The 72,089-nt window shown below is 35.5% G+C and overlaps 2 protein-coding genes and 2 pseudogenes across 4 annotated transcripts; 2 read left to right on the top strand and 2 right to left on the bottom strand.

The window, feature by feature from the left end:
* Window positions 1–39,850: 39,850 nt before the first annotated feature.
* LOC146886265 (uncharacterized) lies at window positions 39,851–40,518 on the bottom strand (annotated as a pseudogene).
* A 1,064-nt stretch (window positions 40,519–41,582) lies between these two features.
* LOC146886264 (uncharacterized) lies at window positions 41,583–44,495 on the bottom strand. The gene is made up of 2 exons (XM_085673366.1): window positions 42,800–44,495; window positions 41,583–42,280 (listed from the first exon to the last, which is right to left on the bottom strand). Exons 1-2 carry the CDS (start codon window positions 44,493–44,495, stop codon window positions 41,583–41,585), a joined length of 2,394 nt encoding a protein of 797 aa, XP_085529492.1.
* Window positions 44,496–51,567: 7,072 nt separating this feature from the next.
* On the top strand, window positions 51,568–55,201 carry LOC114184505 (putative inactive receptor kinase At2g26730). The gene is made up of 2 exons (XM_028071814.2): window positions 51,568–52,944; window positions 54,453–55,201. The coding sequence occupies exons 1-2, from the start codon at window positions 51,576–51,578 to the stop codon at window positions 55,001–55,003; spliced, it is 1,920 nt and encodes a 639-aa protein (XP_027927615.2). The 5' UTR covers window positions 51,568–51,575; the 3' UTR covers window positions 55,004–55,201.
* Window positions 55,202–66,766: 11,565 nt separating this feature from the next.
* LOC114186077 (RING-H2 finger protein ATL46 pseudogene) lies at window positions 66,767–68,994 on the top strand (annotated as a pseudogene). Of its 2 annotated transcripts, none has more exons than XR_014994889.1 (2): window positions 66,767–68,562; window positions 68,665–68,994. The product of XR_014994889.1 is annotated as an RING-H2 finger protein ATL46 pseudogene, transcript variant X2 (transcript). The 2 variants fall into 2 exon arrangements; XR_014994888.1 differs by having other exon boundaries at window positions 66,769–67,012; window positions 67,383–68,994.
* Window positions 68,995–72,089: the final 3,095 nt, after the last annotated feature.

Here is a 72,089-nt window from a genome sequence, read left to right as displayed (position 1 = left end):
ATATAAATAAATAAATAGATAGGATCAATGAATAATTAAAATAGATATAAATAAATAAAAAGGGTCAATACGTAACTAGAGATAAATATAAATAAGTAAATAAGAGTAAATATAAATTGAATAAATAGGACCAGTGCATAACTGGAGATGAATATAAATAAATAAATAGGAACGAGAACTAAATATAAATTAGAATGAAGTTAGGGACACCTCACTGAAGGTAATATAGAGATAAAAATAATTATGAACAAATAAAAATAGTCATCGTAAAAAGATAAAATGATAAATGTCTCCTTCCTTTACCTTAGTTACTATGGAAAACACACCAAGGTTGTATGGAGACTGCGATAAAAATTCTTTCTTCGTTGTCGTAACCTCTCTATCTTTCACACACAGCTTCTCTCTGTTTTCTTTTGTCTAGCTTCTCTTTTGCTTTCTATTTCTCTTACCCCACCCCTATTTATACTATATTAGGTAATCATTACTTCTAGTTTGATTTTAATTAACTTAGTTCCTATACTATTCTAATTCCATTAGTTCTCAACGTTCCATCCTAGATTTTTTTTTTCATAGTGAAAGGATAAAAGATAGAGACATATCTGCTAACATAAAATGCTTCTGATTACTTCCATATATATATATATATATATATATATACTATTTTCTTTTAACTTTTATTAAATATGATAATAATGTTCTCATCCATTTGTTATTCAATACACTGCCACTTTGCTTTCCAAGATTTTACATCTGATTGTAATCCGCTTTCCATTTATTCAAACTTTTGCATATAATTCATATATCGACGATTATTAAACATATATTCATAATTTATTTTATTATTAGTTTCAATAATATATACATAATTTATAGAATATTGAACTATTGTATAATTTGTTGTTAATGAATTATTACCTATCAGTACAATTTATTTTGTAAACTTACAGCTAGCAGATATTATAAGTACTATCGACATTTTTTTTAATTGCAAACACTTAAATTTTGATTTCTTGAATAATTATAATTTTTTTTATATCATATGTTCAAAATTTATTATACTAGTCACAATACCTAAAAAAAAATAATGTATCATAAACTTTTAGGTATTGATACACTGAAAACACTGGGGTACAAATTTTGAGATGTTACAATTCTCCCCTACTAAAAGAAATTTCGTCCTCGAAATTATTTATTTATTTATTTTTAAAATAAATAAGGGTAAAGGTTTGTTATTTTCTCTTCTAATTCCCATGTAATATCTCCATTAGTTTCATTGCACATGACCTTCACTACAGGGATCTGTCTGCCTCTCAATTCTTTGACCTTCTTGTCCATAATCAGTACAAGTATTGCGTCAAATGTATGGTTATTCTTTAATTGTATTGTATCAGATCTTATCACATGAGTTGGATCAGAAACATATTTTCTTAATTGAGACACATGAAAGACATTATGGAGATTGGAAAGGAACGGAGGTAAGCAAATTTGATACGCAACATGACCTATTTTTCTAAGAATTTGGTAAAGACCAATGAACCGGGGGGTGAGTTTCTTTGATTTCATCACTCTACCAATTCTAGTGATTGGTGTTACTTTCAAGAATACATGATCACCTTCTTGAAATTCAAGAGGTCGTCTTTTCTTGTCAGCATAAATTTTCTGTCTACTTTGAGTTGCTCTCAATTTGTCCCTGATCATTATGATTTTCTCTGTTGTCTGTTGAATCATGTCAGGACCTAATACTAAATTCTCACCGGTCTAAAACCAACACAAAGGTGTTCTACATTTCCTTCCATATAATGCCTCATAAGGTGCCATACCTATGCTGGAATGGAAACTGTTGTTATAGGTGAACTCAATCAAAGGCAGGTATCGATCCCAATTATCAGAATTTTCTAACACACAAGCTCTCAGCAAATCTTCCAAAGATTGAATGATTCGTTCAGATTGTCCATCAGTTTGGGGATGATAAGCTGAGCTAAGGTGAAGCTTGGTACCTAAGGCTTGATGTAAACTTCCCCAAAATTTTGAAGTGAATCGAGGGTCCCTATCAGATATAATACTTATTGGAACTCCATGTAACCTGACAATTTCTTTTATGTACAATTCAGTCAATTTTTCCAATGAATACCTAATGTTAATGGGTAAGAAATGAGCAGACTTTGTTAATCTATCCACGATAACCCATATGGAATCAAATTTCCGAATGGTTCGTGGGAGACCAACTACAAAATCCATTGCTATACTATCCCATTTCCATTCAGGTATATCTAAGGATTGTAGCATTCCTGCTGGCTTTTGGTGTTCTATTTTAGCTTTCTGACAAATTAGACATTTTGCTACATATTGTGCCACTTCCTTTTTCATTTTGGGCCACCAAAACATTTTCTTAAGATCTTGATACATTTTTTTTTGTGCCCGGGTGTATGCTTAATTTGCTTTTATGTGCTTCTTCTAGAATCACTTCCTTAATTTCCTTATTATTGGGTACACACATCCTATCCTTAAATCTCAAAGTTCCGATTTTATCTATGCCAAAATTCTCCCCATCCTTTTGTCCCATCAATTTCTTTTTCTTTTGAATGAATTCATCACTTTCCTATGCCTCATGGATTTGTTTTTGTAAATTGTTAGTGATCTGAATGGAGTTTAATTGCATTGTATCATGGCTTAGGGTGACTGACAGATTCATGTCTCTAAATTTTTCTAACAAATTCATTTCATGAATCATTAGTGAGGAGATATGTAAAGATTTTCTGCTTAACGCATCTGCCACTACATTTGCCTTACTTGGGTGGTACTGTAATTCAAAATCATAATCTTTTAGAAATTCCATCCATCTTCTTTGTCCCATATTTAATTCCTTTTGATCAAACAAGTATTTGAGACTTTTATGATCACTAAAAACATCAAACTTTCCACCATAAACATAATGTCTCCATATCGTAAGTGCAAAAACAATGGCAGCTAGTTCTAGATCATGGGTTGGGTAATTTTTCTCATGTGTTCTTAATTGTCTAGAAGCATATGCCACTACCCTTCTATCTTGCATAAGAACACAACCTAATCCCATTTTGGAAGCATCACAAAATATAACAAAGTGTCCAGTAGGATTGGGTAATGCTAAAACAGGAGAAGTGGTTAATCTTTTCTTGAGTTCTTGAAAACTATCCTCACATTTTTCTGTCCACACAAAAGGTTGTCCCTTTTTGGTGAGTTGGGTTAAAGGCAAAGCTATTTTAGAAAATCCCTCAATGAATCTCCTATAATATCCTGCCAAATCGAGAAAACTGCGAATCTCAGTCACTGTTTTTGGTGGTTCCCATTGTAAAATTGCTTCTACTTTGGTCCGATCCACTGACACTCCCTTATTAGAAATCACATGTCCTAAGAATTTTACTTCCTCTAACCAGAATTCACACTTAGACAATTTAGCATACAATTTCTTTTCTTTCAAGATTTGCAAGACAATCCAAAGGTGTTCCTCATGTTCCTCAAGAGTCTTAGAATAAATAAGAATGTCATCTATAAAAACAACCACAAATTGATCTAAAAATGGATGGAAGATCCTATTCATGTAATCCATGAATATTGCAGGAGCATTGGTCACACCAAAAGGCATCACTTGATATTCATAATGACCATACCTAGTTCTGAAAGCAGTTTTTTGTATGTCTTCTGCTTTTTTTCTAATTTGATGATATCCTGACCTTAAATCTATCTTAGAAAGTACAGAGGCTCCTCTCAATTGGTCCATCAAGTCATCTATTCTAGGAAGAAGGTATTTATTCTTTATGGTGAATTTATTTAATTGACGGTAATCTACGCACAACCTAAAACTTCCATCCTTCTTTTTAACTAACAAAACCGGAGCTCCCCAAGGTGACACACTAGGACGAATGAACTATTTTTCAAGTAACTCTTCTAATTGTTTCTTCAATTCTGCTAATTCAGAGGGTGACATCCTATATGGTGCAATAGAGATTGGTCCAACTCCAAGCATCAGATCTATGGAAAATTCGATTTCTCTGTTGGGTGGTAGACTAGGAATATCTTTGGGAAAGACTTTAGGAAAATTTTGAACAACTGCTATATTTTTCAACGTAACTTCCTATTTTATTTCCATAGAAGATAATAACAAGTACCCTTGAATTTCATTCTTTAAAGGCTCACTTTTTGAATTGGTAGGTGATTTTAAAAGATTCTCAGAGTTTGAAAATATTACTAATTTCTCAACACAATTCAAAAGTACTTGATTGGAAGATAATCAGTCCATACCTAAGATTACATCTAATTGAGATAAAGGTAGACATATTAGATTTACAAGGAATTTTCTATTCTCAATGAACAGTGGACAGTTTAAACAAACTCTATTGGTAATTACTGATTCATTTGTAGGAGTTGAAAAACCAAACTAGTTTTTAGAAAAGAGGTCGGCATATTAAGATGTTGAACACAATTATTGGAAATGAATGAGTGAGTTGCACCTGAGTCATACAGTACATTTAAAGTTTTTCCTTTAATAAAACACATACCTTGAATTAGATCATGGTTTTTAGCAACTTCAGCTCCAGTATGGTGTACACTCTTCCTGTTGTGGTAGGTCTTGTCTTAGTTGCAGTTGGATTGAAATGTGACTTTTGTTGTCCACACTCAGAGAATAGGTGACCAGGTTTGCCACACTTGAAACAGACTGGTCCATTAAGGTGACAATCTTTAGCATGATGACCTTGTCCGCATTTAAAGCATCTGATATGGTCATATACAGGTCTACTAGAATTTCTTGATGAAGATTGGTTGGATTGGGCCCTCCATTGTGGGCGATTGTAAGGTTTTCCCTTATTGCGTTTATTCTTATTTGTCTAGGGTCCAAAATATTTTGGTTTGATATTTTGGTTGTTCTCAAAATCTTCCAAAAATCTATACTTGTGAATAAGCGTAGGAAAATTAGCAATTTCTAGTATTCCTACTGCTTTTCTTAATTCATCCCTAAGTCCATTTTCAAATTTTATACATTTCATCCTTTCCTCTGGGTGATAAAAGAAAGTAGAGTATTTTCCTAATTCTTCAAACTTGGAAGCATATTCCCCTACTATCATACTTCCTTGCTTCAACTGCATAAACTCTATTTCTTTTGCTCTCCTCACATAATTAGGAAAATATTTTTCTAAAAACCTTGTTCTAAATACATCCTATGTAATAATTATTCTTCCTCCTTCAAGTAATCTCCTGGTACCATCCCACCAATCTTCGGCTTCTCCTATTAACATAAATACAACATAATTCACCTTTTGATTGTCAGCACAATTCATAACTCGAAATATTTTCTCCATTTCTTTAATCCATAATTCAGCTTTTTCTGGATCATATCCTCTAGAAAATTATGGGGATTTGTTTCTCCTAAATTCAGCTAATCCTTGTGATTCAGGGTTTCCTTCAGGTCTTTGATTCCTCATTAGAGCATCAGCCATGTCTCGGATAGCTTGCATTGCTTCCGTTAATTCATTGTTCCTTCTAATGTTTGCCATCTGGAATTGTATGAGTTAGTAAAAAAAAAATAATGAGCACATTTCACAGATCTCGCATGAAACGTCGCTTTGATACCATCTAATGTGACGATAAAAAAAACAAATTTTCCATTCATTTCATTATTATTATTTTCTACAATATACTTATGAAATTTAAAGGCAAAATTATACGATGATATCTAATTGTACTTAAAATACTCACACACACACACACACACATATATATATATATATATACATATTTACAGTACTGTATGTATCTTATATCTACATCGTTTAGTACATCTTAATTTCCTACACTAGAAGGGGAAAAGTATTATTTAATTAAAGTTTTTCCCTCATAAACTGGCTTTCAAACAACTGGAGGGAAAAAGTTATGGATAGGGTTCACTTGAACTATTGAGGGTAAATAAAAGGTAACTCCGATTTGTCCTTCGATGACAATCGGCGCATTCAGAGCAGGGAGAAAAGTAATGGTAGAGTTTCCCGTTCCCTGAAATGTTACAAAATTATTCACTGCATTGGTTTGCCATGCATTTCCCGGAAAAACAGCCACAATGTCGGCGAAGAAGGGATCAAGCATGTTCGGAGCAACCATCTATGATAATGTTATAAAATTTTGTTTTTCACACACAATCACAAAATAGGGAAGTGAGACAAATATCACATAAAAAAATACAGCATATCATAATAAAATAAAATGAAATGAAAATTCCCCCAATTCCATAAAACGGGATCTTTATTATACTTTAATAAAGATATTGATTAATTTTGTAGTGACTAGTCAGGATAAATGAGCTCATGGCCAACAAAATAACTCAAGAATATCTCATCTTGAGTAATATTAACTCGTTTAAATCCCCAAGGTCATACCTCCAACTACAATAATCAAATCTTTATTTATCATACATTTTATTTTAATATTAAACCATATAATTATATAAATAAATAAATAGATAGGATCAATGAATAATTAAAATAGATATAAATAAATAAAAAGGGTCAATACGTAACTAGAGATAAATATAAATAAGTAAATAAGAGTAAATATAAATTGAATAAATAGGACCAGTGCATAACTGAAGATGAATATAAATAAATAAATAGGAACGAGAACTAAATATAAATTAGAATGAAGTTAGGGACACCTCACTTAAGGTAATATAGAGATAAAAATAATTATGAACAAATAAAAATAGTCATCATAAAAAGATAAAATGATAAATGTCTCCTTCCCTTACCTTAGTTACTATGGAAAACACACCAAGGCTGTATGGAGACTGTGATAAAAATTCTTTCTTCGTTGTCGTAACCTCTCTCTCTTTCACACAAAGCTTCTCTCTGTTTTCTTTTGTCTAACTTCTCTTTTGCTTTCTATTTCTCTTACCCCACCCCTATTTATACTATATTAGGTAATTATTACTTCTAGTTTGATTTTAATTAACTTAGTTCCTATACTATTCTAATTCCATTAGTTCTTAACGTTCCATCCTAGATTTTTTTTTCACAGTGAAAGGATAAAAGATAGAGATATATCTGCTAACGTTAAATGCTTCGGATTACTTCTATATATATATATACTCTTTTCTTTTAACTTTTATTAAATATGATAATAACGTTCTCATCCATTTGTTATTCAATACCCTGCCACTTTGCTTTCCAAGGTTTTGCATCTGATTGTAATTCGCTTTCCATTTATTCAAACTTTTGCATATAATTCATATATCGACGATTATTAAACGTATATTCATAATTTATTTTATTATTAGTTTCAATAATATATACATAATTTATAGAATATTGAACTATCGTATAATTTGTTGTTAATGAATTATTACCTATCAGTACAATTTATTTTGTAAACTTACAGCTAGCAGATATTTTAAGTACTATCGACATTTTTTTTAATTGCAAACACTTAAATTTTGATTTCTTGAATAATTATAATTTTTTTTATATATCATATGTTCAAAATTTATTATACTAGTCACAATACCTAAAAAAAATAATGTATCATAAACTTTTAGGTATTGATACACTGAAAACACTGGGTACAAATTTTGAGATGTTACAATCTAGCTAGGATTACCCAAGGTTTTTTAGGCAGATGCAATAAGCACAACAACTTATCTCATAAATAGAGGACCATTAGTTTCTTTAGACTATTAATTACCTAAAGAAGTATGGTCTGGAAATGAGGTAAACCTTTCACATATGAAAGTTTTTGGTTGTCCTTCATATATTATTTTGAAATTTAATAGTAGTGATAAATAGGACCCTAAGGCAAAGTGATGCTATTTCATTGGTTATGGATATGATATGTATGGCTACAAGTTTTGGGATGACCAAAACAAGAAAATTATCAAAAGTAGAAATGTTACTTTTAATGAAAACATGTTCTATAAAGACATGACTGCAGAATTTGCAAATGCAAATAAATAGCCAGACTAGGTATCATTAGAAGAAATTTCAGAAAGTGATGTAGTCAGCAAAAGGCAGAATACAGAAGTAGAGCCTGAGTCAGAGTCTGGGTCAACACCTAAACAAATAGCAGATTCAATAACTCTTGAAATACTGATTAGAAGATCTAGTAAAATAATTGTAGCACCACAAAAGTACTCCCCTTCATTGCATTACTTGATGTTAACTGATGCTGGCAAGCCAGAGCATTTTGCTGAGGCTATGCAGGGAGATGAATCTATTAAGTGGGAGCTAGCAATGAAAGATGAGATAAAGTCTCTTCAGAAGAATACAACATGGTCTTTAACTAAGCTTCCAGAAGGAAATAAGGTTTTGCAAAATAGGTGGGTCTATCAGTTAAAAGAAGAACCAAATGGCAACAAACGGTATAAGGCTAGAATCATAGTGAAAGGGTTTCAACAAAGACAAGGAATTGACTTCACATAAATTTTTTCCTGTTGTCAAGATGACTACCATCAGAGTTATCTTGAGTATAGTAGTTGTAGAAAATCTTCATTTAGAGTAGTTAGATGTGAAAACTGCATTCCTACATGGAGATCTTGAGGAAGAAATTTTTATGGCACAACTAAAAGGTTTTGAAGTACAAGGCAAAGAGAATCTTGTATGCAAGCTTCATAAAAGTTTGTATGGATTGAAACAAGAACTGAGACAATGGTACAAGAAGTTTAATGAGTTTATGAGAAACTAAGGATTTCACAGATGTGAAGAAGATCATTGTTGTTACGTGAAGAAATATGTTAATAGCTATATCATTCTGGCCTTGTATGTTGACGACATGTTGATTGCTGATGCTAATGTGGCAGAAATTGACAGGTTGAAGAAACTGTACCACACCTAGCTAAACTCGACCAAATAAGTAAACAATACATATATACCAAGGCAGTTAAGTATTCAGCCTAGACCGAGTTAGCCTATGTTTTACCAGTTCTAACCTAAACATCTAGAGGAACAATCTGCACCTCATATAACCTACGTAGCCGGCCTAGACCGACTACCCCACCAGACCCGGTAAGATTAAAGCCTAGACTGACTACTCCAATAAACTCAGTATAATGAAAGCCCTCAACGTTCAATAGGTCCTAAGGGTATGGGCTAAGGCCCATGCCCACTTACTGTAAGACCCGGGAAAAATTAGATTAAAGGAAAACACATAGAAAGAAAATTAATGGTTAGATTAATATTGTTGATTCATTTAATTTAATTAGGTTATTAAATTATGAAATAGAAAATAATTATTATTTGAGTGATTTAAGTTATTGTGGTGTTTATAATAATTATTTAAGTGATTTTAGGAATTAAGGTTAGTGGAGTTTAAGGGCTTTAAATCTTATAATGTATATAATATCATGTGAAGGTATATAGCCTAGTGGTGATAATTGCGTGCATAGAAGAGCAGGTGCAGGGTTCAAATCTGGCTGGTGTAAAGTTCCATTTGTGTTTGTGTTAGAATCCATATTTTTCTCTCCTTTAAAGGTGTGGGGCCAATGGAGCGTGAATGGGGTTGTGTTTCCAGGCATGCGGAAATAACGCTGCAACCAATTCAAAATTTCGTTGCTCATTTTCTTTCTGTTTTTATTTTATTTTTTAGAGTTAAATGATAAGGAAAAAAAAATGGGCTAAAAACAATCTTAACAGAACTATTGGGTGGAATTAGATAAAGCTAAACCCTAGGAATTTTCTTTAGAGAAAAGAGGGAGACCGGAGAAGGAAAAGAGAGGAAGGGTGCAAGTTAGAGTTTTCAGTGGTAGAGAAGAGGAATCATCTAGAGAGGTAGGGGAAGCCAACCTTGCATTCTTCTCTTGTTTTCTTGATGTTTGTTTGATGAGTGAAACTTGAAAAGCATGCATGTGTAGTCTAGGAGAAGTTAACTTTGTATTCTGTTTTGCTTGGAGCTTGACTTCTCTGTCTTATGCATTGTACATTGGTTGGCAGTTTGGATGTGTTTACGTTGCAGTTCATCTATGATTGTGTAGAGTTGCTTTACAAGGAATGCGTGAATCATATAGGTTTTGGTTTGCTGTATTATGAGGTGCGTGAATTATGTGGTGCGTGAATAATACATGTTTACTATGTGGAGTTTGTTTTGTTGTGCATGGTGCAACGAGGGTGGTTCTGTTTCATTTGATTCGATCACGTGGGGGTGGTTTGCATGGTTTTGATTTGGGTGCAGTTTCGTTTTAATTATATGCATGCAAACTGTTGCATTCTTTGAGTTCATGGTCACTTAAAAAAAATGTGGTTTTCTTCTTCGTGGGTTACGGTGCAGTGCAGGGGTTCTTTTTGGGTTTCATTAGGTTTTCATTGGTGGGTGCAATGCATGCAGCTCTTAGTTTTTCATAAGACTTTATTCACGTTGCAGGTGTGAGGATGGGTTTATGGATTTTGTTTTTCTCTTTCTATTCTCTTTCCCGTAAACACATGAGTGTTAGTTTCTCTTTCTTCCATTTTTTTCTCTCTTTCACGTAAAGGCATGATGCGTTGGGGCCCACGGATTTGTTTTTATCTATTTCCTTTAAACCATTCATGTAACTTTGAGGGAGGGTAGTCTTTAAAGGAATTGGTGCAGACCGTGCCATGTTTTTCTTCCTTTCTCTTTTGGAATCGCTTTTCACGTGATTAAAGGATACAAAATCCTTAGTTTTTCTCTTGTTGTCATGCGTGAAATGAATAGGGGCAGCGGGGGGGTTTAGAAATGGCAAGTATGGTAAGTTATATATTGACTATTTTTCTTTGAAGGGTTTGAATGCGTTAGGAGTATGAATTGACATCGTAATTTTCTTGCGCTTGTATTTGATTTTTGGAATGTGATTATATACAGGGTGATATATGAATATGGGTTGGTTGGAAGACTTTATTTTTCAAGCATGATGTGATGGTGAGTGTTTTGTTGGCAATTATGAAATTCTCATGTGTTTCATATTGAGAGTATATTGAGTATATTGCTTTGCTTGAAAGCTCTTGGTGGAATTTAATGAAGATTTTAGATGAATGTGATGCTATGTTTGGTTTAGTATGAATGTTTGGATTTGGGGTTTGTGTGTTCAAACCAAGGATGGATTGTGGTCATAAAGTTTCCGTGTTAATCGAATGCGACGTTGAGTATTATTGGACAAGTTTTATTTATGATTTTCTTTTGTGAATATCATTGTTTATGGTTAGCTTACCCCTATTTGTTTGTTTGTATGTTTGTTGCCTGTGCGATGATCGTATAACGTGTGTGTTATACGGGAGCAGACGGTAATGCAGATATTTCTGACTCGAAGTAGATATCAGAAAGGATGGAGTGGACTCGGGGATTTATGGTTTATTTTGTTGATTTAAATTAAACAATGAAGACTATGAAATTTTCTTTTAATTTCTAGTATTTAGTTCGAACCTTGTTTATTTAATATTATTATTATTCCAAATTAACATTTGGATTATCTATTTACTTTTAAATTAAAAGTTTTTTAATTAGTACATTTTCAATATTTATTTCTTTTTTCGCGAAACGCAAAAATTTTCTAACATTCCGTGGCGTCCCAAAATTGGGGTGTTACACTTACAGCCAAAGCCCAAGCCAGGGCCTGGCCCATAGCATAACCAGACGTAATTAATACTCTATAAATACACGTGGACCCCAATAATTAAAGGTACGCATTCATTAATCACGGATTTGACCTTTTTGAGAGTTTTGACTCACTTGAGCTTCAGAGTCCCTTTTGTAGGTAACCCCCTTTGGGTCCAAGCCGACATTTATCAAGCAGGAAGAAGCCAACTGAGGAGATAGCGGACTACATGGGTAAGGTGACTCTTGTGCCTAACTTATCTTGTTTGTTCTCTGCAGGAACAATTGGCACCCACCGTGGGGCACGAGACGAACACCTTTAGTACCCGCTTTTCTCTGAAGATGGTTTCAACCTGTTGCAAAGCTAGAGTGAACAAGCAAGCAGATGCTGGTCCCTCAGGACCTGCTGGCATCACCCTTGACCTGGCCGTCATCCTAGACGGCCAAGCAAAGATGCAACAAGAGCTGACAGATCTGAAGAAACGCAGTGCTGACGAGATGGAGGCGCTGAACATCTAAAGTTGCAAGGTCCCCGACCTTCCAGCCCACAGAGGAAGAAAGCAGATACAACCTCACTCCTCATACCTTCACCACTACCCAACAAACACCCTCCCTTCAACCCATCCCCATACCGCAGCCCCAACCCCTGCCGCTACCCTCCCTACCACCCAGATCCCCTACACCATACCCACCACCCTACACACCACACATGTTCCACCATACAACCCACAATACCCTCCAACAAGCCACATCCCCCCTCACAACCTGACTTCCACCTTCCTCGCTATTGATCACTCATCCCATCCCACCCCATCTGCTCCTTCTGCACCAGCCCAGACGTCGTCACCCCTTCACCGATTTCATCGCCAACACCCCTCTCCCCACCCAGTGGGAACCTTTCACCCTGGACCGCTATACTAGCGAAACTGACCCCGATGAACACCTCAAAGTCTACATCACCCATGTCGCACTGTACACGTCCCAAGATGCAGTCTTCTGCAAAGCCTTCCCCACCACCCTCAAGGGCCCTGCCCTAGAATGGTTCACAACCCTTCCACCTTACTCCATCGACAATTTTGACGTCCTTTCCCACATGTTCTCCACCAATTTTGCTGGCAGCCGTCCACACCAAACTACCACAATCTCTCTCCTGGGCATTAGACAGGAACAAGGCGAACCACTCAGAGCGTTCATAGATCGCTTCAGTAAGGAAGCTCTTCGCACTCCACACCTCAACCAAGAGATGATCCTTCAATGCATGGCACTCACCCTACAACCCGGCCCGTTCGCCAACAACGTCTACCTCCACCCACCTGCTTCTATGCACGAACTCAAATTGCGTGCAGCCGACTATGTCCGCATGAAGGAAATGCAAACCCTCCACACCAAATTCTACAATGACTATGCAGCCACCACCGGCAAAACTACCCCGCAACCTAACCCACCCCTGATGCCCGCCCACGCGAGCCCCGCCAACCTCGCTTCACCAGATATGCCCCTCTTACCGTAGCCCGCTCCCGCATCCTCGATGAGGCCTTACAAGCTGACCTAATCCCTCCACCACGCAAGACAACCACACCTCCTAACGCTGATATGACCAAATATTGCCGCTACCACCGCAACCATGGCCACACTACAGAAGAATGCAAAGCACTCGAGGATAAAATAGAAGAACTGGTCCGTGCTGGCCACTTTCGCCGTTTCATCCACAAAGATGACCATTCTTCTTCCTCTCGATCTCACAACCCCCCTCGATCCGACCACAGATGCCCTCCACATGACTCTCGTCACGACAGACGCCCCACCCAACCCACCAACCAAGAACCCGAACCGGCCCGCACCGACATCACCCCTGCCGACCCTCCCCTGCGTGGCACCATCAACACCATCTCTGGTGGCTTCGCTAGTGGAGGATCCACCTCTTCTGCCAAAAAGAAACACCTCCGTCATATCCAGTCCATCAACCATATCACCCATTCCTACCACAGACGCTGCATGCCTCCCATCATCTTCACAGATGACGACTTTCATGGCCTCGACCACCAACAAGATGACCCCATGGTCATCACGGTTGAAATCGAAAACTACGCCGTTAAGAAAGTCCTTGTTGACCAAGGCAGCTCTGTTGACATCCTCTACTGGGCCACCTACCAAAAACTCCAACTTCCGGACACGGCTATGGTCTCCTATGATGAACAAATATATGGCTTCTCTGGCGAACAAGTTTCCACCCGCGGCTACATCGACTTCCACACCATATTTCGTGAGGGAACCCAAACCAAAACCATTCCAATCCGCTTCCTCATCGTCGACGCGCTAACATCCTACAATGTCCTCCTAGGCCGTCCTTCCCTCAACACCCTTGGCATTGTCGTCTCCACTCCCCACTTGGCCATGAAGTTCCCTTCTCCCTCCGGTGACATCCTTACCATCCACTGCGACCAACGCTTGGCACGCGAATGCTACATGGCCAGCCTGCGCCCACAACTCCCTATTCAACAAACCAACCACATTGAGCGACCACCTGGCTCCGGCATCACACTGTCAGGCGAAGACCTGGACCCTAGAGTAGGTCGGGATGTTCGTCTCGAGCCAGTTGAGGAGACCTCCCCTTTAGAGCTTCCCAACGACTACTCTATCAACCTAGGCACCGATTTGAACTCTGACGAGCGCGCCATCATCACACCCATGCTCACCAGCAACACAGACCTTTTCACCTGGTCAGCCGCTGATCTACCTGGGGTGGACCCTCTAGTGGCATCCCACAAACTATCCATCTATAAAGAAACTCGCTACATATCCTAGAAAAAATGTAAACTTGGTGAAGAACGCCGCCTGGCAGCTAAGGTTGAAGCTGACAAGTTACTGAACGCAGGATTCATAGAAGAAGCTCAGTACACCACTTGGCTTTCTAACGTAGTCTTGGTGAAGAAAGCCAATGGCAAATGGAGGATGTGTGTAGACTATACGAATCTAAACAAGGCTTGTCCTCGCGATGCCTACCCCTTACCCAACATCGACCGACTCGTTGACGGCGCAGCAGGGAATAAAGTACTCAGTTTTTTGGATGCATATTCTGGGTACAACCAAATCCCCATGGCCGTATCTGACAAGCACAAAACTGCCTTCATCACAGACGATGCCAACTACTTCTATAGGGTAATGCCTTTTGGTCTCAAGAACACTGGAGCAACCTACCAACGGTTGATGGACAAGGTTTTCAGTCATCTAATGGGACAATATGTCGAAGTATATGTTGACGACATAGTCGTCAAATCTCTAAGTCACCATCAACATGCCGAGGATCTCTCAACGGTTTTCTTTGCGCTACGCCAATACAACCTTCGCCTCAACCCAGACAAGTGTGTATTCGGCGTTGACCGGGGTAAATTCCTTGGTTTTATGTTAACCCAGCGCGGCATAGAAGCCAATCCCGAAAAATGCAAGGCCATCATCGAAATGCGCAGCCCCAATACTATTAAGGAGGTCCAACGTCTTATAGGCCGTCTCACAGCCATTTCTCGCTTCCTACCCAAACTAGCCGAACAAACCCAACTCATAGTCCAACTCTTAAAGAAATCCACCCAGTTCACGTGGACTGATGATTGTGAACAAATCTTCCAAAAACTGAAAACAACCTTAACCTCCCCACCCATCCTCCACAAGCCGGACACCCGTAAACCCCTCCTCGTATACATCACAGCCACTGACCACACCGTTAGCGTCGCGCTCGTCCAAGAAACAGACCGGACGCAACACCCTGTCTATTTTGTGAGCAGAACGCTGCAAGATCCTGAAACCAAATATCAAATGGTAGAGAAGTTGGCCCTATCCTTGGTCCACGCAGCACGCCGCCTACGCCCATACTTCCAAAACCATAGCATAACCGGTAAAACCGACTACCCAATCCAAAAGATATTGCAAAAAATAGATCTAGCCGGACGCATGTCATCATGGGCCGTCGAGCTGTCAGAATTCAACATTCACTATGAACCCCGTGGCCCTATTAAAGCCCAATGTCTATTAGACTTCGTCAACGACCTCCAGCACACACCTACAGAGGACCCATGGACGCTTCATGTAGATGGTTCCTCAAATCCAAAAGGTGCCGGCGTTGGCATCGTCTTAGAAGGCCCCAACGACATCCTCATTGAAAAATCTCTTCACTTTGCCTTTAAAACGTCAAATAACCAGGCCGAGTACGAAGCAATCCTCCCTGGCCTTTCCCTAGCCCGCGAGGTAGGTGTCAAGAAATTAATGTGCAAAATCGACTCCAAGCTCACTATAGGCCATCTAAATGACGAGTTCTAGATCAAAGACCCCATCCTTCTACAGTATTACCACCTGCTCCGTGCAGTCATTCAATCCGCCTTCGAACAAGTCCGCATCGAACACATCCCAAGGACCGACAACATCAGAGCCGACATGCTCTCCAAATTGGCCAACACCAAGTTAAAAAACCATCACCGATCCCTATTACAACAAACATTATCTACGCCCTCCATCACACACACTTGTCAAAATTTAACCCACGCCCCAGCCGACAACGTCAACCCCTCCCAAAGCCATAACTGGACCACCCCCTATGTCCAGTACCTCAAAACCGGCAACTCCCCTCAAGATGCGAACAAAACTTGGCTGGCTAAGGCCGCTAGGTACACCATGATAGACGATGACCTCTACAAACGCGGATACGACCAACCCCTTCTCAAATGTGTCACGGCAGAACAAACACAATATATTATTAAAGAACTACACGAAGGCATTTGTGGCTATCATTCCGGCGCACGCACCATGGCTACCAGAGTTCTTAGAGCCGGATATTTCTGGCCGACTATAGAAGCAGACTGCCAGGATTACGTCAGAAAGTGCAAACCATGTCAGAAACATGGCAACCTTATTCACCAGTAATAAGAACAACTACACCACATACTATCCCCATGACCATTCGCTAAGTGGGGAATGGACATTCTCGACCCCTTTTCACCCGGCAAAGGGCAGGTGAAATTCCTAATTGTAGCCGTCGACTACTTCACCAAATGGATAGAAGCCAAGTCGCTAACTACCATCATGGCCCAACAAGTTCAGCAATTTGTTTGGAAGGATATTATATGCAGATATGGTGTTCCACATACCATCATCACAGACAATGGCCGACAATTTATTGACAAAGAGCTAGCCAAGTTCTACACTGGCCTAGGCATCAAGCACATCACAAGTTCTGTAGAACATCCACAAACCAATGGACAAGCAGAGACGGTAAATAAAGTTATCCTCATGGAGCTACGCAAGAGATTAGATACCGCCAAAGGCCGATGGCCCGAAGAGTTAGTAGAAGTGCTATGGGCTTATAGGTGTACCCCTCAATCATCAACAAACGAATCCCCATTCAGCCTAGTTTACGGTGCAGACGCCATGATACCAGTTGAAATTGGCGAACCATACCTGCGCTGAGAACTATACGACCCAACCCACAACCACCAAAACATGGCCATATATCTCGACCTTCTACCCGAACTCAGAGAAAAAGCTTAGATACGCAATTTAGCTGCCAAACAACAAGCTGCCAGAAAATATAATGCAAACCTATGTCCACGATCATTCGCCATCGGGGACCAAGTATGGAGAATGGCCAACAGTGCTAGAAAGAAGGATGGTAAGCTCTCCGCCAATTGGGACGACCCATACCGCATATGAGAAGATGCAAGAGGACGAGCATATCGCTTGGAACACTTATCTGGGGAAGAGATTCCCAACACTTGGAATGTATCGCACCTTAAATTCTATTTCAGTTAAATGTATGTTGCACTAAGCCGAACACTTGTAACCCTAGGTGTACTTTTTTTCCTCACCTGGTCTTTTTTTCCTAAGGAGGGTTTTGGCCAGGGAGGTTTTAACGAGGCACCCCTATTCAACAAATAAAATGAAGGGTTCTCAACTATACAACTTTTCTACGTTTTTACTCTCATATTCGTTTAAGTTCCCCACCCTTACCCCAAGTAAGCAGTCTGGGTCGTACACCCTTATCTTTTGCTTAATTCGTTTAAGTTCCCCACCCTTTCCCACAAGTAAGCGGCCTGGGTCGAACACCCTTATCTTTTGCTTAATTCGTTTAAGTTCCCCACCCTTACCCCAAGTAAGCGGCCTGGGTCGAACACCCTTATCTTTTGCTTAATTCGTTTAAGTTCCCCACCCTTACCCCAAGTAAGCGACCTGGGTCGAACACCCTTATCTTTTGCTTAATTCGTTTAAGTTCCCCACCCTTACCCCAAGTAAGCGGCCTGGGTCGAACACCCTTATCTTTTGCTTAATTCGTTTAAGTTCCCCACCCTTACCCCAAGTAAGCGGCCTGGGTCGAACACCCTTATCTTTTGCTTAATTCGTTTAAGTTCCCCACCCTTACCCCAAGTAAGCGGCCTGGGTCGAACACCCTTATCTTTTGCTTAATTCGTTTAAGTTCCCCACCCTTACCCCAAGTAAGCGGGCCTGGGTCGAACACCCTTATCTTTTGCTTAATTCGTTTAAGTTCCCTACCATTACCCAAGTAAGCGGCCTAGGTCGAACACCCTTATCTTTTGCTTAATTCGTTTAAGTTCCCCACCATTACCCCAAGTGAGCAGATTGGGTCGAACACCCCTAACATACAATCCATCGCGTCACACATACACCACATATCATCAAAACCCGACATACACAATAACATACAGAACATCAATCGCATTAAACATAAACGCAAAGTGTACCAACGTAACATAATGTATCAGCTATTACAGACATATGCTTAATAATATTTTCAAACCAATAAAGATTAAGGTCCTATTCTGCCGCATCAGGAGCCACCTCCCCGGCATCAACCGCTTTATTCACCTCTTCAGCCGCCTTCTCCTCCGCCCTCTCCTCCGCCTCCTCACCAGCACTGCCTTCATCTTCATTCACAAGCCTCCCATCAATAACATCCTTGTTGACATCAAACTTCACGTCCGTAACATTGACCTCCCCATGGAAAAATGTTGCTTGGTGTAGTCCTTTTTAAAAACCGTTAATGTGTTCTTGTATGATGCTATTCTTCAGATCATCGAGCTCACCGACAGCTCCGTCATACTTCTCCTTCAATTCGTCATAATCTTCCACTAATTCCCCTATTCTCTTGTTCAATTTTTCCTCAGAATCCAAACAGCGAACCCTCCATGTTGCCAACCTCTTTCTCTCTACCTCCTAACTCTCCTTTGCCTTCTCCAGCGCAGCCTTCTCCTCCTCTAGCTTGTCAACATTCCCCTACAACTCCTCCACCTTTTCCCGACCCCCCTCCTTCACCTCCCTCTTGTATAAAGACCCCACACGATAGCTCAATAGTAAGGCCTTGCTTCCAAACTCGACCATCGTCCTCATAATATGGTCCGCATCCATGCCGTCAATGGAATTTACAATGGTATCTGGGAGGTTGATTGCAATATCCTTCCTCACAGATATTTCCAGCAATTCGATTAAACCAGATTCTGGTCCCTTCTCCCCACTAGCTGAACCCTGCTCAACTGGCCGACCCCGTCCCGAACAAGGCCGCTCTCACTCTCTTCACGTCTTTCCCCTTGTCGTGTCGAGGCGGCAACTCAGCCCTCCTCTTCGTCCCGCCGTTTACATGTACTTCCACCATAGACTCCCGCAGGTTGGGAACATCAGTCTTCCCAGCTGCCTTGGCCTTAGCGGCCATCTCCTTCCTCAACGATTGGAAAAGCGCCAAGTTTTTCTTTCCTGATTGCGCCATGTGCCCTACAATAATATATTACAACTCGGATTAAAACAACTTAGAATCATTAACACAGTTTAAGTAATAAATAGATACCTTCAATATCTATAATCGGATGCACCAAATTATAAACTCTAACTAAGCCCTGAGTGGGCAATTTATCAACAAACTTCAATAAGATCTCCACCACCTCCTTATCCCCCGCCGATAACTCATCCATCCCCATATCCTTATACCGAGAAGGGCTACCCGTCCAACTAAATGGAAATTTTGTACTCCCATCTGCGTTCAAAAAATGAGCTTTGCCTTTTTCTTTAACAACAACCTTGAAGTACCCATCCTTGAAATGCTTGAAAGACTGGGAAAACGCGTCCAGTCTGCTGATACTAGGACGACTTATCAATGACAGCCAAGTAGTCGGCTGACGGGGTCTGGTGTCGTAGAAGTACAAAAAAGCGTAAGGAGAAGGCTCCAAGTATAGAGATTGGCACAAGATGCAAAAGGCTTGCAAGTAGGCCCAACTATTCGGATGCAACTGTGCATGTGCCACATTCAGTGCGCACAATACACCCATAGTAAAATCATCTAACGGTAGCCGCACATGTAGTTTAGAAAAATGACACATGTACATATAGAAGAACTTCTCCGTATCCCCCTCTTGCCCATGACATACTCGGTCAATAGCGCTAACTCTCTCCAAGGAAATGATGTCCCCACTTACACCCTTTGAGATGACAGGCGTACAGTTTAACCAGGAGTTCAATAGGCGAAACCATCGGAACAAAGATGATTGATTGCGGACGTCGACAACCGCCCACCCATAACCGCCTTTAGCCGGCCAGTTACTCTCGGCCAACTCCTCAGGGGGATCTTCTCGAACCTCCCTCACCGTCTCCATGGGGATCCCACCTACCATGCCTCTAGAACTTGTACCCTCTTCATCAAGTTGCCTACCCCTACTTCTCTCTGACTCCGTACTCTCACTACTAGACGTGGACAACGATATACTATCGCTACTGGAAATACCTGTTTCGTGTTTACGGGAAGATGTCAGCTGAAATTGGGAACTAGTCAGACAGTAAAATGCACACAAGACCTTTGAATACAAACTCTCGCAAATGAACCAAGTAACCCCTCACTCGCTTTGAAATCTATATTTATAGGCCAGAATCCCAAATGACGAAAACCCCTTCCTGCCAACACAACAACCCATACCAATCGACACCATCATTGCAAGAGACATGACTCTTAAAAATGACGCTGCCAGAACTTCCTGATTTGACCCCTGACAACCATTCACCTACCTTCAGACGATAACCACTTTTTAGCCTTAACACTGTTCATCACACTTAAAGGCTGGGGGACTGGTGTACCACACCTAGCCGGTTCCGCTAGCATACCAACACATATCACCCTTGACCGACAACTCATATCGGTCAAGGCTGGGGGACTGGTGTACCACACCTAGCCAAACTCGACCAAATAAGTAAACAATACATATATACCAAGGCAGTCAAGTATTCAGCCTAGACCGAGTTAGCCTAAGTTTTACCAGTTCTAACCTAAACATCTAGAGGAACAATCTGCACCTCATATAACCTAAGTAGCCGGCCTAGACCGACTACCCCAGCAGACCCGGTAAGATTAAAGCCTAGGCCGACTACTCCAATAAACTCAGTATAATGAAAGCCCCCAGCGTTCAATAGGTCCTAAGGGCCTAGGCTAGGGTCCAAGCCCACTTACAACCAAAGCCCAAGCCAAGGTTCGGCCCAAAGCATAACCAGACGTAATTAATACTCTATAAATACACGTGGACCCCAATAATTAAAGGTACGCATTCATTAATAACGGATTTGACCTTTTTGAGTGTTTTGACTCACTTGAGCTTCGGAGTTCCTTCTGCAGGTAACCCCCTCTGGGTCCAAGCCGACATGTATCAAGCAGGAAGAAGCCAACTGAGGAGATAGCGGACTACATGGGTAAGGTGACGCTTGTGCCTAACTTATCTTATTTGTTCTCTGCAGGAACAGAAACAATTGTCAAAAATTTTTGAAATGAAGGATCTTAGTCTAGCCAAGCAAATTTTTGGTATGCGAATCTCTAGGGATAGATCTGAAGGTATTCTGAACTTATCTCAGGAAAATTATATAGAAAAATTGCTTAGCAGGTTTAATGTTGAAAATGCTAAAACTACGAATACACCTTTGGGAACTCACTTAAAGTTCTCAAAAAGGCAATCTTCTCATACAAAAGAAGAGGAAAGTCACATGTCTAAAGTGCTGCCATATGCATCAACAATAGGGAGCTTGATGTATGATGGAGACTTGTTTTTGTTGTAGATTCCAGGTGTAGAGAATCCAACTGATATGTTGACCTAGACTATCACAACAACTAAGTTGAGGCTTTGCATTACCTCAACTAACCTTCGATGAAATTGATGATGAAGGCACTACACTGGGTGGTAATGTAAATCAAATCCCAAGTGGGAGAATTGTTAATATTATGGTGCTTAATTTAGTCCTACATCGCTTAGAATTGTGAGATGTGGTTCTCTATTTTACTATATCAAAGACCCTATGTAAAGCTTGAGATATACCAGAAATAAAAATATTTCCTAGTGTAGTCGTGGACGTAGACATACACATTGTATGCCGAACCACGTTAAATTCTTGTGTCGTTTATTTTTCTTTCCTTATTTATTTTTCTCTCCTTATTCTTTCCTTTATTGCCTCGTTCCTAACATTATAAAGCACAATATCTTTATAATTCCCTATGGAGAATTTGACATCCACATGTTGATTAATTACCATGTCCTCACCATCATTAATCCATTGAAGTTTGTAAGTTTATGGATGAGGCAAGATAGTTAATACTATTTTTTCAACCAACCTAGTGCTACAATGCAACACGAGCCATTATCCATAATAAGAGAACATGATTTTCTAAAATTTTACATAAGTGAAAGATGTTCTCTTTTTGGGTTATGTTGATTGTGGAAAGTTCTTCTTATCATAAGTGTTGGCATAACCAAGCTTGAAGCAAAGAATCGATAAAGCCATGTGCATGAAGATCATAGGTGTTTGATGAAGATTGATGAAGATCCATTTGAAGATTATGTTTTAGTGTGTTAAATATGAAAATAACATGTTAAATGTAATGTGTTAGTATTATATCTTGTTGGTAGGCGATATGACATAGGTTAAATGTCTCTTTTAATCACTTAAAATGAGTTTTAACAGGTTAAAAGGCTTGTTGTATATAGTTTCGTGTATGAATTTATTCAGTCAGTTGACTTATTTTTAAATCGACTAATTTCACTTAAGTCAAGTGAAATCAATTGACTGTATAAAAAATTCAATTAACTATTTTCACTTAACCCAGACTATATCAGTTGTGTTTTCGCGAGTAGAGGTGCGAATCTGAGTTTTTGAGCATGAAACTTTGTCATTCATCTCTGGAAAGCTCGCTCTCTCTACAATACACAACTGCAACTCGTGTTTTGAAGATCTTTGTTGATTTTAGGCACTTTGGCTTATGAGTAGCTTGAAAAACACATGTATGGTTGGCTAGGGACAGCCACCATCAGGTTTGGATGTTCTTGTGCCTCTAGTATGTTTGCCTAATGTGATTTTAGGTCTGTAAGTGTGATTCTTGCAAGGTGTGTGTCTAGATTTTTGTGTGAGTCAAAAATCTTGTGAGATTTGTTGTTCAAAAGTGTAATCTTGGTGTGTGATTTCTAAAACTTTTGAATATAGTGGAAACCAGGCTAAGGTTGTCCTGGTAAACTGGATGTAGCTCTGTGATTGAGTGAACCAGTATAAAAATAATTGTGCATTTCTCTTTCCCTCATCTCACTCTCTTTGAAACTCTTTAAAAACTCAAGAAAACCAAGCAATTTGATCTTTGGTGTGATTTAATGCGTTCTTGTGTAATCTGAGGCTTTATACTTGTTATAAATACTGTTTGGAACAAGTCTTGTATGTAAAAGATTGTTGTTTGATTTGAATATGCGAATTCTGCATTCTGCATAAATCTCTAGTATTTTAGCTGACTGATTTGTCTTTTTAATCGACTGTTTCATTGCTTCAAGAACAATTTAGTCTACTGATTTATATTTTAATCGACTGAAAGTGTACTGGTCTGTTGCATTTACGTCCAAACTTTCCAGTCCATTAAATTCAATTGAAAAGAAGTTTAAGCTTTCAAAAAAGTTTTATACAGCCAATTCACCCCCCCCCCCCCCCTTCTTGGCTAAAATCACCATTTCAAAACTAACAATAAGAAGATCCACATTGCAAGGGTAGGCATCATCACCTTTAGGTGTGTTATTCTCCTCACTCCCATTATCACTCTTCTTATATTGGCTACTACATACATCAATACCCTTTAAGATCATTGTCTTTTTACGAGCATTATGATGAAATGTCACTTGTGATGATGTTCCCTCCCTTGGTATTTCCTAGAGTGTTCTTCTTCTACCAATTGCTTATCCTCCCTCTTGAGGTCTTTTTTAACACTAAAGTTAGAATGGAGAGTTTTAAAACCTTTTCTCAAGAGTTGTTGCTCTACTTTTATGCACATTTATACCAAATCATTCAAATCTTGGTAAGGAACAATTCCTCTATATCTCTAATCTCATGATTGAGACCACTAAGAAACCTAGAGATGGTTGCCTCTTCTTCCTCTCTATCTCTAATATGAAGATTGAAACTACTAAGAAACCTCGAGATGGTTGTCTGATGAAGATGTGACCACCTCATCAAGTTCCAAGGAGGCCAACCATATGAGGATCACTAGGAGCATGACAAAAGAGAAGACATTATCCTCTCTATCTTTATTTTGCATTTCTTTAATTTCAATTTCTTGAAGTTAGTTGTGGTTGACTATTTTGAGTTGACTTGTTGACCTTGACTTAAGGGTGGACTTGTTGACCAAACATTAGCTTAACCTTAAACCAACATGCTAATAAATTCCTTAATTTGCTTTTGTGGGAATAAGAAAGGAGGAGGACCACATAGGAGACACTTGGTGTCCTAAGGAAGATAGAGAAGAAACAAGACTTTCTAGAAGCATCTAGAAAGGGGAGGCCCACATGCCTTGGACACCAACTCTTCTAGAATGTTCTAGAACCCTCCTTTGGGAGCCTTGGCCATGAAGACTTGCCACCTAGATGGCTTGGACGAAATTTCACCCATGTGCACCCTATGTTGATCTACTTTCTAGAACATGTTAGGTTTCTTTTGTAACCCTTCTACTTTGTTGTTTTGCTAAGGGGCCCCTAGACTTGTCTATTTAAGGGTAACATTTTGGACAAGGGTTGTACAAGGGTTGAACATTTTGGAGAAATTATACACTTTGTGTTTCAACCTTTTGTGAGAGCATTCCTCCTTAGGGAGTGGAGTTCTTTCAAGCCTTGTCTTGCCTTGGCAAGTGGCAGCATACACCACTCATCTTTAAGGTTGCCATGGCTTCTTCTAGCCTAGCCTTGTAGTGGTGTGAATCCTTCATTCCTCCCTTTTCCTTTGCTTTTCACTTTATGTTTCTTTACTCTTATTGGTTTATATTGTTTCTATTATATGTTTTTCCTTTTGGTTTCTTACTCTCCATCAATCCATTATCCTCCTCTCTAGAACGTTGGAAAGGAACCTTCACATCTAGATTGCTTGCTATCTTAATGTCCAATGGAGATTTCCTTGGTTTTCTTAATCAATCATCACCATATTCATTAATCTTATAAAAGAAATAAGATAATCCTACATCATTGTCTCTCCTTCCTCTCTAATTCACGTCTTCATCTTTTATCTATACTCATTTACACGTATGGTTTTTTGTTGGAGGCTTTGAAGTTTGTCCATAAGCTCCCTATGATAGTAGAAGGGTATGTTCCTTCTTATCATTGTACTTCTCAAATCATTTCAATATTAGGCTTGAGGATAATTAGAGAGTCTTCTTTCTTTCTCTAGGGAAGTCGACTAATACATGGCATTCACTTGGGGGCTTAATGTTGCTAAGGAGACCTTTCTTTCCTCACTTACTTGATGACACTTATAAAGTTGTTCTACTTTCATTTCCTAATCTAAGTATGGCTCTATATCTTTTTTCACATACCAATGAGGAAGGTCCACTCTAATCTCTCTTGGTGCATGCTCTCTTACTTCACGCTCCCTTTTGTGCACTCTTGGTGGAGGAGGTTGATAGTATTGATTAACAATTCTACTATCTTTCTCATAGTGTGTGATTTGTGTGGGAGTTTTGGAGCTTCTCCTTGATTGGCTACCAGTCCTCAATTTCTCTTGAATATTTTCCTCTTTTTGTCTAAGTATTCTAAGCTCTTCCTCTAGGATGGTAAGATGTGCATCCTTTTCAATTTTCTCTTTTTCTTTTAGAATTACCTTTGCTTCCTCTAAAGTTTAAGAGATTTTAGTTCTTGTGCCAAATGGTTTAAACTTGGTTGGGCCTCTTCACTAGAATCACTTCGAATTTGTTAGGATGGAGCTTGAGACATGATGAAGGATTGACCCCAACCAAGGATGGATGCAAATGCTTAAGAAGACTAAGCATGTTTAGAAAGGAAGTTCACTAATCCTTCATCCCTTTCATTTGTGTTTGCTATTTTTGATTCCCTAAGTTGACTTAGTTGAATCAACTTTAGTTGACTTGTTGACCTTTGACTAGGTTTGACTTGTTGACTATAGTTGACTTAACTTAAGCCAACATATTAATCTATGTTTATTTGCTTTGTAGGTTAATTAGGAGTAAGAAAGCAATGCTAGGTGGCGCATGGTGATTGGGGAGCATAAATGATGTGGAAGAGAGAGTAAAGCAAAGGCATAAAGCATAAAGTAAAAGGCATGAAGCAAGTGTACCTATGTACCTTTGGTCTCCTTTGTTTTTAGCACACTTTGGCCACTTTTTGGAGACATGTGAGACACATTCTTTGTCTCCTTTTGTGCTAGAACGAAATTAGTCTTGCACACACCATAGTTAGCTCTTTTGTCTCTCATTTTTGTAACCTTATTTGACCTAGTTTCTAGAAGCTAGGGTTAGGTTTTTGTAGAGACATCCTTAGGTATCTTTTATTTGCTTAGAGGCCCCTAAACTCTTCTATATAAGGGGTGCTCCTAGACATGTAAAAGGGTTGAACATTTTGAAATTAAAAAACTCTTGTGTCTCAACCATTTGTGAGAGTTTCCTCCCTTTGGGAGTGAATACTTTTAAGCCTTATCTTGCATAGCAAGTGGCGGCACACATCCACTCATCTTCAAGGATGCCATGGCTTCTAGCCTAGCCTTGTAGTGGCGTGCTTCTCACATTTTTACCATTTCTTTCCTTTCCATTTTATGTTTTCTTCTTCCTTTAATTGTTCTTGGTTTTCTATGGTTTATGTGCTTTCCATTTCCTTTTTGTTTTGAATCAACCCATCATCTTCTTCTATTGAGCTTTGTGAAAGGAACCTTCACATCTAGATAGCTTGCTATCTTAATGTCCAGTGGGGATTTCCCTTAGCTTTCTTAATCAACTCTCACCATATTCAATAATCTTAAAAAGGAACAAGATAATCCTTCATCATTTGGTATCTAGAGCTTTGGTTGTCCTTGAATATGGTGTTTTCATGTTCTAACCTTGTCTTGTGTAGCTATCTTTGAATAGTCCACATAAAAACAATGTTGGCAGAAATTGTTCACGATTTTAAAAGATTAAACTGCACCTGCTCAGTGGTCCAAAAATTACGTTCTTGATGTCCGAAGAAAGCTCTGTTAGTCTAGTTTTTAACAAAAAAAGAACCAATGCATTTGGAGTTCTGTGGAGAGAGTTATGATTGAAATAGTGAGCAAAGGTCAGAGCTGCCGAGATCACCGCGAATCAACATTTTTCAGGTTATGTTGGGCAGTTTTGGCTACTGTTTTTGTTACTCTTCTTACTCCTAAATGTTGTTGGATAACATGTCTTTGTGTGCTTAATCATTGACCTTCATTTCCAAAAGTTTAAATGCATGATAGGTACATGTTTGAGTCTTTAAATGTGCCTAACTTTTGCTTGAGTCATATGTCATATGTTAGCTTGAAGTTTTCTTATTCTTGTTTTTCCAAGTATTTGAATCTTGCTTTCACTTTATGTCTTGCTTGATGTATGCTCCATGAAATTGATTTTGGCCTAAAACTTGAGGAACTAAGTGTCCAAGCCACCTAAAACTCTTTCTCACCATTTTATGAAACTAGTTGTGAAAGAAGAAAAATTTGCACCAATTTTTGCCTAAAAACCGAGAGCAACCTTGCTCCTTGGTGAACTAAAAGTGTGTTTTTCACTAGGTGTTATGCTACTAGTTTTCATACTTGAGAATTGGGTGATATTGGCTAATTAGTTCCATGCTTTAACTTGGTTATGATCTTTCTTGGTGTATGCATGATTTAAGACTTGAAGATGCTTGTTAAGTGCTTTCCATAGAGTCTTTAAAATGCGCTTTTCTTGTTTTAGTCTTGTTAAAATTTTTGTCTCAAACTTTTCTTCTTTAGAGTTTAGCTTTCCTTGTTTTTGTGCTTTTCTTGCTTGTCACTAGGTGTTCTTTGTTTTGTCTTAGTAGTTTTCTTTTCTTGAAACTCTTGGGATGTTGTGGCCGAATCACTTGCCTTGCATTTGAAAGGTTTTGAACAAGTTTTTAAAAGTGTTTGCTTCACTCCTTTGGAGGAGCTTTGAGTGTAGCCTTGCCTTATTACTTTGGGAGAGTGATCTAAACACTTGGGTTACATTTTGGGTTGGAATTGGTCTCGGTTTCCATGTTGTCTAACTCCTAATTCATTTATTTTGTCTTGGCTTTGAGTGTTCTTTTGTAGGAATCATGGCAAGCTCATCAAATGCACCTACTCTAAACAAAAACAATACATTGATGAGATTACTTCGGGATTTGGAGTTCTCTAGGAAGGAGTCCTTTGAACAATTGAGAAAAGAAAAGGAGCAAAGTGACCTAAGAATCCAAGAGCACATTCAAAGGCTTGAAGCTAAAGAGCAAGAAAGAGAGGCTAGGAAAAGAGGGCATTCTAGGCGCAACCCATCACAAGAGAAGCAAACTCCAAAGATTCCTAAGTTCTATGGTGGAAGTGATCCAAAAATCTTCCTTGATTGGGAAGCTAAAGTTGATCAAATTTTCAATGAAAATCATGTAAAGGATCAAGCACAAGTTGATCTAGTAGTTTTAGAATTTTTGGACTATGCCAATACTTGGTGGCATAAAGTTTGTAAGAATTATGACCAAGGGCCACTCGCGGCTTCTTGGATGGACATTAAAACTCTTATGCGCGCTAGATTTGTTCCTCCCTCCTATAGGAAGGAACTTCTTTTGAAGCTCCAAAGGCTTCACCAAGGTTCTATGAGTGTGAGTGAGTACTTTAAAGAATTAGAGTCTCAAATGCGTAGGGTTGGAATAAAAGAAACTAACAAAGAGAAAATAAAAGATTTGTGAGTGGTCTTAGGAGAGACATACAAGACCAAGTAGAGTTGTATGAGTACTCCACTCTTGAAAATGTTTTCACACTTGCCCTTGGGATTGAAATTCAATTGAAAAGAAAAAGAAAGGCAAAGAAGAGTTACTCACCCAACTACTACTTTAGTCACTCATGGAAGGGAAAGGATAAAAAGAAACATGATAAGTTCCCTTCTAACTCTCATCAAGAACCACCAAGTAAAAGTAAGTCTCCAAGTGATCACATTCACCATTCCACTTCTTCAAGATCAAGTTCCATTAAATGTTTTAAATGTTTGGGTTATAATCACATTGCTTTAAATTGCCCAACCAAGAGGACCATGATCTTAAAGAAGAGTAATGATGTTGAAAGTGAACACTCATCTCCCCATTCTCTTTCAAAAGAATCTTCTTCCTCTAGTAAAACTAAATTTTTTGAGAAAGACCCTATGTTATTAAGGCGCATGATAAGTCAAGATCAAAGTGAGCTTGAGCCAACTCAAAGAGAAAACATTTTTCAATCTAGATGCAAAATTAACAAATGGGTTTGCTCTCTAATTATTGATGGAGGAAGTAGTACCAATGTAGCTAGCACAAGGTTGGTGGAAAAGCTTAGCTTAGAGACCATTCCTCATGCTAAGCCCTACAAGCTTGCTTGGATAAGTAAAGAGGGAGAAATAGATGTCAATAAACAAGTCCTAATTAACTTCTCTATAGGAAGTTACAAAGATGAGGTGCTATGTGATGTTGTTCCCATGGAAGTCACACATATCTTACTAGGTAGGCCATGGCAATTTGATAAACAAACTTTACATGATGGCCATACCAACCAATACATTTTCTTCAAAAATGGGAAAAAGACAACTTTACTACCTCTATCACCTCAAGAAGTTAATAAGGATAGAAATATAATAAGAAAAGATAAAGAAGAAAAACAAAAGGGGCAAGCTTTCACTAAGGTGTTACTTGCCTACAAAAAAATTCTTCCAAAGCAAGATGTACATCACCCTTCCTTCTCTTCCCAAGCCAAAAAGGAAGGCCCAAAGCACAAGCAAGAGAGGAAGAATAGTCTAGAAAACAAAGATGGCCTAACCAAAGCTAGGGGTAATACCCTTAGAAATGATGGAACAAGAGCTCATAAAAGGGAGGCGCAAATCCTCCCCCAAATCAAGTCAAGCTCCATCTACAAAGGCTTAAAGAATTTGTGGACAAATTCTCTCCAAGGAGGGGAGGATGATGAAGGATTGACCCCAACCAAGGATGGAGGCAAATGCTTAAGAAAACTAAGCATGTTTAGAAAGGAAGTTCACTAATCCTTCATCCCTTTCATTTGTGTTTGCTATTTTTGATTCCCTAAGTTGACTTAGTTGAATCAACTTTAGTTGACTTGTTGACCTTTGACTAGGTTTGACTTGTTGACTATAGTTGACTTAACTTAAGCCAACATGTTAATCTATGTTTATTTGCTTTGTAGGTTAATTAGGAGTAAGAAAGCAATGCTAGGTGGCGCATGGTGATTGGGGAGCATAAATGATGTGGAAGAGAGAGTAAAGTAAAGGCATAAAGCATAAAGTAAAAGGCATGAAGCAAGTGTACCTATGTACCTTTGGTCTCCTTTGTTTTTAGCACACTTTGGCCACTTTTTGGAGACATATGAGACACATTCTTTGTCTCCTTTTGTGCTAGAACGAAATTAGTCTTGCACCATAGTTAGCTCTTTTGTCTCTCATTTTTGTAACCTTATTTGACCTAGTTTCTAGAAGCTAGGGTTAGGTTTTTGTAGAGACATCCTTAGGTATCTTTTATTTGCTTAGAGGCCCCTAAACTCTTCTATATAAGGGGTGCTCCTAGACATGTAAAAGGGTTGAACATTTTGAAGTTAAAAAACTCTTGTGTCTCAACCATTTGTGAGAGTTTCCTCCCTTTGGGAGTGAATACTTTTAAGCCTTATCTTGCATAGCAAGTGGCGGCACACATCCACTCATCTTCAAGGATGCCATGGCTTCTAGCCTAGCCTTGTAGTGGCGTGCTTCTCACATTTTTACCATTTCTTTCCTTTCCATTTTATGTTTTCTTCTTCCTTTAATTGTTCTTGGTTTTCTATGGTTTATGTGCTTTCCATTTCCTTTTTGTTTTGAATCAACCCATCATCTTCTTCTATTGAGCTTTGTGAAAGGAACCTTCACATCTAGATAGCTTGCTATCTTAATGTCCAGTGGGGATTTCCCTTAGCTTTCTTAATCAACTCTCACCATATTCAATAATCTTAAAAAGGAACAAGATAATCCTTCATCAAGACATGCTTATAGTTTTTGAAAATAAGCAACGCACAAACAAAGTTGTATTTGAAAAAGAAATTCCTTAAGAGACTTAAGGATGCAAAAGGATCTTAAGTTCACTTCTAGGAAAAGGAGGATAATCACTAAGGATTACTTAATATCCAATCTTTTTCTATCCAAAGTTTACCTTATGCCCTCTTGCATCAAACTTCTCAAATGAGATTAGGTTTGATACACAAGTGGACACACTAAACTATAAACAATAAAGAAAGCAAGTAAACTGGCAACCCTAATGGTAAAGTAGAAGGCACTTGGAACCTTTAAGTCTTTACCAACTACAAGTGGTTCAACATTATAAGAGGTCCAAGTTAGGAGATGGGATTCAGCACCAAAGACTCCCTCAAAAGGCTTAACTTGGCCATGAGCTACAAAGGTAAAAATAAGACAATTTTACAACTCAAATAGCAATACAATCATGATGAAACTTGTTCCTTTCCAAGGAGTTTCACTCCTACTATTCTTGTCTCCTCCTTAAGGCTTTAAGATCCAAATAGGTCTCCACTCCCTTAGGATGCTACTCAAGGGTAGATTCTGTAAGTATTGAAATAGGGGAAATGCCAAGAAGGAGAGTTGAATTGGCTAATTAAAAAATAAGGTAACTTTTAAAAGCTTTAAACAATTTTAACTTGAATCAAATCTACCACAAAATGAGGATGCAAAAGCTATTAGACTACACACTTTTAATCTCAAAAACAGAGACAATCAATTGATTTCATTAAACAAATACAATACTATGTGAATTAACAGATTAAATCACAAAAACAATAAACAGAAAATATGGGAAAACTGCAGAAATGAAAATTTGTGATTTAAACCAAAACCAACATGAAGGATCAAACAAAATTTATTCTAACGAGTGATATAAAATGAGCAAAGCTTCAGATCGTGTCAGACCACACAAGAATAGCAAAAAGATTTTTAAACTCTAAAGTGAAAAACAAGTGAGAAGAGTTAGAGACATGCACAACACACAAGATTTTTATACTAGTTCACTTAAACCGGAGATACATTTAGTTTGTCAAGGCAACTCGAGCCTGACTTTGCACTATTTGAAATGATTTACAAAGTTTACAAGATTACACTTTCAAAATATGCAAATACACCACTTAAGACTCTTGAATCACACAAGAATCAACACAAGCACATCAAGACTACCCTTGCAGACTTGAAAACCCATCAAGCACAACCTAGGAGCTTAAGAAAATCAAACCTGAGTATGAACTCCAAGAATGATCCAAGATCAATCTTCAACAGCCACACATTTGTGTGATGATGAAAGAGAGAGTATTGCATTAATTCTTGAAAGTTTTCGCGCTCAAAATGGTAGTCCTTACCTCTCTTTCGAGAAAAATAGACTTTATAGTCAAATTGTTACAAAACTTCAACAGCTTGATTTTCGAATAAATCAGTTGATTTCACTTAACTTAAAGGAAATAAGTCGATTCCAAAATAAATCAACTATTCAATATGTAACAATTAAAACAACTACAACAAACCTTTTAATATGTTAAAAAGTCATTCAATAGATTAAAAGACACAATTTAACCTGTTGAAAAACATTTCAACAAATTAAAAGACACAAATAAGACCCTATACATTTATACAATGCTAAATGGTCTACAATATGAATTCCAATCTTTAAGCTTGTTTTCTTTATGAGTAATCCAAATATAGGACACACACATAAGGCTTGATCAACACGTGAAACACCAATCTTCACATCTTCATCAATTTAAACATGGTTCCAACATGTTTCAAGGCAATGGCTTCATGTTTCTTCATCAAATCTTCAAGCACCTAATCATCCAAGTCATTTGCGCTCACAATTTCACCTCCAAAGAAAGCTCCTACACCACAAACAAGCCTAAAACCGATAGGAAATCCAAGGAAAAAAGCAAGAAAAGGTCTTAAATGAAATAAGGCTTCACAAAAGAAGTTTTAACTTGGACAAAACCGTGAGCAACAAGGAAGAATAAGCAAGAAAATAAAGCCTAAGAACAAAGGTTAAGCACTCAAAAGAAAAACCTACAAAAAGGCACTAGAATGGATGCACAAAACCATAAATAACTAGAATAGAAGGCAGTGCTTCTTGTCTACACAAGCAATGAGCTAATGGTGCATTATGGACACTCTTTTAGAATCAAGGTCGAGACATATAGCTGTTGGAAAGTGTAGTATTCATCATTAAACGATGATCAAAATGCCATAAAAATTTCATACAAAACAAGATAGTGGTAGTGGTCATAAACACAAGCTTTTTCATCACTTTTGCTTTTTTTACTTTTGTACTTTTTTTTCATCTTTTTATTTTGCACCATTTGTCCAAACTGTTTTGCACTCTTTTTAAGTCCAACATTCAATACCGCTACACATCACAATTTGTTTTGAATATTTCTTTTGGAAGCTCAAAAGTTGAAGAACACAAAATGGAAGAAAAATCGACTAGAATCACAATAGAGTATGAAACTCAAGCAAACATAAGAGAAACTTAACTCTAAGAACTTGCCAATGATCTAATGACAAGTATGAACTCAAATATGCAAAGAAAAATCACTCAAATGGATGTATATAGTATAGTTCAAAAAATGACTACACATGACTACAAACATGGATGGATTTAAAAATAAAAAATGACCCAAAAATGATTATATGACCGAATATATATGAAAAATATTGAACAAAATTCAAAAGCACACAAAGCAACAAGTATATGGAAACTTAAGGTAAAAATCGAGTGGTTCCAAAGAAAAGAACAAAGTAGATCCATGAACACAAAATATGAAATGGTGGAAAAACAAGACAAGCAAGGAAACATATATAACAACACGTAAATGGAAGAAAATAAGATAACTAAGGACCAAGAAACTTAGTTCTTGTAGAACCAAAGCTCTTGATACCAAATGATAGCCTCTTCCTTAAGCTAGTTTAGGTCAAAGCATGAACATGATGGCTATAGAGGTGAATGGCATGGAAGCTATAGAAATGGGTGAAGGATGCTTTCAGTTTGTGGTGGGATGGATATGGTTAATGGTTCTCTTGAGAGGTTGGGTCAACTCTAGAGAAGAATGGCTAGATGAGACCATTTGGGATGGTTTAGCCTTGACTTATAGACATGTTAAGAATGACTCAATATTTTGGCAGCATTTTATTACATATCTCAAAGTGATTTTACAAAGGGGGAGACACCTCTATTTTATATGAGAAAGTGACTCCAAAATATGTAGACACAAAACCTTAAAAATCCTTCCATGGCCACCAAAGGTACAAGGATACATGTCTAGAAATCCTCTCCATTGAAAGGAGGACATATGGTTGTAACACCCCATTTAAACAATAAACGTAATTAAAGGAAGTGTTACACAAAAGAATACATAAGCACAGTTCTGGAGTTCAAACACCACTCTTTACAAAACCCCAAGGCACACCACGATGCCAAAAAGGAACAAGATATCAAGTTTTATAGAATCAGATAGTAATTTAACGAACAGACTAATACATGGGCCATAGCCCTAAAGAAAATCCAATAAGAACATGAAGTCCAACCCAAATAGACTATGCAGCGGAATCATCTCTTCCATGTTGACCTCGAGTACCTCTCGCATCTGCTCCCATCAATAAATTGATGATCATCGCAAAAGTAGAAGAACAACATACAAGCAATCAAACAAGCAAAGGGTAAGCTAGAGTAGAAAACAAATTATCATGCAGTCACAAACTATTACCCAATCCAAGCAGTCTTTATATATATCACCCAAACATGTTATGACTTTCTCAAACAATACACTAGATTCATCCGGAACATAAAATCTAGTCGGATTCAGCGGATGCTTGCACTTGTGGTGGATATCTCTGCTCACCCCCGAGCTAAATATTAAAATTGTTACAATGTTTCAATCCATCACACACAAGGTTAGCCCTAAATGAGTTTCAGGCCTCTTGCTACTCTCACTACAAGAGTCAGTTCGCTCTAAGTGAGACTAAATGACTCCTTAGAGTGTCAAGATCCAACCTTACCTTGAATCCTTACCAAACTATATAGATGGGGCACCACCATGGACACCCATTAACAGGGGCCATGGAATTACGTCCCGACCACTGAAGCACGACCCTGAAACCTCACCTAGAGATTTCAAGGAATTACGCACTGACCATGGACCAATCATAATTAAACAGCCAAGTAATATTTAACATGCATGCATAAATCTCATGTCAACCTTTACAATCCATCCTCATTTATATTCCATGTTGAATCCATTCCATTCACCCTTTCCCAAATCATGAACGTAGAAGTGTATTTCATACCGACACCATGCAATATTCATTAACCAACCTTCACTAATGTCTCATATCAAATCCATACCAAACTCATAATTTTAATTCCATGAATCATCTCATACGTAGTTCATGCTTACATCATGTTACAAGCATAAAGTCATCATTTGGGAAAAGAGAAACATCAGAGCCAACCACATTCTTGCCCAACTTCTCGCTCAAGCAGAAAGGTCTCGCTCAAGCGAGAAGGACTCTCGCTCAGGCGAGCTCCTTTCGCCTAGGCGAGAGCTCGACTTCCAGAATAGTGGCCTTACACGCATTCTCGCTTAGGCGAGACTCTCCTCGCCTGAGCGAGACGTTCGCTCGCTCAAAAATAAAGTTGGTCGCCTAGGCGACAACTCGCGTAGAATAGCCTGGGCGAGCCTCTGTTAATCTCGCCTAGGCGAGACAAGCTCGCTCGGGCGAGAAGACCAGTGCTCACCACTGTTCTCGCGTGCAACAAACAAGCATTCAGACTAAATAATGTTTAAACAAGTTTCCAATTAAAAACATCAATCAAGTCATGCCATCATGAAACGGAAGCGAAGCAAGCAACAAATCAAAATAAACAGGCGAACCCTAGCTTCCCGTACCTGGAAATGGCTAGCACAAGACCTCGACTCTAAACAGTGGGACACGACAACTCAAGGAACGACTTAAGGAGCTGGAAAAATTGAAGGAACAACGAGGATATAAGTTACCCAGAGTAACAGTAGCAAAAAATGCAAGCACGGATGAGGAAACACTTACATAAAGAAGAAACGAACTGGTTTGAACTTGCTGGACCAAGGTGGTACGGAACCCTAGCAGAGAGGGAGACGACTGCAGCTCTGAGGTTTTCTAAAAGAGTAGAATTAGTGAGTTAGGGCAGACTTAGGGTTGGGTTTTATCCTTTGGGCCAACCCTAAGCCCATCTGATTTGGAATGGCCCTTTAAAATAAGGCATAAAAAAATAAGTGGGCCTTACAATGACCACTACTTGTAGAAAAGTTTCTCCATTCCTAGAGTGTCATGTGGAAAGTTACTTTTTCAAAAAGCAACTCCACCAGTAAAGTGACACATGGCCACTACCTCAACTAAGAGCTTGCCACATGACCAACACTCTTAAAGTGGGACACCTTCTACCTAGGCACCAAGCTAGGGCTATAAAACTTAATAACCCATGATTAGCCTTAAGCTAGATCCAAATCTTGGGTCAACTTTGGGTATTGACTTTTGTTGACCCAAGTTTTACCAAAAACCCTACATTGCTTGGCCCTTAATACAAGGTCTAAAAAGGAAATGCTACACTACTTGGCCCATAATACAAGGCCTAACATATTCCTACTCTACTATATGTGCTCCAAAATGGCCTAAGAGTAAGAGATTTGTTCCATCTTGCATAAATGACCTTAACTCTTTTTGAATGTGCTTGGTCATGGCTAGGGGGTATGTCATCAATGAACATGGTCGTGAACGTGGTCAAAACTATTGTGGGCAGTGAAATTTGTTGTCCGTAAATCTTCCAAATTATATAATCTGGAACCAAAAATTATACATGAGTGATTCAACATGTGTGATTCATGAAAATGTTTAATATCTTAAACATAAATCACTGAATTTTCACAAAAAAATGTTTAATGGTTTTTGAAAACTTTTTAAAAAGTTTAATAGACAAATTAATCAATTATCTTTTGTAATACTTAATTAATTATCATAAGTTAGATAATTAATTATAATTAGTAATAACGGTTTGGTAAAAAAATCACTTTCAGTTATAATCGATTTTTTTTCTTTTTTTAGTGGATTATGTGGAAATATGTGACGCCCCGACTACTATACTAAATAATTATTATTTGATAAAAAGATATGGAATCAATTTTTTTTCCATACGATTATCCTTGAGAGAACATTAATAATAACATAACTTCATATTCATATATGTAGTTTGCATCTATGTAATTGTTCATGAAATATTACAAAAATATATATTTGTTAATATTAAGAGTCCTACATCAGAATAGAAGATTTTCTATATTTTTAACATCTCCTAAAGATATTAATAGAAATTATCCATGAGTCAATCTTCAGAGGATCCACCAATAATATCCCGAACAACTCTCACTGAGCAGGTTCCTCTTCTGCTCATGCAACAGGTACATATGAAAGAAAAATATGAAAGGAGTGAGGTCTTTATAAGCCTTAAATATCAATCTTAATAAACTCAATAAACAATGCAGACACCGGGGGCCTAGATTTGAACCTATAACCACAAAACTTGATCTTGTTTTACCAGACATATGGATCCATATTTCACTTTTGATGATCCAATCTGAACATCAAAAGTTGTTTTGGGAAGTGATTAGGTAGTTGAGTATTTCTCATAAAATATTGGTACAATCATAATTATTTCTTTCTCGAGAATACTAGCCATTCATCGGCTCACAAAAGAGATATATACTCACTACCTAACCTTGGCGATGTCGAGCAGGTATCGGATAGTCCCAAGTTTGGCCTATGAATATCCTAGTCCAGGGCGCTATTCTGAACTATCCAGATATTCACCTACTTGGTAAAACTTCCTTAGACCCCACCATGGTCCCTGCCTTTCATCCCGCAGTGTACCAAACTGTGACTTCCCAAATACAAACACTTTGACACGGGTTTAATCTCAACTTATTGAAACCAACTTAACTCTCACTCAACTGACATACTCTTGGATATTTTCAAGGGTCATAAAATGTTATGACTATCAAATCATGTCATTGTATAAACTATACACAAAGAATATAAAACAACGATTAAATGTACATGCAATTTTTCTTCTATCAAAGCTCACTAAATAAAATAATATATACTTTCACTTCACATTTATTTATTTTTAATTGTAAAAATAATGATAAAATAAGAATCAAAGCAAGAACTTTAAATAAATAATTAGATAAGGGTAAGAACGTTATAATTAAACAAAAATATAAATTAAACAGGACCAGTACGTAATTGGAGATTAAATAAAATAAAATAAATAAACAGGACCAGTGCGTAACTGGAGATAAATAAAATAAAATAAAATAAACAGGACCAGTGCGTAACTGGAGATAAATAAAATAAAATAAAATAAGCAGGACCAGTGCGTGACTGGAGGTAAATAAAATAAAATAAATAAACAGGACCAGTGCGTAACTGGAGATAAATAAAATAAAATAAATAAATAGGACCAGTGCGTAACTGGAGGTAAATAAAATAAAATAAATAAACAGGACCAGTGCGTAACTGGAGATAAATAAAATAAATAAAATAAATAAATAGGACCAGTGCGTAACTGGAGATAAATAAAATAAACTAAATAAACAGGACCAGTGCGACTGGAGATAAATAAAATAAAATAAATAACCAGGAACAGTGCGTAACTGAAGACAAATAAAATAAAATAAATAAATAGGACCAGTGCGTAACTGGAGATAAATAAAATAAAATAAATAAATAGGACCAGTGCGTAACTGGAGGTAAATAAAATAAAATAAATAAACAGGATCAGTGCGTAACTAAAAATTAAATAAAATAAATAAACAGAATCAATACATATTTGGAGATTAAATAAAATAAATAAATAAACAGGATCAGTATATAATTGGAGATTAAATAAAATAAATATAAGAGGATAATAAATGAAAATAAGTTAAATGAAAGTAAAAAGAATAATATATGAGTCAAAATAAATAAAAGATTAATATAAAACCCATGAGCTTATCAAGATTAATATATAAAAGCTTAACCTCACTCCCCCTTACCTTATTGATTGAAGGGCACACTAATAATCTTTGAAGAAGACTAAGATATCTTTGAATCTTTGCTCTATACTTTCTTTCCCTCTCTTATTTCTCTTCCTCTTTCTCTCTCTCTCCTTTCTTTCTCTTTCTCTTTTTCTTTCTCCTTTCTTTCTCTCTCTCCCTCCTTTCTTTCTTTCTTTCTTTCTTTCTTTCTCACTTTCTCACTTTCTCACTTTCTCACCTCACCGTAACTTCTCTCATTCCATATATATATATAAAGCAAAGCATGTGCATGTTTATCCAAATCATCATTATCCTCCTTTTTTTTTCTTCTTATCTTTTCTTCTTATCTTCTTATCCTTTCTTATTCTTTTCTTTTTTTTTCTTTTTCTTTTCTATATTATTTTTTTTTTCTCTTTTAAAAATTCTTCATATATATTTTATTATTATTTTTTTTACACACACCTATTTAATTAAAATATTTTTACCTAATATATACATATATATATATATATAATATTTGTTTTGTTTTATTCTTATTGTTATTTTCAATAAGTAAAATTACATCATGATAAAATATATTTTTTAATGTTTAAAATGCATTTAGATAAAATATGAAACATTAGTAAAAATATAAGATTTTCTAATTGTTTTATTTAAAATAAATAATACAGTTTATTAAAAAAAAGGGATGTTACATTTCTCCCCTTCTTTTAGGAATTTCGTCCCCGAAATTCACGTGGTTGCAAAAAGATGGGGATACATCTCTCTCATATTACTTTCTAATTCCCAAGTTGCATCACCTTCATCTTGTTGATTCCACAATACCTTTACCAAAGGTATGTCCTTTCCCCGAAGTTGTTTAATCCTTCGATCTCCAATCCTTACAGGAAGCACATCATAAGTAAGGTTTTCTCGTATTTGTACTATATCAGGTTCTATCACATGAAAAGAGTCATGAATATATTTACGAAGTTGAGACACATGAAAAACATTATGAAGTTTTGAAAGGTTTGGAGGTAAAGCAATTTGGTATGCGACAGAACCAATTCTTTTAAGGATTTGATAAGGACCTATGAATTTGGGTGTAAGTTTTCTAGATTTGAGAGCTCTACCAACCCCAGTTACAGGTGTAACTTTTAAGAAAACATGATCTCCTTCTTCAAACTCAAGGGGTTTTCTTCGTTTGTCATAGTAACTTTTCTGCCTATCTTGAGAAGTTTTCATCTTTTCCCTGATCATTTTAATCTTCTCAGTTGCTTGTTGAATTACCTCTGGACCCAAAACTAAGGAATTTCCATTCTCATACCAACACAACGGGGTTCTACACCTTCTCCCATATAGAGCCTCATATGGAGTCATTCCTATGCTTGAGTGGAAACTGTTATTATAAGTGAACTCTATAAGTGGTAGAAATTTCTCCCAACTTTCAGTTTGTTCTAAAACACAGGCTCTCAACAAGTCTTCTAAAGATTGGATAGTCCTTTCTGATTGTCCATCAGTTTGAGGGTGATAAGCTGAACTAAGCCTAACTTTTGTTCCCAAGGCTTTTTGTAAGTTATCCCAAAATCTAGATGTGAAACGAGGGTCTCTATCAGAAATTATACTAGAAGGTACTCCATGTAGCTTGATAATTTCTTTTATGTACAAATGAGCTAACTTTTCTAAGGAAAATCTAATGTTAATAGGTAAAAAGTGAGCAGATTTTGTTAACCTATCCACAATGACCCAAATTGCATCATGACCTGACACAGTCTTTGGTAAACCTGTCACAAAATCCATGGATATGCTTTCCCATTTCCATTCTGGGACATCTAAGGACTGTAGTTCCCCATAAGGCTTTCTATGTTCAACTTTTGTTTTCTGACACACTAGACAACGTGCAACAAACTCCACCACTTCTTTCTTCATCCCAGACCACCAAAACATTTTCTTCAAGTCTTGATACATCTTTGTAGTACCCGGATGAATACTTAAGCTACTCTTATGAGCTTCCTCCATTATCAACTTTCTCAACTCTTCTTTTGCAGGTATGCAAATTCTATCTCTAAACTTGATGATTCCATTTGAATCCTTGTGAAATTCAGATTCCTTTCCTTCAACTTTTGCTATCAACTTTTCTTGTAAAAATTTATCTATTTCTTGAGCTCTTTTTATTTCTTCTAAGAATTCACTTGATATTTTTAACATTCCTAAGCATATGCTATTAGGTCTAAGTTTTACAGCTAAGTTCAAGTCTCTGAATGATTCTATCAGATCCAATTCCTTCACCATCATCATGGATGCATGTATAGACTTTCGACTCAAAGCATCTGCAACAACATTTGCTTTCCCAGGGTGATATTACAACTCAAAGTCGTAATCTTTAAGAAATTCCATCCATCTACGTTGTCTCATGTTTAGTTCTTTCTGATCAAAAAGGTACTTCAAACTTTTATGGTCACTAAAAACTTCAAACCTTGCTCCATACAAGTAATGTCTCCATATTCCTTCACCATCATCATGGATGCATGTATAGACTTTCGACTCAAAGCATCTGCAACAACATTTGCTTTCCCAGGGTGATATTGCAACTCAAAGTCGTAATCTTTAAGAAATTCCATCCATCTACGTTGTCTCATGTTTAGTTCTTTCTGATCAAAAAGGTACTTCAAACTTTTATGGTCACTAAAAACTTCAAACCTTGCTCCATACAAGTAATGTCTCCATATTTTCAATGCAAACACCACTGCAACTAATTCCAAATCATGTGTAGGATAATTAAGCTCATGTTGCTTGAGTTGCCGTGAAGCATAAGCTGCAACTTTTCTTTCTTGCATCAACACACATCCTAATCCTTGTCCACATGCATCACAATATACCTCAAAATTTTTTGTAGGATCAGGAAGGATTAAAACAGGTGCAGATGTTAATTTTTTCTTCAACTCTTGAAAACTAAACTCACATGCTTCATTCCATTCGAAAGGTTTTCCCTTACGTGTTAACTTAGTCAAAGGCAATGCTAATTTAGAAAATCCTTCAATGAATTTTCTATAGTAGCCTGCTAATCCTAAGAAACTACGTATTTCTGTGATATTCTTTGGTTGTTCCCAAAGCAATACCGCTTGAACCTTTGAGGGGTCAACTGCAATGCCATTTTGTGATATCACATGACCCAAAAATTGAACTTCTCTCAACCAGAATTAACACTTTGACCATTTTCCATACAATTGTCTTTCTCTTAGAATTTGTAACACAATCCTCAAATGTCTCTCATGTTCTTCATGATTTTTGGAATAAATTAAAATGTCGTCAATGAAAACAACCACAAATTTATCCAAAAATTCATGAAAAATACGGTTCATATAATCCATAAAAATGGCAGGAGCATTGGTCACACCAAAAGGCATTACCAAGTACTCATAATGACCGTATCTTGTCCTAAATGTTGTCTTTTGAATATCTTCCGCCTTGACTCGAATGTGATGATAGCCAGATTTTAAGTCAATTTTGGAATATACCACAGCTCCTCTCAATTGATCCATCAAATCATCAATCCTTGGTAGGGGGTATTTGTTCTTAATGGTGATTTTGTTAAGCTGACGATAATCCACACACAACCTCATCGTGCCATCCTTTTTCTTGACTAACAATACTGGCGCACCCCAAGGAGAAACACTAGGTCTGATGAATTGTTTATCCAATAACTCTTCTATTTGTTTTTTCAACTTTGCTAACTCTAGAGGTGACATCCTATAAGGGGCTATAGACACAGGTCTTGATCCTGGTACCAAGTCTATAGTGAATTCTATTTCTCTTTGTGGAGGTAACCCAGGGACATCCTCAGGGAAAACATCAAGATACTCACAAACAACAGGAAACTTATTAATGTTTGGAATTTCCTTGACTTTTAAAGAAGTTAAGATCATGTATACTTGAGATCCTTTTGGGATTTCATTGTGGTTGGTAGTACTCTCTTTTAATTCTTTTGAGTCAAAAACTTCATCTATGTGTGATTCAAAAATTAAAGTCTTATCGTGACAGTTTAGGAGAACATGGTTGGAAGATAACCAGTCCATTCCAAGAACAATATCCAAATGAGACAAGGGTAGACATATAAGATTTACAGAAAATTTTCTATTCCCTATAGAAATATGACAATTTGTGCATGCAAGTGAAGTGGTGACTGGAACATTGGTAGGTGTAGACACAATTAAATCATATGGCAATAAAGAGACATGTAACTTTATATGTTTGACACATTCATGTGATATGAAAGAATGAGTAGCACCTGAATCATATAGTACATTAACGAGGTGACCATTTATGATGCATTTACCTTGGATTAAATCTTCAGATTGAACAGCTTCAGTACCATTCATCGTGAAGACTCTCCCAGTTGTCTTTGGTCTTCCAAGTTGATTCTTTCCTCTGTTGATGCTTCCTCCACTTCCTTGCTCCTTAATTAACTCTTTGCATTCATTACGATAATGACCCAACTTCCCACAATTGAAGCAAGTTATAGTCCGAGTGGCGCAGTTTCTAGACAGATAAGTTCCTCCACAGTGGAAACATTTGATAGGGTGGGTTGCGCCTGAATTATTGGTAGTAGAGGAATGTCTTTGTCCTGAAGAATTCCACGAAGTATGAGATGGACGTTGGTAGGGTTTCTTATTATTAAAATCATTTCTTTTGTGCCTCAAAGGCCCTCCTTGCCTCCATTGAGTTTGTCTTGCCTTAGTATCATCCTCATAAATCCTACAACGGTTTACAAGAGTGGGAAAAGAAGAAATCTCTAAATAACCAACTGCTTGTTTAATATCAGGTCTCAGTCCACTTTCAAACTTGGAACAACGGGAACGTTCATCAACTCTATCATGAAAGTAAGGACAAAACTTTGACAACTCGTCAAACTTTGCTGCATATTCTCCTACAGACATGATTCCTTGATGAAGATTAAGGAATTCAACTTCTTTCCTCCTTCGAAGATCCTCTGGAAAATATTTTTCCAGAAACTTTTGTTTGAAGGTTTCCCAAGTAATTTGTCTCCCTTCATCCTCCAATTGTTGTTTTGTAAATCTCCACCAGTTTTCAGCTTCTTCAATGAGCATAAATGTAGCAAATGTGACTCTATTTGCATCTGCACACGTCATTGCGATGAAAATTTTCTCAATTTCTGCTATCCATGATTGAGCACCTTCAGGATTAAATCCCCCTTTAAATTTTTGTGGATTATTTCTGCGAAAAGTTTCTAATCCTTGATTTTCCATGGGTTCAACATTTTGTTTTTGGCTCATATTTTCCAGGACAATTGTCATTCTTTCCAACAACTCATTGGTAATGTTTGGTCCGTTATCCATCTTTTCCTTAATGAACAATTTCCTTAGTTTTCTTTAGATTTTTTTTTAACTATTGTTAAAACTTATCCTTACTACAAATATTACTTGTTGTTATTACTTACTTTTATTAGTCTACTTATCTTGCATTTCTCTTTTACAAGAAAAATGTAAGAACAAACAACTTGCACCTTTACTTACTAGTAGAGACTACAAACATGGAAGACCCCATACCCAAGGTCTTGACAGAAGGAACTGCTCTGATACCACTCAATGTGACGTCCCGACTACTATACTAAATAATTATTATTTGATAAAAAGATATGGAATCAATTTTTTTTTCCATACGATTATCCTTGAGAGAACATTAATAATAACATAACTTCATATTCATATATGTAGTTTGCATCTATGTAATTGTTCATGAAATATTACAAAAATATATATTTGTTAATATTAAGAGTCCTACATCAGAATAGAAGATTTTCTATATTTTTAACATCTCCTAAAGATATTAATAGAAATTATCCATGAGTCAATCTTCAGAAGATCCACCAATAATATCCCGAACAACTCTCACTGAGCAGGTTCCTCTTCTGTACATGCAACAGGTACATATGAAAGAAAAATATGAAAGGAGTGAGGTCTTTATAAGCCTTAAATATCAATCTTAATAAACTCAATAAACAATGCAGACACCGGGGGCCTAGATTTGAACCTATAACCACAAAACTTGATCTTGTTTTACCAGACATATGGATCCATATTTCACTTTTGATGATCCAATCTGAACATCAAAAGTTGCTTTGGGAAGTGATTAGGTAGTTGAGTATTTCTCATAAAATATTGGTACAATCATAATTATTTCTTTCTCGAGAATACTAGCCATTCATCGGCTCACAAAAGAGATATATACTCACTACCTAACCTTGGCGATGCCGAGCAGGTATCGGATAGTCCCAAGTTTGGCCTATGAATATCCTAGTCCAGGGCGCTATTCTGAACTATCCAGATATTCACCTACTTGGTAAAACTTCCTTAGACCCCACCATGGTCCCTGCCTTTCATCCCGCAGTGTACCAAACTGTGACTTCCCAAATACAAACACTTTGACACGGGTTTAATCTCAACTTATTGAAACCAACTTAACTCTCACTCAACTGACATACTCTTGGATATTTTCAAGGGTCATAAAATGTGATGACTATTAAATCATGTCATTGTATAAACTATACACAAAGAATATAAAACAACGATTAAATGTACATGCAATTTTTCTTCTATCAAAGCTCACTAAATAAAATAATATATACTTTCACTTCACATTTATTTATTTTTAATTGTAAAAATAATGATAAAATAAGAATCAAAGCAAGAACTTTAAATAAATAATTAGATAAGGGTAAGAACGTTATAATTAAACAAAAATATAAATTAAACAGGACCAGTACGTAATTGGAGATTAAATAAAATAAAATAAATAAACAGGACCAGTGCGTAACTGGAGATAAATAAAATAAAATAAAATAAACAGGACCAGTGCGTAACTGAAGATAAATAAAATAAAATAAAATAAGCAGGACCAGTGCGTGACGGGAGGTAAATAAAATAAAATAAATAAACAGGACCAGTGCGTAACTGGAGATAAATAAAATAAAATAAATAAATAGGACCAGTGCGTAACTGGAGGTAAATAAAATAAAATAAATAAATAGGACCAGTGCGTAACTGGAGATAAATAAAATAAATAAAATAAATAAATAGGACCAGTGCGTAACTGGAGATAAATAAAATAAACTAAATAAACAGGACCAGTGCGACTGGAGATAAATAAAATAAAATAAATAACCAGGAACAATGCGTAACTGAAGATAAATAAAATAAAATAAATAAACAGGATCAGTGCGTAACTGGAGATAAATAAAATAAAATAAATAAATAGGACCAGTGCGTAACTGGAGGTAAATAAAATAAAATAAATAAACTGGATCAGTGCGTAACTAAAAATTAAATAAAATAAATAAACAGGATCAATACATATTTGGAGATTAAATAAAATAAATAAATAAACAGGATCAGTATATAATTGGAGATTAAATAAAATAAATATAAGAGGATGATAAATGAAAATAAGTTAAATGAAAGTAAAAAGAATAATATATGAGTCAAAATAAATAAAAGATTAATATAAAACCCATGAGCTTATCAAGATTAATATATAAAAGCTTAACCTCACTCCCCCTTACCTTATTGATTGAAGGGCACACTAATAATCTTTGAAGAAGACTAAGATATCTTTGAATCTTTGCTCTATACTTTCTTTCCCTCTCTTCTTTCTCTTCCTCTTTCTCTCTCTCTCCTTTCTTTCTCTTTCTCTTTTTCTTTCTCCTTTCTTTCTCTCTCTCCCTCCTTTCTTTCTTTCTTTCTTTCTTTCTTTCTCACTTTCTCACTTTCTCACCTCACCGTAACTTCTCTCATTCCATATATATATATAAAGCAAAGCATGTGCATGTTTATCCAAATCATCATTATCCTCCTTTTTTTTTTCTTCTTATCTTTTCTTCTTATCTTCTTATCCTTTCTTATTCTTTTCTTTTTTTTTCTTTTTCTTTTCTATATTATTTTTTTTCTCTTTTAAAAATTCTTCATATATATTTTATTATTTTTTTTTTTACACACACCTATTTAATTAAAATATTTTTACCTAATATATACATATATATATATATATAATATTTGTTTTGTTTTATTCTTATTGTTATTTTCAATAAGTAAAATTACATCATGATAAAATATATTTTTTAATGTTTAAAATGCATTTAGATAAAATATGAAACATTAGTAAAAATATAAGATTTTCTAATTGTTTTATTTAAAATAAATAATACAGTTTATTAAAAAAAAAGGATGTTACAAAATACATATAATTGATCAAGATCATCATAATTTTATTCAGTTCTAATAACATCAATATGAGTGTCTTTTGTCATCTCACATCAATAACTCGACCTCTACCGCCTATGGGTAGTTTTAGACAAGTTTCCTTTGAGGTGGATACCTGAATGCCAAGTATAGCTCGTAATAATCTATCTTCGGGGGGAATATGAGGATTCTTTTGCCATTTGAGGTGTTAATTTCCCCACTAAAACATCGCCCGTTTCGACCCACGATCCGAGAATCACAATTCCATTTTTGTCTAAATTTCGGAGTAATTTGGCTTCTAGATGTGGAATTTTATTAGTGATTCTTTCAGAACCATAGCTTGTCATATGAGTCTGAATTTCATATTTCCGTATGTGAAAAGAAAATGAAGAATTTATAGAAGTGAATGAAATATAGTTTTTTTTTTATCGTCATTGTTAGTTGTTAGCTTTTGTTAGTCCCTCCCTTCTAAACCCCACTAAAGAAACTTTATTCTCCAAATTGTTAACAGGAGGGATCGAACCCACGACCTTCCCCTCCCTTCCCTTCCTTTTAACCATTAGACCATATTATCACTACTTCAAGGAAATATAGTTATACCAATCTTAATCTCTTGCATATTTCATTTTGCTAATGCCTATAAAGGAATGGGGGAAAGAAAGGTTTTCTTTACTCATGCATTATGTTCACCAACTCCTTACATATGGAAACATAATAACAACAAACATAAAAAAAAGGTTAGTCATCATAAAAGGCTTTGCATATGAAGATGCTTGAAGATTTTCATGATGAGGAATTAATCATTGTATTCTATTTGTAGAATTTCATGATTGAATGTGTGTGCTTTATACACATAGAAAAGGTTTGATTTATGTTTAAGAGGCACAAGTTGCAACAATCTTTACAAATCGTTTAATGGTTTTTGGAAAACTATTTAAAGAGGTTTCATAAAAAGAATTTAATCGTTAATCTCACTTTAATCACTTCCATAAGTTATAAGTTAGAGTCTCACCTACTACATGATAATAAACAAATACACAATGATAAACAAAATGATGTATCCATTTCCTGTTCACGTCTTCATATTCATCTTCTTCCAATCTTCATTATATTTATCTACTAGTTTAACACCTTGTTTCCCAATAGGATCATAAAAGTTTTTACAAAAATAACAAATCTTCAATGTGGGATTTCCATATTGAATAATTTGTAGAATCCAATTTAATCATGGTTTTAAACCATCACTATCTCACATCTTCAGAGCAAAAACCAAAGCTCTTAATTGGAGCTCTAATATCAGTTGTTGGGAAGATAACAAAAAATAACAAATAAGAAGTGGAACAAAAACCCATACATATTATTCTCTATATGAATATGCAAAACAGTGGCATGCACAAAACAAAAAAGAGAGAAATCAATAGGTACCAAAACTTTTAAAATGGGAAAACCTCAAGAAAAAACAACAAGACCAAGTCCAATAAAATCTTCTACGAATAATAATTAATGGCTACACCACAAGTTCTCTTGAAACTTCCATGCATCAATAAAAAATATTCTTTTCACCAGCAAGGTAGATAACAACACAAGAAAACCCCAATAGATACTTAACTAAACAAAATAGGGAACTCCAATATATGAGATGTGCAATAAAATATTTTCTCTGATGTTGTGTTCTTTTGCACAGATTTATTATGCAAAGGAATTAAGAAGCAATGATTAGAGTGTATTAATCGTGTTTGTTTGGGTGTGAGAGGAGGAGTTTGGGAGCGATGAACAACGAGATTGCTCCGAAATCCCATCCCGCTATATGTGTGGTGATTTGTGGGTGACCAACAACCATTTATCAAATTATCCTCCGATCAATTCACGTTTCATGCACGTGCTACCACAATGATGTGCAGAACCCATACCAGTAAATGGAGGAATGGTTGTTGGTGTTGTGCAGGTCCATAATGACAAAGATGAACAAGACAAAGCACTAGAATCAAATATGGAACATGTTGGAACGATTCTCAAATATTGTAGAAGGAGTGGAATAGTTATGGAGAGAGAAGGAACCAATTCCACATTCGAGTTTGGTTATGTTGGGAACAATTCCCTTCATGGATCGATTCCATGCTTGTGCCATGTGGTTGGGAACGATTCCCTCCATCATGGATCTAATTCCATGCTTCTGTCATGGGCTTTGGAACGATTCCCTTCATTTTGATCTAATTTCATGCAATTTTTTTAACTTATAAAATTACTATTAAAACGAAAATGAATCCCCCATGTAAATAAATTATTTGCCACCAAAATATTGAATATGTAAATATTTAATTTATTTTCATACCAAATATATTGTATTCTTTATTTTTTTAAATAATATTATTTTAAAATTCATTCATTCAATAAAACTTAAAAAATTATTCTAATTCATTTAAATATACTTTTATATTACTTTTAACATCAAAGATAATTTGGTAATCTTACTTTTATATCTATGAAAACTTTTTTTTAATCTATCACATCAATAAAATCACTCACAAACGTTCACAAACTTCCAAATCCACCTAATCTCTTCTTCTCCCTCTTTCTCGAATCAATCCTTAAAAAAGAACAGACCTTAAGCTTGTTTCTTTGCACACAAGTTGCTTTCTTGTTGTTTTTCACTCTTTGGTAGTTTCTTTTCTTTTCTCACCAAAGATATTCACAACTTCTGTCTTTTCATCTACCACTTTTATTTTCCTCCTAAAAACTGATGCCCATAAAGAGTTACATTATTTTTAAATTGTATAACCGTCTAGAAACCCTAAATAAAAATACCTCTCTTTTTTTTCTTCACTAAGTCGGTGTGATCCAATAAATTGCTAGCCCACCTTACACTTTTTAACTCCACAACAAGAAAAACCATTGTATTTACGAAGATTTTGAATTGCAGTCACTTACAAATTACTACATGTAAGTTTGCATCGGATTAAGTAACATAGATTATGATCCACGGCTACTTTAAATAAATTTTCAGATTTTAATGTGGTTGATGCACTTTGGAATCACAATCTCATTCAATTGTCTGTGTAGCACATTGTTAAGCATTTAGTAGTTTAAGCATGTTTTTTGTAGTACAATATTATTTTATGGAGTGAAATTTACATGAAGCTGAGTCACTAAACAAGGTCAGATACACTCTGTATCCAAGTATAGAGATTTCATCAAATAAAAAATAAATTGTAGTTGGCATATCTCTTTATATCTCCACTTAATCATTATGAGTTTTGTTCAATTTCATGAAAGGCGCAGATTTTTGAGCGCCAACAGCTTTTCATTGGCAAGGATTGTTTACAATTACAAGAACATTGTCAAAACCTAGCCCCTACTTAAATTGGAATAGTTAGTTTTGGATTGTATTCAGTGTTGTAGTTACAATTTCGTTATCATCCTTCCTGTTGTTAAAGTTGTGGACAAATGCGACTTCAAATGTGGTCAAAAAACTTAAACCAACCAATTTTAAAATCATAAAATTTCCGGCAAAATTATGGTGTTAGAATTCCTTACAGAATCTCAAATATATTCATTGTTATTTCTGTTCTTGAATAGAGCCAACAACTTAATGAGAAGTGTTTTTGCATGTGGCTACTTCTAGTCTTAACAAGGTTCGCACCTCAAGTACAAATCTTCCTCCAATTTGTCTGGTAAAAGATGTAAATCTTTTCTTATAATTTCTTTTTACGAAGACGGTAAACTTTTTATACATTTTTTTTATGAAAATTACAAAGATTCTCGTACAATTCTTTTGGACAAAATTACAAATCTTCTAATATCCTGACATATAAAATAGACTTATTGAGTTGCTCGATATTAAAATTTGGTAAATACCTACATAATAAGAACCAACCGGAGGTGCTGTTAATATTGTTGTCTGCATAGTATACAATGCCATATGAATGAAATTAAGAAGGTAATGACAACTCTAGTTGCAACTATTCATCATGCCGGCCAATATTTGACAAGAAATTTGAAAAAGGTGCAATCAGTACTAAAATATTTTTTAATGTATGATAAACTAATCATGCCAACTACAAACAAATGGTCATTGAACTATCAGCCACAAGGACCAGTTCCATTTCTTTTATACTGAAATTAGAAACTATTTTATTCATAAACCACTTAATTTTCACTCCACCCTCTTCAGCAACAAAGCTCATGATCTCGCATAAACTCTTCCATCATCTCAATTATTCTGCCCAAATGAAAAGACTTTCTACATGGATAGCATTTGCCACATTCCTTTTCCTCCTAAACACGACCACTTGTGTAGAGTACGAGGTGAAGAGAACACTGATACAATTTCTGGCACAAGTCTCGGGTAAAGATGGCCAACAGAACTCCACTTTGTTATGGAAACAAGACGCTGATCCCTGCAATGGCCCCTGGCAAGGTGTACACTGTGATCCTCAAAACATGTCCATAAAAAAGTTGCTACTTGACAACCTCAATTTCTCAGGAACACTTGATCTTGCTATGCTTTGCAACTTGCAGCCCCTGGCTGCATCTCTCACATATCTTACCCTTGATGGCAACAAAATTAGTGGGGTGATAGCCTCTGAGGTTGGAAATTGTAAACAACTCACTCGCCTGCATCTAAGTGGAAACCAACTTGCTGGACACCTTCCTAGTTCACTTGCTATGCTGAACAATTTGAAGAGATTGGACATTTCAAATAACCAGTTTTCAGGATATTTACCAGACTTGCCTAGAATCTCAGGGCTGAGCGTGTTCCTTGCACACAACAATTACCTCGGAGGAACTATACCTGCTTTTGAGTTCTCTAATTTTGACCAATTCAATGTCTCCTTCAACAATTTCCATGGCCATATTCCAAACGTGCATGGCTATTTCTCTGCTGAAAGCTTTCTTGGTAATCCTGAACTGTGTGGTGATCCACTACCAAAGAATTGCTCTGATCAGCATATGCCTATTACTGAGGCTCCGACATCAGAAAAACCAAAGGGTGCTTCTAAGGAGCAGATTCTTATGTACTCAGGGTATGCTGCATTGGGTGTCATCATTGTCCTTTTCGTAGTCTTAAAGCTGTGTAGAAGAAAGAAGGGAGAGAAAAAAGTTGAAGCATTGAATAATAGGGTAGGGGGTGGTGGTGGTGGTGTTGAAAAGCCGAGAAATGTTTCAAGTGAATACAAAAGTGAGGTAAGTAGATCTGAGTTTTCAGTCCCTTCTGAAAGTGGGGTGGTTTCACAATCACTGGTGGTTCTTTCGAGCCATGCGGCAATGGAACTGAGATTGGAGGAGTTGTTGGGAGCACCTGCAGAACTGATTGGAAGAGGAAAAAATGGAAGTCTTTATAAGGTGATGCTTGACAATGGGATAATGGTAGTTGTGAAAAGGATCAAGGATTGGACTATTTCAAGCCACGATTTCAAACAGAGAATGCGAATACTGAGCCAAGCAAAGCACCCTCATGTTCTGCCACCACTTGCTTTCTATTGTTCTAGACAAGAGAAGCTTTTGGTGTATGAATATCAGCAGAATGGCAGTTTATTCAAGCTCCTACATGGTAAATATCACAGTCTTCCTTTTACTTTTCTATATCACTTAGTTACACTTCCTTTGATGAACAAGAAACGTGACATCCAAATTTATTTTTCTTATAAACTTCGCACCTCCTTAGCAAGGCAAAAGTTTGCAAATCTAACATATACTAAAATCTAGATTAAACTACTTTTTGGTCCCTCTGATTGTCAAGAAATTTCAGTTTGGTCATCAAGTTTTTTGCTGTCTTAATTTGATCTTCATTTTCTTAAAAATGATTCAATTTGGTTCTTGCCATTAATTTTGACTAGACAGTGTTAAAGTCAACGTCACGTATCAATTTCTGGTTTTTTTTAATTTTTAATTTTTTTTATTATTCTTTTTTTACACGTGTCACTTCACTGTTGTGTCACGTGTCAAAATAACTCAATTTGATCCCTATATTTGTTTTTAGTTTCAATTTAGTCCCAATTTTTGTAAAAATGAAACAATATAATCTCTCCTTAGATTGACACTCAATTGAATCTTTGTATACAACTTATGATGATATTCTTAATAAAATTAACTTTTTTATTAAATATTTGTAGAAATATTTTTAAACAAGTTTTTTTTTTTTAGTTTTATTATTAAACAAAGTTAAACCCCAAACTTAATTTCAAAAATTAACAATTTTGTCATCATATATAAAGGCATCAAGTGTATCATATTATACAAACTTAATGAAGATTAAAAATTAAATAACTTGTCACACATAAGTTTAGGAACTAAATTTCAAGTTCAAAACAAAACCAAAGTCTAATGTTTTGTATATAATTTAAAGTTAATTTAATCTATTTATAGAAATATTTAATAAAAACGTTAATTTCAGTAAGAATATCACCATAAGATTTATAAAAAAGTAAATTTAGTGTCAATTTAACGAATGACAATATTACTTCATTTTTACAAAAATTGGGATTAAATTGAAACTAAAAACAAATATATGGACCAAATTGAGTCACTTTGACACGTGGCACAACTATGAAGTGACATGTGTAAAAATTAAAAAGAAATTAAAAAAAAACTAGAAATTGACACGTGGCTTTGACTTTAACATCGTCTGGTCAAACTAACAGCAAGGACCAAATTGAATCATTTTTAAGAAAATGATAACCAAATTGAGACAACGAAAAACTTAAGAACCAAACTAAAATTTCTTGACAAATAGAAGGATCAAAAGTGTAATTTAACCTAAAATATATGATGCATCAATAATTTATGTCACGTATTTATATATCTGACATGTATATGTGTTTTGATATTTTATCGATACTTATCCATAAAATTTCTAATTTATAAGATACTTTTATGATGATGATAATATATATTTATCAAATCTTTAAGAATTTTGTATATTTTTCGATACATATATATATCATGTATCATATTCTATTATTTTCAAATTAAACATATCGTCCTATCAAATACCTATTATATATATTACATATATCGTATGTGTATATCATAGACTAAAATATAGCATGTGGTATTTAGGCAGTACAAAAGCCTTGGACTGGAGCAGCAGACTTGGGATTGCAGCTACAATTGCTGAGGCATTAGCTTTCCTGCACCAAGAGGTAGGCCATCATGGTATTGTTCATGGAAATTTGAAATCCTCCAACATTTTGCTAAACAAGAATATGGAGGCATGCATAAGTGAATGTGGCATTATGGATATGGATGATCAAAGAGGTTCACCTTCTGGCACTTCTACTGATGCTGGTGCATTAGATATCTTAAAGGGAGATGTTTATGGGTTTGGTGTGATTGTTCTTGAACTGCTTACTGGTAAGTTAGTGAAGGGAAATGGGATTGACTTGACTGATTGGGTTCAGTCAGTTGTGAGGGAAGAATGGACAGGTGAAGTCTTTGACAAGTCTCTGATATCAGAGTATGCAAGCGAAGAAAGAATGGTGAATTTGCTTCAAGTGGCTATAAGATGTATCAATCCTTCACCACAGGCAAGGCCAACCATGAACCAAGTTGCTCTCATGGTTAACACTATCAAAGAGGAAGAAGAAAAATCATTGATCTATGAAGTGTGATTTAGACTATCAAATATTTGGATAATCTTTTCCTTAATACTTGTAAGCCAGACACTTGAGATGAGAAAATAAAATTAGGTCCTCTGTAAATTGATTAAAATTAACTAGAATAAATTGAAAATACCTAATCGTTTTTCCATCTTGAACAATGGATTGTGTCATGAAATTTATTATGGTATGAATTGAAGGTTTAATTAATATTTAGTCTATATACCTGCACATAGAAATTCCAGAAAAACTCTGCCCTTTAATATTTATATAGACAATCTTTTTTATTCATTTACTTGTCAAAACTTTGTTTTGATTCTTATACCTAGAAGTTTTGTGTTTAGTCCTCATAATATTTTATTCATGTTTTAACATTTACTGTTAATTGCCAAGCAACTTCGTTGGATTTAATTTTGCGGCCATGTTAAAGTTATTAGCAAGTGGCAACAACTAATAAAAAAAATACTTGTACGGGTTTAAAACTCAGTTTTTAGGTATAATGACTAAAATGAAGAATTTTTACAAATGTGAGAGAAAAAGATTACTCGTATAATATTGAATAATACAGATAATTTTTTTACATAATTAAGATTAAAACAGAAAGCGTGAGCAAGTATAGAAATGAAACGGTTAATCAAATCTTCCTTAAACTATATATTCTATTGGTATGAAGATATAGAAGCGAACTAACCGTGTCTTTTACATTAGATATTAAAAAAAAAAAAAACTATTCTTCTTTGTCTACACACAACCACAGAGAAAAAAGATTAGGATATTTGTAGTACTAGTCTATAAGAAGCTATTACTAAGTAAAGAGGGTTTAACTTATATAACATAATATAATGTAGAGGATGTCAAAACAGGTTGACCGCCAACTACAGAAAAAGATAGGTTGGGTTACATGACTGCGTCTACTAGCTTGTTGAACCGGTCACGCATATTTGAGCTGCAAGACGGGCCAACCCGTCAACCCGTCATAATCCGTTAAGTTTGTTTTAATTTCAGACTCTTTCTCTTTCTTTGTTCATTTATTTTGCAAAACTTTTGCTCTTTTTTGTCTTGAACCAAACGAAAATGTAAAACCCAACTTTACCTCTTCTTCATCCAGAACAATACAAAAAACCCAAACGCGACTTTAGCTCTTCTTTTTCTTGAGTTAGAGCAACACAAAACTCACACTCACATAAAAAACAAAGAGAACGAAACACAAGACAAATTCTTCCCTCCCTTAGTGGTGACTGTCCTCATCGGCAATGCCACTCACATGGCAATGCCACCCACACCGGCAACCACACTCACAGTTTGCCAGTTGGCCTGCCTGTCATTTAGTGGAGTGGGTTCAACACAGATTGACCCGTTTTAACACCCCTATAATGAAAAAAGATTTTAACATGACCTTAGGATTAAATGTGTGATCTAAACTTTTAAGAGGTTTGTACTCCAAAAAAATACTTAAATAGTTACTGGTAAACTAATTTAAAGAATATTTCATACGAAAAAATCTATCATAAAAAATCATCTGTAGTATATTGTATATATATTCACCTTCAAATCTTTTATTTATTTTCGATATATTATCTAAACTAAATTCACTTTGTTGTTACTCAATTGTTTAATAGTTGAATATTAAGCTTAAAATTGAAAATTGGTATTTAAGTATCATTCAATAAAATGAATACATTTTGTATTATTTAATTTTTTTATTGGAGTTTAAAATTTTATAAAATACATGACTTTATCAATCTAATTGGAGCTCATTCATAAGCTTGGAAATAAGAATTGTTTTTTCTCATACTCAATTTAACATGTTCCATATTTTAGTACAAAGATTTGATGTTCATCAAGGGACTGATTAAAATTTTATCCTTGAGCAACTTGTTCATGGTTCTTACTAAAAGTTTGAGTACCATCACTACACAACAAATATGATATTACCAACGGTTAGAAATCATTGGAAAACAAGGAAAATATGTCAATAACTCGTAATCTTCAATGGATTAGTGATGGCACAACATTCGTTGATAATTTGCTTATTTGTAAAATTTATCGACCAATTTATGAAATTCCTCTATAATTATTGACAAAATATATTTTGTTGTTATACTACCAGTGTAGAGTTCTTTATTCTCTACACCCAAACAAAACCTGCAAATATAATATACACACAACCACATTAAAGACACATTATAGATTATTGAGTTAATAATATTATATAATGAAAAATCCTATATAAAAGTCCTATACAATGAAAACTATTAACAATGTGAACTCCTAATAATGAAAATTCATTTACAATGAAAACTCATAATAATGAAATCTCCTAAGAGTAAAAGGAATGAACATCTTAACATCTTAAACCCAACAAGAATGACATTTTAATTTCACTGCTTGATTAAATGTTTTCTCCTCTTTTTCAAATAAATGCAATAGTTTGGCTTTTTTCCAAACAAATGCAGTAGTTTGGCTTTTGTTGAGCTCCAATAAGATCAATATCACATTCTTCCATAGAGTCCAAAAATGGTAATTTATAGTTTAAATTTTAATCTTTAATAAATTACTAACTACCAAAAGAGGACATAAATCCCTTTAGGGTTAAGGGTCTTTTTGTAATGCCTTCAACATTGACTTTTGAGCATGTGGTATGTGCACTTTGAACTCAAGTTGCACAAATTTCTTTAGATAATGAGCATTTGCAATATGAGTTTAGTGAAATTTATAAAGACAATAATAAATGAAATTGATCGTCAAGTCAAAGCAAACAATAACAATGCGGGATAAAATGTTAGTGAAGAAGAGATAAAAAAGAGTTTGGGTTAAGACATGCCAAAATACCCCTTAAAGAGAAAATGCCCCAATACATAAGGTAAAACAAAATAATATGCACTTCTCTCCCAAAACAAACAATCTATTTGATCAATTAAGCACTATGACGGATTTTTTAATCTTATGAATACTAAGAATTAAAATATATATATATATATATATATATATATATAAGATTGAAAACTTTGTCATCATTGGTATGATATTTGTGAACTATTATTTGATTTGTGTATTAAGTATTTACACTTATGTTTTAACAAAGATACTTTAATTTAGTAATGATCTAAATCGCATAAACTATGATATGAGATAGTGAGAAGTTGGGTGAAAGATTTTATATAACATGAAATATATAGATACTAGTTTTTCTACCCGTGCAACGCACGGGGTTTTTTAGATTTAATTTTTTTATAATGACAATGAACAATGAGTACTATCCAATAATTTATATGATGAAAAATTGAGTTGTAAGTTATTGAAAAAGTGATAGGCATATGATGTTAATCGAAATATATACTTTTGACTTACAAATGCAGATTTCATACTAATATGTTTTTGTGAAAACTGCAAATATCAGTTATTCATGTCAAAAACCATTAAGTATTCATATACATGTATTCATAGAATCAAGAAAGGACAAAAAATACAAATTAGGTCTCTGCAAACATTGAGTTGTAAGTTATTGAAAAAGTGATAGGCATATGATGTTAATAGAAATATATACTTTTGACCTACAAATGCATATTTCATACTAACATGTTTTTGTGAAAACTGTAAATATCAGCTATTCATGTCAAAAACCATTAAGTATTCATATGCATGTATTCACAGGTCACAAAAAAGGTGAAAAGAAATAGAAACAAATTATGTTGAACAAAAAGCATGTAACAGATTATTTAAAAGTAAATACATAATTTGTTGGCGTGGTCTATTCTGCAATCAAACATTAATTGTAACATTAAAGTGGAAACAATGCAGATCTGCAAATACATATTGTCGTAGAAAGCATTCAACAAAAAAGGATTGAAGAAAAAAGATGTTATTTCAGAATTGGAGAACAGAAGGACAAACCCTAATAATGTCGAGAAAAACATATGAACTGCATAATTTCTGGTATTTTTGTAAACAACAACAGATGAAATGCATACCTTTGGTTAAGGATCGTTTATAAGAATCCGATGTTGGTGGTGAATAGTCATTTGGTTGAAAACTTTTGATAACTACACAAAAAGTAAAGAAAGTCTCGTGCATAGAAAAATTTACGTCAACAAAACAGATAACATTTGAATACTGATACAAACTTACTCGAGAAGCCAAGTAAATATATGTTCAATTTAATTTATTAATTTAATTTATTAAAATGATATGACGTGCTGCTTTGCATTAATTTTTACTAGTGAAAATTGTGCTGCAAGCTTTACAAAATATATCGAGCAGTGCAAAAAATCATATCATTGCATAATTTCAAAATCAGAGTTTATAAATTAGAAACATTGAAAAAATCAAAATGAGATTTTTTACAATTGAGTATGACATTAAGTAACTGCAAACGTGTTGGAAGCAAAGAAAATTGTCTTGAAAAGCGCAAAAAATCTTAAACTTTTTGAAAGTGATTTTATTGAACAATTAAAAAATTATATTTTAAATGATATAAAATTTTAATGGAGTCTGAGATGTGAAGAGACGTCTTTCGTATTTTGGATTGAAAAAATAAAAGTAGCAGTTGAAAGATCAAAGCAGTGAAATGATTATTGTCTTGGGCAGTGGAAATGATAATGAAAGAAAATTATACACACTTGCACCGTCAAACATATTCGAATTTCGTTTTGAATAATGGATTATTTGAATGTTTTTATTTGAATCAGACAAATCATAAAAACGTGTGGGAGATGATGGAGCAGTTCAGGTATCTATAGCAGTGCTTTAATGATCATTATTTGGAGCAGTGTGAGCAATGATAAATTTCATTTCCAATACGTTGCAATATTTCATTTTCTTTTTCATATTAATTAATTTTTTTATTAATTGCAAGATTTGTTTTAATGCGTTGGAATACAAAAGGATGGTGTAATAGGAAGAGGTTTGCATTGTGTTGTGAGCAATGACAAATTTCATTTTCAATGTGTTGCAATATTTCATTTTTATTTCACATTTATTACATTTTTAATATTTAAACTTGACGTCAAATGATTAATAATGTTTACGTTAAATGATTTTAAAAAAAAAATTAATACCTAATATTTAATGTATTTTAGTAACGTTTACATTTTGAATTTAAATAGAAAATAATTAATTATTATTAATTGGAAATATCTTTAAAAATTATTTATAGCTATTTATAACTTCTGATTTTCGGTGATTAGATTGAAGAAGTTTTCAATTTAATTAATGACTTTGAGAAAAGTATATAACATGAAGAGAAAAAATCACATAACTTCACACACACACATATACATTAAAACACGCATAACTTCATCTAAGAAGTTTAAATTATAATTACATAAATATCTGCTAAACTTTAAAAGAAATTTAATGGATAGAGAACTTTGATATCTATGCTTGTATTTTCACTTTCAACTTCAAAAATAACTTGACGGTGATCCTCTGCAAACAGTTCATGAAGAGCACAATTTTTTTTTTCAGCCAGCTCTTATCTTAACAGACCTTGATCTTATGATCAATAGATTGTGGAGTGGGCATGGATTCCATTGTAGGATAATAGAGTGGTGATGAAGAAGATTGGTAAAAGAAGAAAATTGCTAATAGAAAAAAGAAGATTATTGCTTGTTAGTTGGTAATGAAGAATTGCAGACATTGGGAACATATATAAAGAAAATAAGAGAAGTCATAGTTGTTCCAACAATCAGTACTTAATAGTCATCCTGCTTCGAAATTATTGCAATTACTTGGGAATAAACATTATAAAAAACAAACTCGAAAAAAAAACTTTCTAAATGAAAAGCAAATAGGAAATTATTAATTAGAAAATGAAAAGTAGTCAAATGCTTCTATAACTTAATTTTTGAAAAAATAATTAAATTAACTAAAAACTATCAGATGTTAAAGAAGGATGTGAATAAAAAATCAAACTTTTATTAAAAACTGAAACTTTACGTACCATTGTCTCTGGCCGATCTTTTCTAAACTTTCATTGATGAAAACAAAAACAAATTTCAGATCAAAACATAAAAAAGCAATTACGTAAAAGCAAGATTAAGAAGTAAAATATTTTTGAATGAGAAGGATGAAAATAACCGAAAGCTTAGTAAAACTAATACTTCACAGTTATCATTGTGGAACCAAAAAAAATCAATTCTTGTTAAAACCACGGTATGGTAATGCGTAATAGGTAAGAGAATATAATAGGTAAGAGAAAAAAAAAGAAGATTTGTCACTCAGTAGTTGGTAATACGTAACAAAGAAGATATATATAAAGAGAATAGGATAGGTCATACCTGTTGAAAGCGTCCGTACTTACTGGACAGACTGCTTCATAATTAATGCAGTCGCTTGGGAATAAAAAACTTAAAATGAATTACGAATTAAAAAAAATAGGTTAAATTAAAATTAAATATAACAAAATATTAATTATAAAATGATTATTCGTAAAATGATAATCCCACCTCTTGAATAAAAAAATTTAAACCAGAAAAAAAAAAACAAAGCTTTAACAAAAAAAAATTTAGGGTAACAAAGATAGAAGAAAAAGATAAAAAAATAAGAAATCTGGATAAAGATAGAAGAATAAGATGAAACACATTGAGAAACATCAAGTTTTTGCTTTGAAAAACTGAAATCTGGCAGTGACCAATGTTCTACGCAGTTCATTCATGAAGAAAAAATTAAAGAAGACACATTGACATGAAGACTGACGGTTTTTTGGTCTTCAAGAGTCTTGAATAAAAACATTTAAACCACAAAAAAAAACTAAATAAAAGCTTTAAAAAAGAAGAAATCTGGGTAAAGGTAGAAGAATAAGATAAAACAAATAAGAAACCTCCGTAAAAATAGAAGAATAAGATCAAAAACATGGAGCAATTGTTATACTCAGTTCATTGATCACCAAAAAAAATAGAAGATGCCAAGATGTTAGACAAACACAGTGAGATGAAGAATCGAAAAAAAAGCAAAAATCCAAAGAGATATGCAAAGAAAAAGACTGACCTTTTTGGTTCTTTAAGACTCTTGCATGTTTTGTAACTCTTCATTTCAAGCCTGGAAGTTCTAAAAAATAGCATCAACCAAATCTGGGTTAAAATATAAGAAGAATATAAAGAGTCAGTTGATTGATGACAAAAAAATTCAAGAACAGACATAAAACAAAAAAAATAACAGATGCGAAGATGTTAGAGAAACACATTGAGATGAAGAATCGACAAAAAGCAAAAATCCAAAGAGATCTGCAGAGAAAAAGAATGACCGTTTTTTGGTCTTTAAGACTCTTGCATGTTTCAGAACTCTCCATTTCAAGCCTGTAAGTTCTAAAAAATAGCATCAACGAAATCTGGGTTAAAATATAAGAAGAATATGAAGAGTCAGTTCATTGATCACCAAAAAATTTAAAAACACACATAAAACAAAAAATAACAGATGCGAAGATGTTAGAGAAACACAAAGAGATGAAGAATAAAAAAAAAGCAAAAATCCAAAGAGATCTGCAGAGAAAAAGGCATATTGCTTTTTGGTCTTTAAGACTCTTGCATGTTTTGGAACTCTTCATTTCAAGCCTGTAAGTTCTGAAAAATAACATCAACGAAAACTAAAAAATAGCTTCATAAGAAGAATATGAAGATGAACCAAAAACAAAATTTGGGTAATCACACGAAACCTGGTCGTGAAGAAAAATTGAATGACAGAAGAAGTTGAAACCGTACAACGAAACATGGATAAAAAATAAAAGAAAACATCAAATGTTTAGTTAAATCAACTGAAATCTGGCAGTGAACAATATTCTACTCTGTTCATGCATCTGAAAAAATTTCCAAAAAAGATAAAATGTTAGAAAAATAGGAAGACAGAGAAGAAGCTGAAACAATACAACAAAACATGCGTACAACAAAAAATATCAATTGTTCCCTTCAGAAACCTGTACAGAAACACATTGAGATCAAGAATCGAAAAAAAAAAAGCAAAAATATAGAGAGATCTGCAGATGAACATTAGGTGTAGTCAATGAACATTAGGAGAAAGAGAGACAAAAATCAAAAGAAACTCGTGCAAGAAAGAATGAGAAAGTGAGAATGAGAAGAAGATGAAGCGTTTGAAAGATGAGAGCCGAAAAGTCAGAAAGAGAGAGAAGAAGTTTAAGAGAGAGAAAGAAGCGGAGGAGAATTGAAAGTGGAAAGAGAGGAAAAAGAAGCGGTGAGATACGTGGAAAAAGTGGAAAGAGAGAGAATTAAATTTTTTTTGAAGGGTCAAAATTCTGAGAGTGTGACACCTTAGCTTTTTTTCTTTTTGTAGATAAATTTTTTTGAATTGAAGTGTGTGATATATATTATTTAATTGAAAAAGTTGCTATTTGTTAGTTCTCATTTATTTATTTATATATATATATATATAGATATAAACTTATGGTATAATAAACTCACTTTGATCGATTATTATTATTATATTTATTTGTAAATAATTCACGCTTGTGTTGTTTTTTTGCTGTAAATAGAAAACATATATAGATATATGTGCATGAACAACATCTATAGGATTATTTGTACTCTTTTTTATATTTTATATTTACATATTTATATTTTATACGTGTTTAATTTTTATTTTAAAATATGTCTAATTTTTTATTTAAAAATATTATATAGTTTTATGAGATGTTAAAATGTATATTAATTTTAAATTAATTAAATTTAAAATTGATTTATAAGCATTATTTTAGTTTAAAGAATATAAATTTGAATTTAAAGTCAAATTCAATTATTTAGATTTTTATTCTATAAAACTTCAAACTCGTGCTTTTACAGAAAAAAAAATGAATATGAATTTAATTTTAATCTAATTATTTAGATTATATTTGAATTGGATTTTTAAAATCGTAATTCTTGTCGAAGGAATGCACCATTCTTTTTACGCAATTCGATCATAACTAATAACTATATCACTATAAAAAAAGATAAAAAGATACGATAAATTATAGCATCATTACATTTTTTTTTTCATATTCTCTAAAATGATGGTTCTACTTGGAAAAATAATCGTCATAAGTTATATTGATATATTACTATAATAACATAAGAATCTTTATATATATATATATATATATATATATATATATATATATATATATATATATATATATATATATATATAAAATCACAACTGTAAGACCCTCTTATTTCAATCTCAATATTTAAGGACTGCCCTAAAATCTAATGAATATAAAGGCTGGCCTATAGGGTGTCTAAGGTTCTTAAGGCAGCCAAACCCCTTTCACTTCTGTCATTCTTGCAAAAACAGTACTCTCACACCGTCTTTTTCCCATAGAGGCTCTACTAGGGTTTAGTCCAATCTTGGTCAAGTAGCTCAACCTCATTTTCTTGCTCCATGTAAGTTATTCTTCAGCTCATACTTCTCATCTCTAGGCATATTTTCATATTTCCAGTTAGGGTTTCGTAGTAAGATCATTTTAAAATTTGTTCTGCTATCTTGTCTAGTTCACAAATTTGTTCCTTGAGTTGCCGTGCTCGGTTGTTGGGTGTCGAAGTCCCTACTAACTTCTACGTAAGGGAAGCTAGGATTTTGTGCTTTTAATGTGTATGACTTGATTTCAATTCTATTTAGTGCTCTTGGTGATTGATCGTATGCCATTTAAGATAACATGAATATGTATTGTGCATCATTCTGGGTGTATTTCTGTGTTGGCCTGCATGAACAGTGGAGGCGATCTCATAATCTCGTCCAAGCGAGTGGGTCTCGCCTAAGCGAGAGTATCAGAAAACCCTCCTTGGTGTTGCGCGAGCTGTCACTTAGGCGACAAGTTCCTATTTTGAGCGAGAGCCCGTCTTGCTCAGGCAAGGAGGTCTCGCCTAAGCAAGAGAGTGCAATAAAACCACTGTTCCACTTTTCGAGCTCTCGCCTAGGCAAAGGGGGCTCGTCTAAGCGAGGGAAACCTCTCGCCTGAGCAAGACCCTTCCGCTTGAGCGAGAACTGGGCGAGGATGTTGGTTTTGTTTCTTTTTCTATTTTTGGATGTTTGACATATGTTTGGATTGATTACTCTTTAAAAGCATGAATTGGGTGAATGTGCATGAGCAACATGGGTTATGGTCTATGATTGATAAGATTAACATGATCTTGGCATATGACATGTATAGGATGGTTGGTTACAAAAGTGACACGGAATTGGTATGATCATGAATGTTATATTGTTTGATGGAACATGTTGTTGGTATGATCATGAATGTTATATTGTTCGTGGTAGTGCCTCATTGGTTAGGGCGTAATTCCATGAATCTCTAGGTGAGATCTCATGGTGGTGCCTTAGTTGGTTAGGACGTAATTCCATGACCCCTGTTAGTGGGAGTTCATGGTGGTGCCTCATTTATATAATTTAGTATGGATTCAAGGTAAGGATTGCATCTTGACATTCTAAAGAGTCAGTTAGTCTCACATAGAGCGTACTGACTCAATGGTTAGAGTAGCAGGAGACCTGGAACACTTTAAGGGCTAACCTTGTGTGTGGGGGGGATGAAACACTAGAACAATTAGCTCGATAGAGTAGTAAAAGCCACCACAAGTGCAAGCATCCGCTGAATCTGACTAATTATATGTATCCGGATGAGTCGTGTCTCGAGTCTTAGTGTATTGTGTGCAGGTCATAACATGATTGATTGACATATGCATTTTGGATTATGAAAGTGTATGTAACTGTATGATGAACCATTTTCTACTCTAGCTTACCCTTTGCTTGTTTGATTGTTATGTGTGTTGTCTTTTCTCTTTTTGGATTATGAAAGTGTATGTAACTGTATGATGAACCATTTTCTACTCTAGCTTACCCTTTGCTTGTTTGATTGTTATGTGTGTGGTATTCTCTCTTTGTGATGATCATCAATTTATTGATGTGAGCAGATGCGAGAACCCCTCGTGGTCAACAGGGAAACAGTGATTTCGCTGCATAGTTTCTGGCTTGGATTCCAGCTTTCTTTTAGGGCCATGGCCCATGTATCTTGCTTTTGTATTTTATTTTGTATTCTGTCGACCCCTTACACTATTTTAGATATTGGCATCATGGTGTGTCCTATTTTCTACCTGGTTTCTTTTGGATAACTGTAAGGAGTAGTGTTCATACTCCAGACCTTTGCCTCTCATATTATCTGTGTGACATTTCTTTTTATTAGGGTTGTTAATTAAATAGGGTGTTATACAAAAGAACATAAACTTATTTTCTATTTTTATCTAGATCAATATATTTAATGATTTTATTTTACCTTTTAGAAAAAAATGCTTCACAATCTAAAATCAATTAAACTTTCTATTTAATTATACATCTTAACTATTTATTTTAAAAGTTTATATATATATATATATTGAGATTATTTTATTTCTTTATTATAATATATTCATTCTTATAAAAGGACACACGTCCCATTCCCATATTTAGTTAATAATTACTTAGATATTTACTTCTTCTAATATGTCCTTGACCTTCACATAATTTAGAAAGACCTTCTTTTCATGATATAATAATTTTTCTCAATTTAGCGTATGCTTTTAAAGTTTAATTAAAATTAAAAATATGAATGAAATTGACCGATACTTGCCGCTTATTTAAGATTTCATAATTCCCCGTGAAGTTAACCTGTCAACTCATTCTATAATACAAAATATTCAATAGTCGGCAACAAATGGTGTATACAATTCTGTAGCAACTGAAACCCACGCGCGATTTGTGGCGGTGGTATTGAAATTTGAGCATCTGTTTTTGTCATCATTTTACCTCGCACTTTGGAAACTATCGCCTCTTTCTCTCTTTGGTCACTTTGTTGTTCTAACCCACAAACATGACAAGGACGAGACAGAGTTTGAGCCAAGAGAAAAGTGTTTCACACTTCACTTTACTCTTCTCTCACCCCTCTTTGACTTGAGCAGCTTAAAAAAGGCTGCACCCTAGGGTTCATTCACCTACCTGAAAGCCTCAAGATAAATCACAGTTTCAATGCACTTTTCAAACAATGTGCCCCTCAGAAAATAGTTGGTGAGTTAAGTTACAGATATTGTGGTTATTATGTTTTTATTATGTTTTTGTTTACCCGTTGTTGTTGGTCCATCGCTGGTTTTACCTTTCGTTTAAAATGATTACCCAATATGAAAAATAAATAATATGTAGTTGGTACTTGGTTGTGCTAACTGCTCAATTCATCGTTGCTTCATTTTTCCACAACCATCTACCACTTCTCGGTGGTCATTTATTTATCTGAGTTGCAAGTGTTCCCTTTCTCTGTTATGCGTAGTTTGGAAATGTTACTAGGATTGTGTTGTGTGTGGATGAGTTTGAGTTTGAGTTTGGGTTAGGCAAGAGCATGCTTTATGGGTCCACGTTTATGACTTTTTTTGGGGTTTTAAAGAGAAAGCATGAATGGTAAGTGGTCCTTTGACCATACCCATTTGAAGATGGCTAGGATTCAGCATCAAATCCAACAAAAAGATGGTTACTTGAGCTATCCACCACCGGTTTTGCCTCCCCCTTCACCCCCAATTTGGGGTGCATTCCACAAAGAATCAATGTCTTCTTCTTCATCATCATCATCAACTCCCTCACCACCCTCACCTTCATCCTCTGGTGCTAGAATTAGTCCTGCTGTGCTTTTCATCATTGTGATTCTGGCTGTTCTATTTTTCATCTCTGGCCTGCTCCACCTGCTTGTTAGATTTCTCATGAAGAATTCTTCTTCCTCAGCATCTTCCCAATCCAATAGGAACCATGAAAATGCAACCTCTGATGCTCTTCAAAGGCAGCTGCAACAACTGTTCCATCTTCATGATTCTGGTCTGGACCAGGCTTTTATTGATGGACTTCCTGTTTTCCAATACAAGGAGATAAAGGGGTTGAAGGAGCCATTTGATTGTGCTGTTTGTCTCTGTGAGTTTTCTGAAAAGGATAAGCTCAGGTTGCTCCCTATGTGCAGCCATGCCTTTCATATCAGTTGTATAGACACCTGGCTTTTGTCCAATTCCTCATGCCCTCTTTGCAGGGGTACCCTCCTTACTCCTGGCTTTTCCCTTGAAAATCCAGTGTTTGATTTTGATGATTTGAGGGATGATAATGGCGAACATGAATTCACAACTAGGCAGAAAACGGTTGAAATTGAAGAAACTGTAGTAGAGAAGGGGGTTTTCCCTGTGAGACTTGGCAAATTCAGAAGACTTGATGTGGAGGCAGAGGTGGCTGCAGGAGGAGAGACTAGTAGCAATAATTTGGATGCCAGAAGATGTTACTCCATGGGATCTTATCAGTACGTGCTTGGGAAGTCAGACCTCAGAATAACCTTGAGCCATGACCGAGAAGGTCGACGTGATGCACAGTTATTGAAAGGAACAGAAAACTTAGAGAGACTTTCAGTTGAGGGGGATATTGAAGCAAAGAAGATTACAAGTGTGTGTAAAGGTGAGAGCTTTTCTGTTTCCAAAATCTGGCAGTGGTCACAGAAGGGAAAATTTTCCGTTTCTTCTGATACCCAGATGAATATGCCCTCTTCTCTTATCACGGATTTGCCTTGGATGAGAGAAACAAGAAGGACATGAAAGGTATCCATAGTATACCCCTTCTCCCACTTACTTGAATCCATTTATTAAAGCTTTAGCTTTTCCTTGACATTTCTTCAAATATTTGGTGTTCTGATCTTGAAGATGGGGTTATTGATGTACTACAATGCTGTGATATGAAGATGGAGGAAATTTATGATTCTATAAAAACAGATTTTAGGAATGAACTGATACAAGTTGTAACAATGACCCAACAACCATTGGAGACAGCCAAAATTTCAGGATATTCACAGATGGAAAAAAAGTTTATCTAGGGGGATAAAGTATTTGCCAAAACTATGTAGCACGTCACTGAACCATAGTTGTTTCGAGATTCATATGTTGATAAATATCAAACATTTGATATCTTAGGAGAAGCAAACGATTATGATATGCTATTCTTAAATTTGATTCCATTTTGTTGTGATCTTGTAAGTGACATTTGATGATATACGCATTTGCGTTACAAAAATCTCAAAAGCCTTAATATTGTAGCAGAAACTATTTGATAAAACCCAATTGACATGTTATTTTCACTCATTAAAATAGTTTTTTCGAGGGGTCTATTCCCAAAACCTTATGCAAGAAAGGTAAAAATTAAACTAAAGTTTACTTTTGTATCAGTTGAAATTAGTTCGCTTGATTTGTAATAAAGCTTTTACGTAATTTTTAAATTTCTAATTTTTTTAACTAGCGGCAATACCGTCTTTGTTTTTATTATTATCTTGTTTTATTAAGCTGTAATGTCCTATTTTAAAAAGATAAATCTATTTAAATTAAATATTAAAAGGTCATGAGACTTAAATATAAGGATTTTATAGTTATCTTAACATATTAGAAAGAAAACTAAGACATACTACGATACTAATAATAAAACAAAAAGTAAAAGTATGACAATTGACCAAACACCTAGGCAAGTGTGCTTACTGGCGGTACTTGAAGGAATGAGATCCAACCATAAGTCAGGCTACACAGCGGAATTTTCATCACCTCGATGAATACTAGGAGTTTTCACATATGTTCACATTAATAAATTGATGATCATCGCAAAAGGAGAAAATCACACACAGAACACACAAGTAAGCAGAAAGGGTAAGCTAGAGTGAAAAAAGTTTTATCATACAATTGCATATAATTTAAAAGTCCGATACATAAATCAATCGAAAATATAATGATCGACAAGCAAAACACTAAGACTCAAAGACATGATTATCTGGATACATATAATCAGTCGGATTCACTGGATGCTTGCACTTGTGGTGGCCTCTACTGCTTTGCAGAGCCCTTGCCAATGGGTTTCACCCTACCACTCACAAGGTCAGCCTTCAAACATCTAAGGCCATTATCCTGCCAAAGACTAGGGCCTCCTGCTACTCTCACCACTTAAGTCAATACGCTCTACGTGAGACTAACTGACTCTTTAGAGTTTCAAGATGCAAATCCTTACTTGAATCCTTACTATATTATATAATGAGGCACCACCACAAACCTTCGTGAAATTATGTCCTAACCATGAGGCACCACCACAAACCTTCGTTGAATTACGTCTTAACCATGAGTCACCACCATGAGCTCCCACTAACAGGGGTCATGAAATTACGTTCTGACCATGAAGCACCACCACGAAACCTTCGTTGAATTACGTCTTGACCATGAGGCACCACCATGAAACCTTCGTGGAATTACATCCTGACCATACCCAAAATCATGTCTCACAAATCAGGCACAAAGTTATCATGCATACCAATTCCATGCCAATATATAACCAACCATTTCATCATGTTTCATATGTGTAATCATACCAAGTCCATTAATTCCAAACCACACAAACATATCATGCATACATACTGACATGTTTCATACTTTAATTAGGGGAGATCTATTCAATCATACCATCAATCATCGAAAACAAGGAAGGAAATAGCATTAAAGCATGCACCAGCCTCGCTCATGGCCCTCGCTCAGGCGAAAGAGACCTTTCGCTCAAGCTACAGGCTCTCGCTTAGGCGAGACTGTCATCAGAAAGCATTGCAAGTTTCGCGAGCTCTCGCTTGGGCAAGCTCTCCTCGCTTGAGCGAGACTACTCCTCGCCCAAAAGAGAAACTCCCTCGCCTAAGCTACTTCTAAGGCGAAACACATCAGGTTCCCACGAGTTTAGGCGAGCCTCTCTCGCCTGAGCGAGATGACACCTCGCTCAAAACGAAAGCTCTCCGCCTGAGCGAGAGCTCGAGCAGGAACCTGGGCTAGCTTATGCTATTCTTGCCTAGGCGAGACAAGCTCGCTTAGGCGAGATTATCAGTTCTTGCCACTGTTTCACGCATAAAACCCAGATTCCAACCAGAAATGCATACCATGCATTTTTCACACCATCAGCAACACAAAACAAGTATTTAGAACACAAAACAATCCAACAACAGGAAAATAACATAAAAACGTGAAACCCTAGCTTCCTTTACCTGGAAAATGCTAGTCAAAAGACTCTGACACCTAAGCCAACGAACCCAACAACTCTAGGAGCAGACTCAAGAGCTGAGAATAGTGATACAGAATGAAAACGAGGTTACTACGGTGAACCCTAACAGGAACCACGAAAAGAAGCTGGAGAAGAAAGAGTATGAGCTGCAGAACAACTTACCTTGAGTAGAAAATGAGGTTGAGCTAACTTGAATAAGAATGAGCTCCAAACCCTAGTAGAGCACTATTTGAGAGAAAAGGAGAGGAGTAAGGTGGTTGTTTTTGGTAAAGAAAGTAGAATGAAAAGCCAAGAGGCTGAAAGGGAGCCTTTGGGGCACTCTAGGGACTGATCCTTAGGCCCAACAGATGGGGTTAGGCCCTAAAACATTAGGGCTGAAAAAGTGGGTCTTACACGAGTCAGAATAATAGTTATTCTAATTTTAGTTTTATATACTTATTTAAATAATTATATTATTTTTTATTTTAAAAATTAAAAGTATAATTGAAATTTGAGTGAAAATAATATAAGAGACACTATTAAAGTATACTATTATCAGGTTCCCACGAGTTTAGGCGAGCCTCTCTCGCCTGAGCGAGATGACACCTCGCTCAAAACGAAAGCTCTCCGCCTGAGCGAGAGCTCGAGCAGGAACCTGGGCTAGCTTATGCTATTCTTGCCTAGGCGAGACAAGCTCGCTTAGGCGAGATTATCAGTTCTTGCCAGTGTTTCACGCATAAAACCCAGATTCCAACCAGAAATGCATACCATGCATTTTTCACACCATCAGCAACACAAAACAAGTATTTAGAACACAAAACAATCCAACAACAGGAAAATAACATAAAAACGTGAAACCCTAGCTTCCTTTACCTGGAAAATGTTAGTCAAAAGACTCTGACACCTAAGCCAACGAACCCAACAACTCTAGGAGCAGACTCAAGAGCTGAGAATAGTGATACAGAATGAAAACGAGGTTACTACGGTGAACCCTAACAGGAACCACGAAAAGAAGCTGGAGAAGAAAGAGTATGAGCTGCAGAACAACTTACCTTGAGTAGAAAATGAGGTTGAGCTA

Source organism: Vigna unguiculata, chromosome 5 (assembly GCF_037176805.1).
Source record: "Vigna unguiculata cultivar grain cowpea cultivar isolate G323 ecotype 2 chromosome 5, ASM3717680v1, whole genome shotgun sequence".
NCBI classification, from domain to species: Eukaryota; Viridiplantae; Streptophyta; class Magnoliopsida; order Fabales; family Fabaceae; genus Vigna; species Vigna unguiculata.
This window is presented reverse-complemented; position numbering and strand designations above follow the sequence as displayed.

Bases quoted from the DNA above. Each gene is read 5' to 3' on its own strand.
- LOC146886264 (XM_085673366.1), bottom strand. From the start codon at position 44,495: ATGGATAACGGACCAAACATTACCAATGAGTTGTTGGAAAGAATGACA. The intron at 42,281-42,799 runs GTGCGCCAGTAT...ATGGCATTGCAG, and splicing joins ACCTAGTGTTTCTCCTTGGG to TTGACCCCTCAAAGGTTCAA.
- LOC114184505 (XM_028071814.2), top strand. From the start codon at position 51,576: ATGATCTCGCATAAACTCTTCCATCATCTCAATTATTCTGCCCAAATG. The intron at 52,945-54,452 runs GTAAATATCACA...TGTGGTATTTAG, and splicing joins TTTATTCAAGCTCCTACATG to GCAGTACAAAAGCCTTGGAC.